Source organism: Mirounga leonina, unplaced genomic scaffold (genome assembly GCF_011800145.1).
Source record: "Mirounga leonina isolate KUSES-001 unplaced genomic scaffold, KU_Mleo_1.0 Mir_176, whole genome shotgun sequence".
Classification (NCBI taxonomy): Eukaryota; Metazoa; Chordata; class Mammalia; order Carnivora; family Phocidae; genus Mirounga; species Mirounga leonina.
In genome coordinates, this window is record NW_023270454.1 from 46533201 (window position 1) to 46605289 (window position 72089).

The 72089-nt window shown below is 35.0% G+C and overlaps 1 long non-coding RNA gene and 1 pseudogene across 1 annotated transcript; one reads left to right on the forward strand and one right to left on the reverse strand.

Moving 5' to 3' along the window:
- Positions 1–2919: 2919 nt before the first annotated feature.
- Positions 2920–41227, reverse strand: LOC118022323. The gene is made up of 5 exons (XR_004682471.1): positions 41148–41227; positions 28846–28996; positions 20201–20245; positions 5433–5586; positions 2920–3067 (listed from the first exon to the last, which is right to left on the reverse strand). It is a non-coding gene; the product is annotated as an uncharacterized LOC118022323 (long non-coding RNA).
- LOC118022322 lies at positions 40874–42069 on the forward strand (annotated as a pseudogene).
- Positions 42070–72089: the final 30020 nt, after the last annotated feature.

A 72089-nucleotide genomic window follows, 5' to 3' on the forward strand; every position in this document is an offset into this window, starting at 1 on the left:
CCATTGTGTACATCGTGACTTGTCCTTCTAAATGGTGATCACTAAAATGTTTTCTTTGAGGGCGCCTGGGTGGCTCAGTCGTTAAGCGTCTGCCTTCGGCTCAGGTCATGATCCCGCGGTCCTGGGATCGAGTCCCGCATCGGGCTCCCTGCTCAGCGGGAAGCCTGCTTCTCCCTCTCCCACTCCCCCTGCTTGTGTTCCCTCTCTCGCTGTGTCTCTCTCTGTCAAATAAATAAATAAAATCTTAAAAAAAAAATGTTTTCTTTGCTATGCAGTTGTTTCACATGTCTAAAAAGGTCTGAAGCTTAACTGTTTCAAAGTTCCCGTAGGCCTGTGTTTGCATGCGGGTGCCTGTGTAGTCGGCGAAATCAGGAAAGTCTGAACGTCCCTGCATCAGAACTTCAAGTCTCTACATCCAAAACTTTTAAGATTCAAAAACTTAAAGCCTGAGAACATGTTCTATTCTTCAAATGTGTAGCCATCTACCTAGTATTTTGTATCACTAGAGAGCAGAAGAGCTCGACTGGAGAAGGTGAGGGACAAGTCATTATGTTTTATGGACTCTTTTCTGTAGTGCATTTTGAGCTCTAAAAAATGTGATGGACATAATCTTTGTTGGGATCCTGGCATCCTGTGATACAAGTATCGGGAATGAAAAGAAAGAATGCTCAATTCGTGCCTTTATTGTCCTGCCACACACTTCCTCCAACCATATGTCATTAATATAGCTAATGGGATTTTGGCACCAAACCAACTGGAAAGGGATGTGGTGAAAGTGGGGGTAGACGGAAGTGGATGACATGAGCAAGGAAAGCACTCACCGGGTCTCTGTTTAAGCAGTGGCAGCTCCATCAGCCTTCTCTTCGGTCCTCCCTGACAGGGCGGGGGCCCTTCTATACATGACTGTGTCCCATGCATTCATGGGCCACTCTGACACGGCCGCCCCTTTTGTTCAGATCTGAAAATGCAGCCCATTGCTTTCCTTCTCTCAGCTGCCATATGGCTTTGTGGAAATTGGCCTAAAAGGAAGCGGGGCGGGTGGGGGAAGCCCTAGAAATAAAACAACCAACAGATGAAATTGATTTATTTTCAGCATTAAGGGATGGGGATGGAGGCCTTTCAGAAACATAAAACCTTGCACTGAGCAGGCAAACAGTCTGCTCATATGACAGCATTTGTATACATTTAAAAAAAAATAACATGTGGCAGAAAATAGAAGCCCCATTGTTTTATTTAACTACTGTATCCAATTTGAATGAAATGGAATTTTCAAGCTTAAGTAAACTGACTGCCCAGTTTCAGTTTCAGTCGGACAAAATACTTCAGAACTTTAAAATATGTATTGAACATCAGCCTTCTAGAAGTTTATCTTACTCTAAAACTTTCTGCAAATAATGCTAGGCTGTAAATCACTTTATATTAGTTCTCCTGCTTTAAGCTTCTCAATTTAGGCAGTTACAACACTCTTCTCAATTGCTTTAAAAGCCTAGTTAAATACGTCTAAAGGGTGGGTTTGAAAATGACAGTTTGTCTTGATGTACAGATGCGACAAGAGTGCTGAAAAAACAAACTAATGAAGGAAATATATTTAAAAAGACAATTATGCCTCTGAACAAATTTGTCATATTGAAATATTTGAATTTTAAGAACAAGAACATTTCTGAGTTCAACAGTATTATTCTATAAGACTGTACCTTTTTCATTTGGACATTTAGAACAGTAAATAAGGTGAGCGCAATTGACACAGGTATGTAGAAGTCAAAATTAGTTTATTGGTATCTATAACCTTATTTTCTCAGTTTGGTGCTCAAGTGTACATTGCCAAAATGCACATGTTGTTTTCTGTGAGTTTCCTATATTTATTTAATAGCTCTAAGCCCTGGGTTACCTCTTGTTGGCTTTTGAACTTTTATTTTAAACCTAGGTTGGAATGTATCAGAATCAACTGCATGCATGGGAGAAAGTAGGCTGTGCACTAGGAGGCCTCTTAGTTTATTCAAGACAAAACAAAATTAGTAAGATGCCTACATTCGAGTGGTGTACATGACATTGGGGAAGAGTTGTAAGTTTAGCTCCATCACTAATACATTGTTTGACTTTGGTGATTCATTTAATGTTGTCTAACTTTGGGTTTTGTGTGTGTGTGTGTGTGTGTGTGTGTCGGAATTTTCCAGAATTTTTTTTAAGAAACATGTGCCTGTATTTAAAAGAAATCTTGCTACAGGGTGCCTGGGTGGCTCAGTCGGTTAAGCGACTGCCTTCGGCTCAGGTCAGGATCCTGGAGTCCCAGGATCGAGTCCCGCATCGGGCTCCCTGCTCAGCGGGGAGTCTGCTTCTCCCTCTGGCCCTCCCCCTCTCATGTACTCGCTCTCTCTCATTCTCTCTGTCTCAAATAAATAAATAAAATCTTAAAAAAAAAAAAATCTTGCTACAAAGCTCAACATTTAAATAGATAAAATTAGTGCTGCTCTGGGAATCTTTAGATGTCTAAAGGAAGTTGCTTCAAGAGATTCTGCACTTCTCCTCTTTTGGGTCATCCACTGGCAACCTCTTTTTGAGAAACGAGTTGTTTGATTTGTAAAAATATTTACCTGTTTAAAATTGAATTATGAGAATATAAATTGAGGGTATAAATCCAACAGGGTATCTTAGTGTTAGCAGGTTTAAAAGAAGAGGTTCAAGTCCCTGCTTGGAACATGGGTCTGTGGGCAAGACATTTTTGAGGATTCCAGCCAGGCAGGCAAATTTTGAGCACCCATGCTTTTTACTAGATTTGAAATATTCAGAGGAGACAGTATTTAAAAATTTTAAATGGCCAAGAGTCCTATTTATATACTAGACACACACATACACAATATTAACATTATGTTAATAGTACTATGTGATGTATATTTTAAGTAACAGATACAACTATAAATATTTAGGGGAAAAATTTATTAAGAAAGGAATCTAAAAGAAAAAAAAGTCTTCTTTGGTTTTTCTGCTGAAAGTCAGATTAATTTTTATTAAGACCACATGGCATTCAGCACTGTGCTTTAGAATTGTGAAACCCAAGAAAGGATTATACCTGAAATAAAACACAGGGGGGCAGAAAGAGTGATTGGTCTCAAACAATATAAATATATTCCAAAGAGTTTTCAGTTTTGAAATGTGCAATTGCTATTAGCAATTCATTGTGACGTTAGTCCCTGTAGCTTCTTCTCTGTGGTTCACATTCTGCAGCTGTACTAAAGAATCTGTGTGTTCCCCTGAATCATAAAGAATTCGTTTCTTTAGCCGAAATCTGGGAAGCATATGGTCTTGTGCAGATGTGCGCATGTGTAATGCTTTCTTGTCTCAGAGTTCAGACAATGGCATGTGGCTCATGGCTCACTTTGTGTCTGTCCAGTTTCTGCTCCACATGTTTTCCAACTCAGAGGAAATAGAAATGGAGCTGCTTCTCACCTCATTACTTGTTCTATACAGAATGTACTCTAACAGTTTGATGGTTTCTATGGTCCCAACAGGAGTCAGAAAAATCTTAATTTGTATGATGTTTGAGCCGTTAAGATTTTTCTGCCTCATTTTCAACTGTGACAAGAAGATGTAAAGAAGGAAACAGGCATCTCAGCAGCTAAGGTTTGACACTTACACTAGTCGGAATTCTCTCCTTGTCATTAAGAGTTTTGTCCGGAGTTTTGAAAATCTACTTCCATTTCTTAGTGATATAAACTTTCTGGTTTATTTCTTTTACTGTGATTTCATCTGAATATTACTAAAACTCTGTCTGTATTGGAACCATTTTGATTGTAACGACTTCTAAGTGAAAACCTGCAATTACCATATGAGGAAAAGATAAAAAAAAGTTTTAGTAAAATATGTAATTGTGAATATCTCACTTTTGAATTTACACCTTATCTGGTAGCCATTCTGAAATGGTTAAATGTTGTTATAGTCATGACATTTTCAGAAAATCTCTTTATGTATCTAAATTCTTTGTTTCAAGTCTAGGATTTTTTCCTCCCTCACCACAAATTTAAATGTACATTAGAAGAGATGAGATGACCTTATGGGACATGACTACTTGAGATGATAAATCTGGTGTTTACCAGAACATTCTTGAAAGCATCCTTCATATCTCTTTAAAAAGAGTTTTATAGAAAGTTGTTTTGAAGCACGTGGTTTGATGGATTTCAAGGCTGCTTCGGCAGTTTGAGTCCAAGAGTTTTCTGGCTGCCTCCATATTAAAATTTAAAGTATTTCATAGTCGGGAAGCAGAGCCTCAACAGGGATTTGGAGTAATACGAGTTGCTTTAAAGGACACACTAGACATTGAGTGTCATTTTAAAACTAGAAATTTATCTTTGGTGATCTAAGTTATTTTCATTTCCACTGTTTTAGGCACTTGGTATTGCTTGCCTTGTTATGAATCTTTTCCAGAATCTATGAGAACAAGGAAAGAATTTTTAAACAAATGAACAAATGAAAAATACATGCACTAGGAGTCACTCTCAATTTCTTATAGCTCATCACTCTTTGGGAATATTTGTGTATTTTTGGGGGGGGGATATTTGTGTATTAACAGAGAGACACATTTGTAGAACAAGTGTTTAGCTTAGAGCAGTCACATTTGGCCATGCAAAATTTATGGTGTCATGTAAATAGGAATAATATTTGGAAGCAAGAGGCAGGTGTTCTTCCAGAATTATATGGAAGATATGAGATCCACAACTAAGTTCCAACTAGGTCTGAAAAGGTCACATACAACTGAGGTTTATTTTATGGTCAGAACTCTTGCTTCCACTCATATCTGTGGGATAAAAAATAATCAGACAGGTACACGTCCCATTGTCATGAACTACTTAATGACCATATAAATTTGAGCAACAAAACCCTTTCTAATCCTAAAGTTCCACATCTATATAATGGGGCTATTTACATCTACCTGTGGGGCTATAATAACGATTTGAAATAATTTCATAAATTACAAAATACTTCATCAGGAATATATTAGGCACTCACTAAATGATAAAATATAATAGATATAAAACATGTTCTATTTGTGTGTAAAACTATAATATGCCAGGCATTGTGCTAAATGTTAAACCCACAGGAACTTATTTAATATTTTCAACAATCTTCTGAGGCAGACTCAATCATTATCCTGATTTTAAATATCAAGAATTTAAGGCTTAGAGATATTAATTTGTCCATGATCTCTTAGTTAATACTAACTATGGGAGTGAGTGTAATACCAGAATATTCTGACACAACAGTTCTTAACCCCTTAGGACAAATGGTTTCCATTTTGACATCTATCCCTTGCCACTAACTATAGAATTTATTTCCATGTAAGCATTAGTCTGCTTTTGTAATGATGTTTAAGGATACACCCTACAAACTTGCACCTGTTCATTCTAGATCAGATGTGTAGTTATTATTACTCTACTTACCAGATTGCAGGTGCCCATTTTGCATTTCAATATCTAAGTCTGCCAACTGATGTGGAATGACCTACACTGCTTACTTCTGCAATATAGCGTTCTAGCCCACCGAAAATCTAAATTTACACGTTGATGATTTTCTCTTCTTTGGGAAAACATAAATCTGGAAGAAAGAAAATTCCAAAATAAAGGGATTGAATCACTGGAACATGTTGCTTTATGCCAGATGATGGCAGAATGATGTTGGACAAATTGTTAAAATATTTTAGTATAAAGACCTTTTTTTGAAGGTCTTTCTGAAGACCTAAGGTTTTTACTGGGATTGTCTGAATACTTCCTTAAACATTTAAGTCTAGACAAGCAGCATTAAGGACAGAGATTCCCTCAACCGTGAAGCGGGTGAACCCAACAAAGTCAGAGCAACCATGCAGCCTAAGATTTCTCTGGCCATTCGATCACACCAACTGCTCTATTAAAAATACTTTGAAAGTGTTCTTCTTCTAACCTCCTGGGATATTTCTGATTTCATCTCTGGATATTTCTTGGCATAGAAATCTTGGACTACAATTTGTCTTTGTACTGGCAGGAGGACACTAACTCATGATCCCCAGTTTGGATAATAGAGGATTATTGGCAAGAAGATTTCTATGGTTGGTCTTTAAAAGCTTTTTCTTTTCCTGTTTCATCAGTCCCTTGATTGTTCATCTATAAGTCATAAGATAATATTTTCTCCCTCTCCTTTTGACCTAATCAAGTATTGGATTTTATTTGAATAAATTATTTGTATTCATGTCTGAAAGAAGCATAACAATTTTTATCCCTAATACATAGGCCTTGTGTAGTATGCCACAAAATAACAGTATGGAAATAATTTAATTTTTCACCTTTTAACATGCCTGTTATGACTCAGAAGGCCACATGAGGTTTTATATTTTGTTCATCTTGTTATGAAGAAAATTCCATGAACAACTTTTTTTTTTCTTTTTAGATTCTGGACAGATTATCTTGAGCCTAATATTTCCTCCGGATACTAGCACTTTTGCCATTTCTTTCAAAACAACTCTTAACTTGGAAAGTCAAAGTTTTAATTTCTACCAAATGTAAAATTTTATTCTGACATTTATCTTGCTGACTTCTGAAATTACAAAGCATAAAAATGCAAGATGAAGCAAATTCTATGAAGATAATGTGTGGTATAAAAGTCAATAAATTTTTATTAATGGTTTCTTAAAAGATATAATTAATAATCTATATTTTGTTGTCTATTTATTTGCAACCAAGATTAAAAATATATTGCAAAAATTTATTATTTAGTTTCCATAATTGATAAAGATTTGAAGGGAAAAAGAAGAATCATATATAATGTCTTTCTTTTTTTCATAATATGGACACAACAATGCTACTCAGTTTGTTTATATTATCAGCATATTAAGTAAAGATATATTTCAAAATATAACCTAATTTATACATGAAACATCATTGTATAAATGAAAAAGATACTTTGGGTAATCAGCTGAATATTTAGACTCATTTTTTTTATGTGTTTTATCTTTTGTTTGTATGTTTGCTTTGGTTGGGTGGGTTTTTGTCTTTAATTTTTCCAGCTTTCCAGTTTTCTTCATATCAGAATATAGTTCTTCTATCATCCAACTGACCTGGTTAATATAGTATTTTACAATTTGTAATGAAATAGGTCAATTCCTGAGTAGAGGCACAGCAATTAATTGAGAATTGTATCACTTTTATATTCTTAGAGTATTAGTCTGCCTTACGGTTTTCTGTAGATAGGCTAAGAAATTTGTTGGTTTTCAGCAGAATATTAAGAATTTCTGGACATTGGATGAATACTACCTAAGTAGGTATTAAGTGATAAAGTCATAAAGGATAATAAATTCCTGAAAAAAGCAAATAAAATATTGACTTTTTTTAGAAATTTTCTCAAAATTGTAATTGGACAATAGATATCAACCATCATGTTGATACAAAACAACAGTTCTGAAATATTCACTATATGCAATTTTGAGTACATCTTTTCTTTTAATAATATGCTCACATGATTTGAATTGAAGATGGATTAATTTATAAGTAAATACTTTATATGATGATAATAGGTCATATTCCATAATTGTTTTGTGTCATTGTCATTTGGTAAATTCTGTTTCTTTCAGATTTTGTTAACATAATCTTGAAACCTCTATTTTCTTACACATAAGTCACATAGTCTCTAACAAATAGTTATCACTTTAAAGAAGAAAGTGAATCAACCCTCACTTTACATTTTTCCTTGACAATATTAATAAGCTTCTTGTAGCATGGAAATCTAGTTTATAGAAATGTAGAGGAAACCAAATATCATAAAAAGTATTTTCATGTTTCTTCCTTGAATTGTTGTCATAGATGTACTAGGAGATTCAACTAAAGAAAAACAAATAAACCACAATTATTTAATTTTACAAAAGTGAGTGTTACAAATATCAAAAACTAATGATGTAATGTATGGTGATTAACATAACATAATACAATAAAAAATAAAGAAAAATATCTAGAAGATAAATGAAACATATTTTGTAGTTCTATAATTAAAAATATATAAGCTACATTAATAACATTTATTTTGCTTTCATTAGTGAAAGCAAGAAAATTATACTCTTCACTGATTAAGGATGCATATCTAAGGATAATCTAATTTTGGAAAATTTTGGAGTAAATAGTAGACTCAGGCAAAGCTGGAACTGATAAATTCAAACTATATATACTGTACATTATAGAACGACCTAAGAGTATGATACACAAATCATTCACAGACATTTTGATAGAACTTTACTTGAAAATCACTTAGAGACTCATTTAGTTCATTCTTATGTCACCTTACTTATGCAGACTGGACAGCAAATAATGATATTTTGGGTTACATCTGGAGAAAAGAGTTACAAGCCATTGAACATCAAAAGGAAGGAATACTTGATTGCATAAAAGGAGAAGGTGTGGGAAAATATTAAGGAATAAAAATTTCAGATTTATAATCAGGAAAACTGAAACCTCTAGACCTGCCGGTTCACCGTCACCAGTGATAAAGTCATTGCACAGCTGCTGTGAGAATGGGGTCGTAGCTCCCTGCTGCTGCCTCATCCACCTTACTACCCCCAGTCCCTATACCCTGGCCAATGGCTAACTAAAATGCTTTAACTGAATTGATATATAACTTTATTCAGAAGTAATGGTTTCCTCATTACTCTGTAAATACTTTAGCTCATCGTGGCTTAGGTATCAGTAAGATACAAGCAGAGTCCCTAGATTTCTCAAACTCTGTTTTTTTTTTTTTTAATAAATGTGATTTAAATCATCTGAAAGATGTAAAGGATTAATGGATTAATTAGCCTAAGTATAATCTAAAGAATAGATTTCCCAACTCAGAATTATGAGAATCTAATGAGAAAGCAAGGAAGATGCTTATATAACAAAATTTCCTTCTGTCCTTCCTTTGTTAGAAGCATTTACATATGCAAGGGCCTCATTTCCACTTTTAACAAATTTCTTGCTATAGATATGTGTGTGTTGACTATTTATGTCGAATATATATATTACATATAGGCAATATTTACATGCAACAATATATATTACATATATATTACATATATATTGTTGCATATTATATATAATATATATTGTTGCATTCGTTTAGTGTGTGTGTGTGTGTGTGTGTGTGTGTGTGTGTGTGTGAGGGTATTCTTGCCAGCAGCTCTTACCTAATAATTAAGTCTTGTCTGACCTTCTGAATGTAGAGGTGGGGATGGTACAATCGGAAGAAAATAAAGAATGCTAACCAGGTTCCTACAGAGATTTCAAGTCTTTTGAGAGCAGCTTTATTATATTCATAAACTATTTTTATTCCTATAATTAAGATTTAGAACTAAGATATTTAAGTATAGAGAACACTTTTGTTGGTTAAGTTTAAGCACTATAAAAAATTATTCAAGTTGTGGGCGCCTGGGTGGCTCAGATGGTTAAGCGTCTGCCTTCGGCTCAGGTCATGATCCCAGGGTCCTGGGATCGAGTCCCGCATCGGGCTCTCTGCTCCTTGGGAGCCTGTTTCTCCCTCTGCTTCTCTCTCTCTCTGTCTCTCGTGAATAAATAAATAAAATCTTAAAAAAAAAAAAATTATTCAAGTTGTGAATGAACCACCACTGAAACAGAGTGTACTTGAACTGCATTCCATCGCTGTAGCAGCAATCTCTTGCCCCACTCATGTTACATCACAACCGCTGAACTTCAGTGACATACGACAATATATCAATAAATACCTGTGCTCATCGTTGTATTGGCTACCTGGGATTGGAGGGTCTCACTCCTGTCTTTAGTCAGCTGCTCATCAGCTACACCTTGGCTTTGTTCATCTTGGCTGAGTCTTCTGTCATGTCTAAGCCTTAACTGGTACAACAAACGGGGCCTACTGGGCTCTGCTCCTTGTTCCAATAATGAAGGCAAGGATCAAGAAAAAGGAAATGGAAGTGCCCATCTCTGATCACATTGAATGTGTACCCATTCTACTAGCTAAAGCAATCAGGTGCCCAAACCCAGAGTCTGTGTGGAAGGGCATCACCAAACAATGCAGTCAACCTCCTACAACAGGCAATAGCTCAGCTTGAATTCTTTTTTTTTTTTTTTTAAGATTTTATTTATTTATTTGACAGAGAGAGAGAGACAGAGAGAGAGCACAAGCAAGGGAGCAGCAGAAGGAGAGGGAGGAGCAGGCTCCTCGCTGAGCAGGGAGCCCAATGTGGGGCTCCATCCCAGGACCCCGGGATCATGACCCGAGCCGAAGGCAGATGCTTAATGACTGAGCCACCCAGGTGCCCCGGCTCAGCTTGAATTCTTACCTACATTTTCCCTCACCACTGCTTTCACTTTCATGGTTAATGGTGAGCTTAAAAGAAACAGAGAGAAATTTTCTGGGATTTGAAGGAAGAGATATGGCCAAATATTAAATCCATAGTCTGGGAATATGACATTATCACAGGATCTTTCACTTCTTAGGAGGCAAGTTCCCCAGTACAGTATTTCTAGGAAGGGTGCAAATTTTTACCAAGGCTCAGAAAAAAAAATCATGATGTGGATAAATTTCTTTCAGTTCAATTCAATTCAGTTCAATTCAATTCAATTCATTCAAAGTGTGTAAGTCATCTACTATTTACCAGGTATAAGTACATATTTGCTAGACACTTGCTATTGAACTACAAGGACTATGTCAAAAATCGGTGCTCCTCAGAAATTACAGTATATTTAAATCACCTGAAGGTTTTGTTAAAATTCATATTCTGATTCACTAGGCCTGTGGTAGGCACAACATTCTTCATTTCTAAATAACTCCTTGGTGGGGCACCTGGATGGCTGTTGGTTAAGCATGCAACTCTCAATTTCAGCTCATGTCATAATCTCAGGGTCATGAGATGAAACCCCACATGGGTTCCACTCAGGGCATGGAGTCTGCTTAGGATTCCCTCTCTGTCCCTCTCCCTCTGCCCCCCACTCCATGCATGTTCTTTCTCTCCCTCTAAAATAAATAAATAAATAAATAAATAAATAAATAAATAAATACTCACTCACTCACTCACTCACCCACTCTTTGGCAATCCTAATATTTCTGGTCTATGGAATACCATTTTGAGTAGCTAAGGTCATAGTTTACACCTTTAAGAAACAGAACCTAATGTGAATAATGAGAGTGATGTGTGCAAACAGATAAAATACTCTGTGAAAATGCAATATACAAGTATGTATAGAGAAGTAGAACTGAAGGGTAGTTATTGACTTTGTTTGCACTGGAACTATCAGTACATGGAGATAGATACCTAATACCATAACATACTGAGGAAAGTACAGGCGTTTCTATATCACCAAAGTATGATGATGACAAGTCAGGGAAGTTATTGCAATTAAAGCTGTGCCATATCATGAATGGAGTTGTTAGGAGCCATCTATTCAGCTACAATGTAAGGGGAGCCATTAACTTGATTAGATATGCTCTCTAGCACTGCCCCCCTTGTGACCATGTGTAAGATGGGCAAAATGTAGGCATTGAGACTGCTCCAGAGATAATTTCAATAGTAGAGGTACTCTATGTTGACAGCCTAAATTAATATCATGACAGGTAGGATGATGATAATGTATTCAAGACAAGTTTAAAAGACAGGAGTGAAAAGAAAAAAAGACAGTAGTGAAGCAAATTCATGTAGGTTATTTGAGTCAAGAAAAGTAGATGGGAAAGATATAGCAACCCCTTCAGTTAGTTATTGCTCTCAATACAAGAGAAAACACAGGTGAAGACTGTTATTTCTCAAAGGAGAGGAACATATGGGGAGGAAATAATATAAACTACTTTCTGGTCAAAAGGAATTGTTATACAAGGAAGTGGATGCTTCATCACAGAAAAGAAAATAAACTAGCACTTATTAGCAAAATTTAATTCTCAATGTCTTTAGTCTTCTTTCTAATAGCTTTTTGTCCTCTTTTAGAATATTTAAAGTATGTTAGCAGGTGGTCCATTTTGCAGGTTTTTCCTCAAATGTTTACCTATCAGTGCATATCTAGAGTTGCCGGTTGATACCTACCAATATTAGATACCTATCAATATTAGATACTTGTCATTCCACATGAATTTATTCTGGGAAATGTTCCACCCACTTGATAAACCTGTCAATCACATTGCCCACATTACCGACATGAGGCCCAGAACCTTTTGCTGAGCCAGACAGAATTGTCCCTGGGTTGCTGGTACTATCAGAAAACACCCACTATGTTCTTTAGGATCACAAATCATAAAGAGAATGTGAGCCTAAAGCCACAACTACAGTTTTTAAGGAAGCCTAACCATAGGAAAGAGAAGAATGGAAAGACCTGCAGTCCTAATGGCATCCTTCGTGTTTCTGGATCCAGCCCTGCTGAAAGCCATGTTTATCCTAGAGTGTAGCTGCATAATCCAGTAACTTTCTTCTGTAGTGTTTAGTCTATTTTGAGGTTGTTTTTTTCAATGAATTGAAAACACAATGAATTGTGTTTTTTAAGGGGATCACATTATCTAAAGTTCCTTTGTAGAACACTTTCATGGTAATTGTTATTCTCTGCTGGAAACAGAAATATTAAATTTACACATCCTGCCCACTTTTAAATCACGCTGAGTACTTTAAACATAAACTGTTAATGTGTTGACATATGCAGATCAAATTTTTTGTATTTAAACAGCATATGTATATTACTACCTCTAAAGGCCAAAGATATAGCATAGTCTTAGATAAGTGAAAACAAACTCCATAAGAGGCAAGTAATTCAAATGACTTGGCAGGAACATTGTTCTTCAGTAAATGACAACTTCTTTGAAGAGCCAGTTACTGGTGGTCTGCATAATGAACGCAGAGTTAAAAGCCTAGTTTTGCCTGAAACAGTAGAGAATGTATTAGGTAATTTCCTATCAGAAATTTATATAAATGTTTGCCAACTAATATTAAAAATAGTTATTTTCCAGATAAGAATTATTTAAAAACAGACAGAATATCTTGCCTAGGTATATGTAGTATTTTATGTTTGGAATCATTCATCTAAATATTATGATGAAACAAATTCATTTTAAATAATCACTAAATAGATATTTCTACATACTCTGTCATTATATGTTCAGGCAGAGATAATCACTTACTCATCTCATCAAAGTGAAATAATTCTTAGATAATAATAATATGTTTGTTGCTCTATTACTCTCAATTTCTCCCATTAGAATCTAGTAAGCAAATTTTAGTGATGCCTGGGTAGTCATTTTACTGCTATTTTATGATTCTCAGTATAGCCGTTTATGCATGCACCCACCAATTTATTCCATAAATTACTGAGCCTTCATTGTGGGCATGGCATTGTGCCAGGCATTCTGGAGCAAAGAAAGCTGAATAATTTACAGTTTGAACTCTCAGGGAGCTTACAAACAATGAAGGCAGAAGAGTTACATGCAAAATATCTATAACATAAAATAATAAGATTGTAAAGACAAATGGATCATTGCAACCCTGTGAGATCAAGTAAGCTTTGAAGAATGTGGCATTTGAACTTTACTTTGACACACACACACACACACACATATATATATATATATTTATATATATATAATATCTCAACAGAGAGGGAATGTGGAAGGACAAATCTAATGTAAAAGATACCATAAGCAGGGGCGCTTGGGTGGCTCAGTCATTAAGCGTCTGCCTTCGGCTCAGGTCATGATCCCAGAGTAAGTGTCTGCCTTCAGCTCAGGTCATGATCCCAGAGTCCTGGGATCAAGCCCCACATCAGGCTCCCTGCTCTGCAGGAAGCCTGCTTCTCCCTCTCCCACTCCCCTTGCTGTGTTCCCTCTCTTGCTGTGTCTCTCTTTGTCAAATAAATAAATAAAACCTTAAAAAAAATGATACCATAAGCAAATGCATGAAAGCTAAAAGTACAGAGCATTTTTAGAAAAATAAATAGACTAATAGGTAGTTGTATAAAGAGGGAAAAACAGGAGACAACACTAAAACAGTACATCATAAGCAGGTAATAGTAAATTTTGATTGCCAATCAGTCTATGGACACTCACTTTTCACTGAAAAAGAGAAAAGCTATTAAAAACATTTGAAAAAAGCACACTAAAGGTCAAGCTATGGTTTTTTGAGATTAGGGCATAAGATGGATTATGTGGCTTGATCTTAGAGTCAGGAAGAATAGGCTCTTTAAAAAGTCTTAGCAAGAGAAATGGGAGTTGAATTAGAGTAGTTACACTGGAAATGTAAAGAAGACAGATGAGAAAAATATTGTGGAAATCAAATCAATATGTTTTGGAGACTGGATAGAAATTGGAGAGGCAAAGGCAGGGGAGAAAAAAGTCAATGATAGGTTTGGTATTACAATCCTAGGTGCCTAGGAATTGTAAAATAATTAGTAAAAATACAGATTTAAGTAGAGCTATATCAGGATATAACAAGACATAAGTGAAAACCAGTGTTAAGTTTTTTGGCTAGAAGATTTGATTTGAGAAGTATAAGCCACCACTGTAGCAGACTGCAGTCCTGGCTGGTTATCACAGTTATCAAAGGAGGTCAAAACCAACTCAAACAAAACTACAACAAGAAGTTGCTAGGCTCTATCCTAAGGAATTCTGATTTAGTAGGTTTAGGTGGCACCATGGGATTCTGTATTTTTTAAAAACTATTCTGAAAAACAATCAGGTTTGGAAATTACAGATCTATATAATACGGTGTATGCATGAAATGCTGAAATAATAATTCCTTCTCTTCCTGGGAGAAGGTAATGCAGAAAATGTGACATATTTATTTCAGCTTAAATGCAATCAGAAAGTAACTGCTCTAAAAAGAGATCTAAAAAGTTTTTCCCTATGACAGCAAAACACTCAGAGTCTTGGTTATTGCAGATAGTGAACATAAACAAATGGCTCATGTTAGGCAGAGCTGCAGAGGACTATGCAGGTGTTTTACTGATAATTATCATAGAAAAACAACATCTTGCAGGGCATTTTAGAGGGAATAGAAGACTTCTTCCAAAACTGACTAATAATTACTTTGTACTTCAAAACTATGAAGAAAGACATAAAGGAGCCATAAGTAAACTTTAGAAAACACAGGAAAAGAAAAGGAAGTAAGGAAGTAAAAAGATTAAGCAAATGATAATTATTCATATAAAACAAATTAAAATGAAAAGAATTGTTACCCAAAGGGTCAAAGCTATAGATAACTGAAAGGGTAGGACTGAGCAGGTGTCCTGGGGTTTGGTGTTTTTAATGGGTTTTGAATTACCAATTAAAAAATATAAATTCAGTTATTTTTAAGACAGTCTCTTCAACAAATGGTGTTGGGAAAATTGGACAGCTACATGCAGAAGAATTAAACTGGACCATTTCCTTACACCACACACAAAAATAGACTCCAAATGGTTGAAAGACCTAAATGTGAGACAGGAGTCCATCAAAATCCTAAAGGACAACACAGGCAGCAACCTCTTCCACCTCAGCCGCAGCAACTTCTTCCTAGAAACATCGCCAAAGGCAAGGGAAGCAAGGGCAAAAATGAACTATTGGGACTTCATCAAGATAAAAAGTTTTTGCACAGCAAAAGAAACAGTCAACAAAACCAAAAGACAACCAACAGAATGGGAGAAGATATTTGCAAATGACATATCAGATAAAGGGCTAGTATCCAAAATCTATAAAGAACTCATCAAACTCAACACCCAAAGAACAAAGAATCCAGTCAAGAAATGGGCAGAAGACATGAACAGACATTTTTCCAAAGAAGACAGCCAAAAGGCCAACAGACACATGAAAAAGTGCTCAACATCGCTCGGCATCAGGGAAATCCAAATCAAAACCACAATGAGATATCACCTCACACCAGTCAGAATGGCTAAAATTAACAAGTCAGGAAATGACAGATGTTGGCAGGGATGCGGAGAAAGGGGAACCCTCCTACACTGTTGGTGAGAATGTAGGCTGGCACAGCCACTCTGGAAAACAGTATGGAGGTTCCTCAAAAAGTTGAAAATAGAGCTACCCTATGATCCAGCAATTGCACTACTGGGTATTTACCCCAAGGATACAAATGTAGGGATCTGAAGGGGTACATGCACCCTGATGTTTATAGCAGCAATGTCCACAATAGCCAAACTGTGGAAAGAGCCAAGATGTCCATCAACAGATGAATGGATAAAGAAGATGTGGTATATATATACAATGGAATATTATGCAGCCATCAAAAGGAATGAGATCTTGCCATTTGCAACGACATGGATGGAACTGGAGGGTATTATGCTGAGCGAAATAAGTCAAAAAGAGAAAGACATGTATCATATGACCTCACTGATATGAGGAATTCTTAATCTCAGGAAACAAACTGAGGGTTGCTGGAGTGGGGGGTGGGGTGGGAGGGATGGCATAACTGGATGATAGACACTGGGGAGGGTATGTGCTCTGGTAAGCGCTGTGAATTGTGCAAGACTGTTGAATCTCAGATCTGTACCTCTGAAACAAATAAAACAATATATGTTAAGAAAACAAAAAAAAAAGAAGATAGCAGGAGGGGAAGAATGAAGGGGGGGAAATCGGAGGGGGAGATGAACCATGAGAGATGATGGACTCTGAAAAACAAACTGAGGGTTCTAGAGGGGAAGGGGGGTGGGAGGATGGGTCAGCCTGGTGATGGGTATTGAGGAGGGCACGTTCTGCATGGAGCACTGGGTGTTATGCACAAACAATGAATCATGGAACACTCCATCAAAAACTAATGATGTAATGTATGGTGATTAACATAACAATAAAAAATTAAGAAAAAGTGAATGGGTCATAAGAAAGTGAGGATTATGAGTACATACTATTGTATTAAGTTTAGCATTGATTATTTAAATGGGTTAGTTTACTTGGGAGAAATTTTTAGTTTTTAAGATATTTAATATTCTGCTAGGAAGAATATAACATACCAATCAAGAGAAAGAAAAATTTTAATGATCCTACAAAGGTCCAAAATAGAGATTCTTCACTTTCAGTAATGGTGATTTGAAAATTCAGGTCAATCTTTCTCATTAGGCAAACAAAATACTTAAAAATATTTACTTTTTTTTGTTTCTTCAAAGCATCAGGGATCAATATACCAATGAAGAATTGTCTGATGAAAATCATAGAGAGGAAATAATCAAGAGATACTAGCTAGAGCCACTTATCTGGGGCTGCTTTTCACTTGAGGTGTTAGCTGATACCAGAAAAAAACAGACAAGAGGCTGAAAGCCTAAGTGGTAATTTGAAAGCATCTCCAGTCTAATGTGACCAAGGTTAAAGATCGGGGCATATGAAGGGGTGAAGAGAAAAGACTGGTGTTCATATTCTTTATGTTTTGGTTTGAGATAGTTAGAGGCCTCACCCTGAAATTGGAGAAAGATATATACTTAGGATTGGAATTTGGGAGCCCAAGGTTATGCATGCTCTCATTTTTTCTGGAAATGCCAAACAGATTCCCAAAATGATTGTATCAATATATACTTCCTTCAACATTGTGTAACAGTGTTGAAGGAAGATGATCCAGGATTACTACTTCCCTGGAGGAAGATGGGGTTATGATAGGCCTAAAATACTTTAACAAACTTTCATGTAGAAATCATGGCACAGTATATAAAACAACCAGGCATGTGAACAGGGAAGTCAATAGGAGGAGAAGCAAGAAAAACAATAGAAATTCAAAACAGACCTAAAGGGACCTGATATTAGAGTTTTCAATCAGACTTTTAAATAATCAAGCTTCTATTCTTCAAGGGCAAAAACTAAAATAAGATAAAGAATTTATCAAAGAACTGGAAATTACAAAAAGAAATTACAAGGAAGATTAATAAAATAAGAACTGTTAAAAATAAAATAATATATTAAAATGCAACGCTTCCATTTAACAGCACACAAGAAACAGCTGAAGTAAGAATTAGTGAACTGGAAGTTAGATCAGAAGAAGATATTCAGAATAAGCACAGAGAGAAAAAATAATGAATAATATAGAAGAGAGAACAAAAAGACTTAGAGGATACAGTGAAGTGGGATAATTGGTATATACCTTGAAGCAGAGGAGAGATAGAATGAGGCAGAATCAATATCTGAAAAGATAATGGCTCAGAATTTCCTATAGTGAAGAAAGACACAGAATCACAATAGGACAAATAAAAAAAAACTATACATATCCATTATAGTAACACTGGTGAAAGTCAAAGACAAAGAGATACATTTTAAAAGCAGGCAAATGAAAAAATGTATTATTCATCAAGCAGCAATAATTAGACTAATACTTGGTTTTTCAATATGAACAGTGCAAACCAGAAATCAATGGGATGATTGATTTATAACAAAAAATGGCAATGAAAAAGCAGTAAGGAAAGATGCTATTTTTATCAAATAGTAGTGGATCAGTTCACTATCCATTTGGAAAAAAATGAAACTTGACCTCCACCTCATACCATATACAAAAGTCAATTCCAGGCATTCTGTAGATCAACATAAAAAAGGCAAAGCAATATGTTCCTGGAAGATAACATAGGACTATATCATCATGAAGTTATGGCTGAGAAAGTTTCCTGAAATAAAATATATAAAACACTAAACAAAGAAAATGATTAATGAATTGAACCATATGAAATTTAAGGACTTTTCATCAGAAGGCATTATTAAGAGAGTAAAAAATGAAGAAAATTAAGGTAGTGGAAAAAGATATCTGTAGTTCATGTTTAAATAAAAATGCAAAAATTTCAATAAGTCAAATGAAAAATTTCATATCCAAAATGCATACAGATAACTCCTACAAACCAATAAAAAGGGTGAACCCATCAAAAAATGGACAAATAAACTTAACATTTATTTTAAGAAAAGAGGATGTCCAACTGATCACAAAGTTCATAACAATATGCTTAACCTCATCTGGTAAATGAAAATTAAAATCACAAATAGATACCACTACATACCAATAAAAATAGCTAAAATGAATAAGACTGCTTATACCAAGTGTTGATGAGGATGTGGAGCAGATGAAACTGTTACACAATGTTGAAGGAAGTATATATTGATACAATCATTTTGGGAATCTGTTTGGCATTTCCAGAAAAAGTGAGAGCATGCATAACCTTGGGCCCCCACATTCCAATCCTAAGTATATATCCAACAGGATGTCATGTGCGCACACGTACATGTGTGTGCGTGTGTGTGTGATGTACATGAATAATGAATGCTCATAGAAACATTTTTTATTATAGCCCAAAACTGGAAATAATTTAAATGGACAGCAAGAATAGAAAAAATAAATAAAACATGGCACATATTTCATACAATGAAACATCATATGACAACAAAAATAAACTATTGCTATATGTAATAACATGGATAAATCTGACAAATATAAAAGTGAGTAAGAAAAAGTCACACAAAAATAATACATAGAATGATTCTATGTAAACAAAATTCAAAAACTCACAAAACTAGACTGGTTTTAGCAGTCAAAGTGGGAATTATCTCTAAAGAGGAAGAAATATTAGTATTTAGGAGACAGCAAGAGAGAGGCTTATGGATTGCTGATAATACTTATTTCTTGATCTTACAATTGGTGTTAAATCAATGACCTCTGATGATCTGTGTGTCTATGTTTATTTCAAAAATATTTAGATAGAAACTCCTGCAGAATGCCTGGCACCTATGGCATATTAGGTTAATTGATGCTTAAAATGTATCATATTTCCCTCCTACTACTCTTATTCTAAACCATTCATCTTTATCAAAGTCAGTTAGTAAAACACTAAAATGACCATTAACAGTGAAGAGGAAGTTGCAGGTGGGGTAAAGATATTTGCAACACATATAACTAACAAAATGGCCAATCCAGAATATCTAAGAAACTCCTAACAAGAAATAAGAAAAAAAAGACAACTCCTTAGGAGACTCTCCAAATGCCCAATAAATAAAAAGTTTTCAACCTGAATGAAAACCAAGGATATGCAGTTTTAAACCACAATGTAATACCACTAGACAACCAGAATGCTAAATTTTAAAGAGATTAACAACGTCAATGGTAAGATGGGGGTCAACAGGAATACTAATACCCAGCTGGTAGGAGTGAGAACTGTTACAACCAGTTTGGAAAAGTATTTTTTATTATCTACTAAAGTTGAAGATAGGCCTGGCCATTTCATTCCTAGGTTTATACCCAACAGGAACACACATACCAGCAGATACTCACGAGCATGTAATTCTACCACTGGTCTTTGGCATCACCCATGGATCACTATAAAGAAATGAAGTGAAAGAAAATTAATTACAACTACTTGCAACCAAATGGATATGTCAATAGAGAAGGTGCTAAGAAAAAAATGTTTTATAGTTCATTTCTGTAAAGGATAACGATACTGGAGCACCTGGGTGATGCAGTTGGTTGGGCATCTGACTCTTGGTTTTCAGCTCAGGTCATGATCTTGGGGTCCTGGGATTGAGCCCCACATTGAGGCATGGAGTCTGCTTAAGATTCTCTCTCCCTGTCCCTCTGCCCCTCCCGCTAGTGCTGTCTCTCTCTCTCTCTCTAAAATAAATAAGTAAATAAATCTTAAAAACAAAACCAAAACAAAACTATTAACAAACATACAAACAAACAAGGGAATGATTCCTGTAAAATTCTGGATAGAAGTTTTCCAGTGTGGAGTAGTGGGAGAGTCTGATGATTAGGGAAAAGAATGACAGGTCTTGACAAACCTTTGTTCCAGCTCTCTCCTGCCCATGTGGTGCTTGTGGTTATGGATTGTATGTGAGAGAATGAATCAGCTCCCCCCCTGGTGTCATTAGGGAGCTTGTTCCAAGTCTTGTAGCTGCAGCTTTATGACACAGCAAGGCAGTGGCAGAATGCCTCACGTCAATGCCCGTTTTGGGGAAGGCCGGCCTCTGCCTGGCATGATCACAGCTTTGGGGGACCAGGAATGATTGCCTTAAGCACTAGGCCAAAGGAGATTTGCACAGAGATTTATAGGAGGCCAACATGTTTTATGACCAGTCTGACAGAATATAGGTTGTCAAGGTTATTCTCGCTGCAGGCTATTTCTGATTCAAACCTGTGAGTTTTCCAATATACTATATTGGAGAAATGAAGAAATCAGGTTTAGGGATTAGAAAGGCAAGTAGGGAAGTATGGTTAGTGTTTTGGTGTGGATATTAGCTGTAATTAGCTTTATTTGCCAAGCAGCATCTCTCTGCCCCACTTTTTTTTTTTTTTTTTTCAGACCTTCTTTTAACTTCAGAAGCCACTTTTCCTCATTCTCATCCTATGTGCTTCACCGGGACTGATACTTTTCCCCAACTTCAAGGATAGGGTAGTGGGCCAGTCAGAATCTTGATAAAGAACCCCTCACTATTCCCTAAATTGCAAGCTACAATTCTGATCACAGTTCCAATATTTGTGGGGAGTTGGGGAGGGAGGGAGTGTTTCCCCACCCCACCAAGCAATTCTCTGCAACACCAGCTGGATATCCTACAATTTAACTCAATTCTGATGCTATCTACCTAGTGATAGCCTCAGATCCCACAGGTCAAGAGTTCAGGCCTACAAAGACTGCCTGGTACCCCCTCCAGACACCAATCATGAGTCTGGATTATGACCTGTTTTTCTGATCCACTGGCTACAAATCAGAGATTCCAACAACCTCCTCCTTGGGTTCAACTAATTAACAGTGCCTCACCAAATTCCAAGAAACATTTAACTTACTAGATTACCAGTTTATTATAAAAAAAGATGTAACTCAGAAATAGCCAGATGGAAGAGATGCATAAGGGAAGGTATGAGGAAAAAGTATAGAACTTCCATGATCTCTCAGAGCCTACAATTCTCCCCAAGTCTCCACATGGTCACCAACCAGGAAATTATCCAAACCCCATCCTTTTGTGGTTTTATGGAGGCTTCATTGCATAAACATGATTGATTAAATTATTGACTCTGGATGATTGAACTCAATCTCCAGCCCCTCTTCCCTCCCCAGAGGTGACAGGGTAGGACTGAAATTTCCAACACTCAAATCCCATAGTTAGTTCTCCTAACATACAGCCCCCATCCTTAGGTGCTTTCCAAAAATCACCTCATTAACATAATAAAAGACATCTTTATTGCTCTTGCTCTCCTCACTTACAAAATTCCAAGGTTTTTAGGAGCTCTGTGCCCGGAATAGTGGACAAAGACCAAATGTATATTTCTTATTATAAATCACAATATCACACAAGCCACAAAAAATATGTAGGTTTGGAGCTTCTGGGAGTCATCCTCCTCACCAACATATTAAGAACATCTGTCTGAGAATTACTGCAACACAGAAGAAAAGTGGAGCCAAGAAATGGAGAGATGTGTTCCTGTTAGTATGGTTTGATCACCTGGATCCAGCTGTGCCTAAAGCTAGTGTACCCATAGGCTTTCCTGTTATATAAGCCAATAAACGACCTTTTATGCTGAATCTAGTTGGAGTTGGATTTGGGTCACTTGCAGCCCCAAGAGCCTGACTAATGTACAGAGGAAAGAATCCAATGGTGTTTAAGGGAGTATCATGTAATAGGTTGATCATATTGAGTTATATAGGGAGATTGAGATTTATAGAGAAAAGTCATTATAGAGGTGAAAAGCAGTGAGAGCAGGAGTGGTGGGCTGGATAAAATGTGTGAGAGAGGTTGTGGGGTACTACACTGTAGTGGGAGTGAGGAAATTTCACTTAAGTCTAAGTGTCCATTATGGCTGTGATTCTTTGGGACAGGCTGAATGTGAATGGAGGAGAAACTACTGTAGAGAGGAAGCCACAGAACTATGTGGCTCAGCCTTTTTGAAAAAGTATAGACTTACTTTTTCTACTCCTCTTTGCTCATTCAGTACTGCCATCACTACAATATCTTTGACTCGAACAAGGCGCCAAAACTATTTTTGCCTTTGTTGCTAATTACATTTTTGTTGCTAAGTTCTTTTAATATCCTCTGTTCTTATCTACTATTGCTGTATCATTTGAAACATTTAACTCTCCAGGCTTTTAAAAATCTCTCTCCTCTTAGTTTCCCTGGTCCTATCTGTTCTTATTTTCCACTGACCTACCCAATCTTTCTCAAACTTCTTCCCAACTTTCTCATCTGAAGTCCATTCTAAATATTAGTGAGCTCTATTATTTGATGTGTGGCCCTTCTTTTTTCTTTTTCTTTTTTTTAAAGATATTTATTTATTTATTTATTTATTTATTATTTTTAAAGATTATTTATTTATTGATTTATTTATTTGACACAGAGAGAGAGAGCACGCTAGAGAGGGAACACAAGCAGAGGTAGTGGGAGAGAGAGAAACAGGCTTCCCGCCGATCAGGGAGCCCAATGTGGGGCTTGATGTGGGGCTTGATCCCAGGACCCTGGGATCATGACCTGAGCTGAAGGCAGACGCTTAATGACTGAGCCACCCAGGCTCCCCTTTATTTATTTGTTTGACAGAGAGAGAGAGCACACAAGCAGGAGCAGGAGAGGGAGAAGCAGCTCCCCAATGAACAGGGAGCCAATATAGGGCTTGATCCCAGGACCCCGGGATCATGACCTGAGCTGAATGTAGACGCTTAACTGACTGAGTCACCCAGGCGCTCCTCTTTTTTCTTTTTATTGTATGCAATCTTTCTGAGATATCTCACCATTTATAATGATTTCAACTATCCTCCAGAAGCTGTAGACGCCAAGATACCTACCTTCCTTCTAGGCCTTTCTTTAAATGCTGTTTCTATATAGGGACTACCTCTCTACATCGCTACCTGAATGTCCCATAGTTACCTCAACATATAATCATCCTAACCTGTACTTCTCACCAATCTTTTTGGTGTTTGTCACATATGTCTCCTCCTTGTTCTCCTGCTCTGGTAAAGCTGTCTGGCATTTAGAATTTCATATGTAAATGACTAAGTATTTCCTCAGTAACTGGTGTATTTTACAGGATGATCTCATTACTTCATAGAGTTTAGATACTTTACTAATTTAAATTTTTCCTTGTCATGTGGTAATCTGGAGAATAAAATCTTACCTTCTCAACTGGTCTTTTAATGCTCTGATTCCTGTTTAATTTGCTGGTTTTATAGCATCCTATTTGCAGTTCCCAGAGCTGCTCATGTTCTCTCATCTTTGTGTCATTTGCCCTTTGCTATCCACCTCTGTGGTGTTTACTTATCACCACTTTTACATAAGCCGATTTCAGTGGTCACTTTCAGGAGATTTAGGAAGGTCCTGCATCCAGGGTGGGTAAGGTTTCCCATCCCATGTACATCTTCATATGATGTGAGCACTCATTTGTAGCCCACACTGGTCTATACGCCTATCTGTACATTGTATTAGTCTTTAGCATTTTGAATGCTTGATTTTTCATCCTCAGAGCCCTGGCAAGATGCCTGATACCTATTCAGCACTGAGAAAAAATAAAGGTAGAAGGAAAGAAAGTGGTGAGGGGAAAAAGGAAGGGAGAAAAGTAGATAGTATTAAGCACTGTGATGAGAATGTCTAATTATCTAAAATAGATAACTGGGTAAAATGTGGAGAAGTGTGACCCTAAATTTGCTTTCTTTTAGCAGTAGTGGACAAAGCCCCTTGAGTTTGAATCCCATCTTAGAATCTTGCTACAATCTTTCTCTGACACTTACTACCTTGGGCAATTTGCTCAATCCCTCTGTGCCTCAGTTTCCTCATATGTAAAATTGTGGCACTAATAGTGCATAACTTTAGGATAGTTATGAACATTAAGTATGTTTATACCTATAAGGTACTTAGAAGAGTGCTTGGTACATGGGAAATCCTATATGGGTTTAATAAATAAATATAAGAGTTGATGTTGGGGAATTTACCATATAATTGTAAAGTATTTCTCTAAAACTACTCATTTGTTCCATGTGCACGGATATGTACATGGGTGTATTGAAGAGTCCATAATTAATTCCAACACTATTGGCTACAGAGAAATATATTTTAATATAGGAGTATTATATTCTATGGCAGGCAAAATCAACACCTAAGATATTCCACATTAAAAAATGTATCAGTCTTTGGACATATATTTATATTTTGAAGATGGAAAAATACCTGATTCTAAAGATGATTTAACTTTGAGTAATAAATGTCCTTTTCACACAGATTTATGAAGAGAATGCTACTTAATACTGTTCTCTGTATGCCCTTCAAATTCTTTGCCTTGTAGTTTGGAGTGATGTTTTCCTAATCTTCTTTACTACCAACAGAATTGGCTATATATTGGATTATTCATTTTTTACGAATACCATATGATTTCACTCATATGTGGAATTCAAGAAACAAAACAAAGGATGGCAGGGAATAAAAGAGAGAGAGGCAAACCAAGAAACAGACTCTTAACTATAGAGAACAAACTGATGGTGACTAGAGGGGAAGTGGGTGGGGGGGGTGTGTGAAACAGGTGATGGGGATTAAGGAGGGCACTTGTGATGAGCACCAAGTGATGTATGGAAGTGCTGAATCACTATATTGTACACCTGAAACTGATAATACATGGTATGTTAACTAAGTAGAATTTAAATAAAACCTTTTAAAAAGAATTTAAAAAAAGAACTGGCTATACAACTTCTACATTAAAATATGATATATTTGTACCTTCATTTCGGTTAAACTTAAGTGCAAGTCCAAGAGTTTTAGCAAGCTTTTATAAGCCTGATCTCTCATTTCTATGAAGAATATGTCTCACAGGCTATGCTTTCCAGCTTTGTTTGATGTCATTTCCAGTTATAATTGTTTTATAACAGCTTAGACATGCTTTTAAATGTAGTCCTCAAACTAGGCTGTTAGTGGGTCTAGTACTGCCACAATTACTAAGGAAACTAGAAAGAAGCCTGTACAGTTTCCCTATAGGCCTCGGGAAATGACTGCCCTTGATGTTTGAAGCATGTATTTAAATCAAAACAGTGAAAATGGAATAAACTATTCTAAGCATGTTTTTGAACTGTCTACCAGTGCAGCCCTATAAATCAGTTGGGGCCCACAGGCAGATGATACGAAGGGATTTAACCTCAGATATAAAGGAAAACAATCTAAAGACAGGGAAGAATTTTAATTAAATCGAAAATGTGAATCAAAGTATTAACATTGTTCTGGTATGGATTCTCATTGCCATCAGATGCATCATGCTTTAAACAATAATAAAGTCCCAAAAATTTAGTAAAATTTTGTGGTACAAGAAATTCTCTCTGCTTACATGCAAGGCTGAATTTTTTTGCCTTTTTTGTTAACAGTATTGTTAACAATATTTGCAATTAGAAATTAAAACTTCAAGTAAAGTGCTTTCTTTTTTTCTTTGAAAAGTTCAATAGGTTTAATGGATGTGGATAAAAATAACAAAATGATAGGTAACAATCATATATGAAAAGAAGGAGACTCATTCCTATTGATTATTTTAATAATTTGTCCTGTGCAGGTGCTTTTGGTTTTGATTAGATTATATGGAAAACCTGAGTATGGGTTAAAAATTAATATTACATAGTTAGCTTGCTGTAATATTCAAGAATATTATTTATTTTTTTATTGTTTAATTTTAAAATCTTCACTTTATAAGTATTTTTTTCTTTAGAAAATTAAACTTTTTAAGATATGGAGAAAATATGGATTTATTTAAATAATTGCTAAAATACAGGTTTCCAGGGAAGTTAGTGGAGGAATGATGAGAGAGAGAATGAATGTTGTAAGAAAGTGGAGTGGTGGAGTAAGGAGACAGATAAAAGATACAGGAGAGAAAAGGGAATAAAAATTCCAGGAAAAAAGAAATAAGTTGAAACTGCAGATTATTGGGATGCCTGGTGTCTCAGTCAGTTAAGCGGCTGCCTTCGGCTCAGATCATGATCCTAGGGTCCTGGGATGGAGTCCTGCATCGGGCTCCCTGCTGGGCAGGTAGCCTGCTTCTCCCTCTGCCTGAAGCTCCCTCTGCTTGTGCGCTCTCTCTCTGACAAATAAATAAAATCTTAAAAAAAAACAAACAAACAACAACTGCAGATTATCATGTGAGTGAAAATAGTATTAAAAATGTTCTGTTTTGGTATTATGTTAGATTCCGGGCAATAGTAAATACCTCCTATTACTTTCAGAATTCAGTTTGTGTCCTAGAAATGTTTTAAATTTCAGGTGCCCATTAATTGATATCCAAAGTCCACCACGTTGTCAGGCTCCAACCCTTTCCCTTTTGTATCATGAAAATGGTGGAGATGTTTTTGTCACTAGGTTTGGGAGAAATTCTTTAGTATGCTTCTGTGTTTCATTAAAATTCATAGCATCTAACCTCAGTTGGGCCTTTTGTTCTGAACAGTGTTCTTTTTATTCAGACAGAAATAAGTCCCTATCCAGTTCTCGTTGTGGGTATTGCAAGATTTTCACTTCTCTGAAGGTCCTAAGGCCATGCTGACCCTCTCACCATTAGAGCGAGTTCAACTTGCTTCCTAATTTACAAATAAAGCCATCCGTTATGAACTTCTTTCGTGTCACTCCCCATCCCTGTCAAAATTTCTTTGCACATTTTCCATGATTGCTTATTATTTTTCTTTTCAAAGGATGAAATGTTATTCCCCTTTTCCAAATTAACATCTTCCTGTGCTCCCCAGCCATGACTCCTCCAGCCTATTCTGCTGATAATCCATCACACCTGCATTCCCTTGATCTTGTCCCATTGATCATTCCCTCTTCTATTCTTTCATCTGCTAATTACTCATCTTCTATTTACTGGCTCCCTTTGGCTTTTTGTCAAGACCTTCAATCATGGTCAGTTGTGAAATGTACTAAAACACTTTTCTCCAATTCTGTCACCTGATCAAGCTCCCACTCTTTCCTCAAGAGTGCCTAGAAAATTATTTCCATATTTCTATTTCTAACTTACCATTCAGATAATTGAAATCTCACTTCTACACCACCTTGATTTTATCATTATATCAAAAGTCAGGAATGATTCCCTAATTGTCACATTTAAACTACTGCTTCTAATTTTCCTACTTGATCTTTGCAGTATCAACATTACTGACCAGCATATTATTCTTTAAAATTCTCCCTCAAATACAAAGAAAGTCCTCTCTCTTTTATTTTTTTTCTTTCCTTCTCTCGTAATTCCTGAGTCTTTCACGGATTCAGCATCTTAACATAGGCATATCCTAGTTGTCTGTTTTCAAATTCATTGAATTCTACTCTTTATTATTTCTTTCCTTCTGCTGGGTTTAGGTTTGTTTTGGTCTCCTCCCCCTCCTCTTCCTTCTTCTTTGTTGCCTTAAGGTAAAAGTTTAGATTATTGATTTGAAACCTTTCTTCTTTTCTAATATAAGCATTTGTAAATTTCTCTCCTGGCATTCTTTTAGCTGTTTTGTTGCTTTAGCATTGCTCCAGTGCTTCCTCTCTAAGTACTGCCTCAAATTGTGGTATATTATTTTCATTTAGTTCATTTTTCTTGAGACTTCCTTTTTGACCCACGAATTATTTAGAAATGTTCTGTTTAATTTACAGGTGTTTGAAGATTTTTCTGTTATCTTTTTGTTATTAGTCTAGATTAATTCTCTTATAGTTAGAGGGCATACATGGTATTATTTCATTTCTTTTCAGTTTGTTGAGGTGTGTTTTATAACCCTAAAAATGGTCTATCTTGGTGAGTGTTCCATGTGTGCTTGAAAAGTGTATATCCTGCTATTGTTGAGTGTAGTGTTCTGTAGCTATCAATGAAATCCAGTTGGTTAATGGAGTTGTTTATTCTTCTATATCTGTGCGGTTTTCTGACTATTAGTTCTATCTACAAAAAAAGAAACGTCCTCTACTCTAAATTACTGACCAAATGCTTTACTAAAACTGTGCTTCTGGCCTTACTTTTAGAGTCCATTACTTCTGTGGCAACCTCCTGATCATTGTCCTCTGAGGTTTCTATTTCCTTCCGGCTGAAGCCTTGATATCCTTCCTGTAGTCCTTCCAGCTCTGGTAGCTCCATGGCCACAGAGAGCTGCCGGCACCAGGGTTCACACTGTGAATATATAAAGAACACATACAACTCAATAGCAAATAACGTAAACCCTGATTAAAAAATGGACAGAGAAACGGAAGGAACAGCTTTCCAAAGAAGACAAACAAATGACAGGTACAAAAGAGCATCTTTTCTTAAAAAATTAAAAATAGAACTTTCATGTAATCCAGCAGTCCACTTCTGGGTATATATGCAAAAGAATCAAAATCAGGATCTTATAGAGTATCTACACTCCCATATTCATTGCAGCATTACTCACAATAGTCAAGATATGGAAACCACCTAAGTGTCTGTCAACTGATGAATGGATAAAGGTGTGACATATATATATATAATATCACTGAGCTATGAGAAAGCAGAAAATCCCTCCAATGCGATGACTTGGATAGACCTTGAGAGTATTATGCTAAGTGAAATAAGTCAGAGAAGATAAATACTGTATGATATCACTTATATATGGCATCTAAAAAAGACAAACTCAGAGAAAGAGCAGAGTTGTGGTTTCTGGGGTTGGAGGGTGGAAGAAATGGGGAGATATTGGTCAAAGAGTACAAACTTCCAGTTATAAGATTAATAAGGTTGGGAATCTAATATATAGCATGGTGCTTGTAGCTAATAATACTGTATGATATGCTTGAATATTGCTAAGAGAATAGATCTTAAAGATTCTCACCACAAAAAAGAAATAACCACGTGATGGGCTGGAGGTTGTAGCTAATACTACAGTGGTGATCATTTTGCAATTTATAAATGTATCAAAATAACACGTTATACACCTTAAACTTACATGAGCTTATATGTCAATTATTATATTTCAATTAAAGCTGAAAAAATAAAAAAATAATAAAATTACATGTAGAAGAAACAAACTAATGAAGAAAAATCACATGATCATATCAATTGCAGAAAAACTTTGATTCATTAATTTCCTTGCTTACTTTTTTGGCCAACTTTTTTGTTTCAGTAGAAAAAGGTAATTCAGAAATTTTGAAAGGCATTTTGTTGAACATTGGTATAAATTGGAGAGAAAATACTTTAGATGATTCAGCAGTGAATGAGTCATCAACAGATGGTTTCAATTAAACTTTTTCAAAACACATATTCAGCAAGGGTAAACCAACTAGTTCAGGTACCTGGTTTTTGCATATTTTTTTCTTTTTTAGAAACATAGATCAGTTAATTTGTTTCAGTATTTGGGCAGAATATATTATTAAACATTGTTTTCCTTTCTGTGACTTGTTTTGACCATACAAGAGAGAAATAGGTGATTATATTCAAGGGATTGAATATATAAAGCAGGTCACAAAGTAGGAATATTTAAGCCATATTTGCTTATAAAGGATCTTAATATCTTTGCGAAAACCATGACCTAATAGAAACCCTGGCTAAGATTCTGAATGCTTTGTTCAGGAGAGAGGGAAATGAATAAATGAGATAATACATTTTTAGCCAACTAATCAGCAATATATTTGTTTTCTGTTTTTTGATCACGTATCCCTAAATAGTTTAAATTGTCTAATATTAAGAATGACAGTAAGATTCTAGCAAAACTGTTAACAGGAAGTGCTAAATATTCCCAAGCTTATTTTATAATTCTGGTGTAACACTCAGAGTTCTCCAGAGAAACAGAATGAATAAGATGTATGTATAATATATATAATTTAAGGACTAAGCTTACATGATCATGGGGACTGGCAATTCTGAAATCTGTAGGGCAGGCAGGCATGCTAGAAACTCAGGGTTTCCATGTTATAGTCTTGAGGCAGAATGCCTTCTCTAAGAAACCTCAGTTTTTGCTTTTAAAGTCTTCAGCTGATTGGATGAGGCCCACCTGTACTATACATGGTAAGCTTTACTTAAAGTCAGCTGATGTTTGGTGTGAGCCACATCTATAAAATACCTTCACAGCAACACCTAGAATAGTTTGATTAAATAATTTGGTACTATAGCCTTGCTAAACTGGTACATAGAACTAACCATCACATCTGGTTGTCTGATTTTGTAGTTTGCTTTCTTTTAAAGTGAGATATTTTAGATATTTTAGATATAATATATGTTTATAGTCATTAATTCAGCTATAAATTAATATTATTATTTGTTAATATTAAAATTAATCACTATTCATTACTACAACCAATATATAAGTATTACACATTTTATATTCATTCATTCAACTATTTTTTAATTTAACATTTACTATGTACTAGGTACTATATTTTGTTCTGAGACACCTACAATAAAGATATTATACCCAAACACTTAAGAAGTTGAAATTTCAGGGACACCTGCATGGCTCAGTTGGTTAAGCATCTGCCTTTGTCTCAGGACATGATCCCAGGATCCAGGGATGGAGGCCTACATCGGGCTCCCTGCTCCGTGGGGAGTCTGCTTCTCTCTCTCCCTGTACCCATGCTTGTGCTCTTCTGTGTGCATGCTCTCTCTCTCTCTTGCATGTGTGCAAGCACGCGTTCTCTCTCAAATAAGTACACAAAATCTTAGAAAAAAAGAAGTTTAAGTTTCAGTGAGATGAAATAGTTAAGTCTTGACTTTGTATAGATACACATATCATCCCCAATTTTCAAGTTAAAAAATGCTCTAAAATATATTTCATTCATTAAATATTGCTTAATGACTGCATACTTTAAAGGCTAAAAAAATAAAGTACCTCCCCTCAAAGAGTTTAAAATCTGCTGGGAATCCATTTGACTCTGAATTTTGCCACTATGTGTTATGGGAAAATTACTGTAATTTGAGGTTGAATTTCCTTATCTATGGAATGAGAATTATACTAGATAACATTTCAGTAACATTTCTTTATGGTCTTAAAATAATATTATTTTCAAGATTCTTTGTATAGAAAATTATTCTCCAGTGGGTAAGAATGGATACATTATTTATAATGATTTTATTCTAAGTAGGAAATTAGTTATTAATGGCTTACATACAAGTATTGAGTTCTAGACATATTTTTTCCTGTTTAGATTCACAGCTAAATTGCTTTCATAAAACAATAAAAGTTAACCTCAAAGACTGATAGAGAAAATTAGCATTAAGTAGAAAATGCAGTGGCCGATAGCAGAATGTGGGTTTTAACATGAGGTCAACATTAAATGAAAATTACTATTTTGATATAGTCAACTGGTTATGAACTAGATATAAAAAAATGTTTTAAGAATTTAAGGTTTGAGAATTTAAAAAACTATATTATGTGATAAAGTTTATTATTTGGAAGTCATATTATGTTTGGTCTCCAAATTAAAACTTATTTTCAAAATTTAGCTATTCAAGATTAAAGGAGCTCCTGCACTGTAAAGTACATATTACAAGGAAGTACAGTTCTTAATACTTGTAGGAAGTGATTCACTTTAATTGTTTGTACTCATTTCCATAAAAGACAATTGCCTAGGGCAATGATATTATCATGATGTTATTAGTAGTAGTATGCACATGTTTGATGCTTTACGAATTTGAAGGTAAAGGCACACTATTTTATGTATCCTTTCTTCATGAGGAAAAAGCAAACCTTCTATTCTGTAAGTGAACTGCCTGCAATTCTCAGGACCCACCAAAATTTCATTCTTCATATTTACTTTCTATTTTCATAGCAATGGGAATGGAATGTGATCCTCAGGACTCAGCCATTATCCTGACCTCTGTGTCCGTAGCCTTTGACTCAGGCCTGAGTTCACCATAACTTATTTTTACAACAATTCTGAGATGCAGCCAGACCACTTGGCAATATTTTCACTCCTACTCAGCTTGTTTCAAAATGGGAATTCTCACTGTTTCTCTTCTTAGAGCATTCCTAGTTTCAGCATGAAACCTTTTAAAATAAAACTGCTGTTATGCAAATGACTGAAGACAAAATGCATTTTGTTCAATTCCCAGATTCTGTCTTGATTATTAAGTGCCATAAAGCCCTCTACTTTCCAGGCTTATTCACAAAGTTATTACCCAATCTGGCAATATTTTCTCAAGAAATTTCTGGACAGTATATACTTTTTTATGATGGCAAATCCGTTCACTGTTTTTATAAGCTGCATCATAGAGTAAATCCCCAACATGTGCATCCTGAATACTTGCCTTGTTTGGTCATAAATCATTGGAATTGTTTGTGACTATCAATGAGTCAAAGGGAACATTTCAAGATTTGGGATTGGAATTCTTTCCTTTGACTTTTGCTATTCTCCTATGGTTTTGTTTTGCAGTTTACTATGTGCAGTTTTTCACTCCAGTCCCCCTGCAGCCCTTGTTGGGTTTTTATAATAGTGTGAGTTGATGGTCTTCAAACTTGTAAGCTATCATTTTCTAGTTTTTTCTTCCAAAAACAGTCCACTTCCCTTAAGCTTAGCTCTTGTGTTCTTAAATAAAACTTGAATTGAAGAAATGGCCATATTTCTGACAAGCTGTGAGACTTACCAAGGTCATTTTTGTTTGCTCTATCACTTAAAATACAATCCTACTTACAATTGCCTGGCGTGGATGAGTGCATTTTTTTAATGTACCTAATACCTTTTGACATTGGGAAATAAGAAGCTATGAAAATAAGGTTGATAAACCAGTAAAGAAGTCTCTCCTTAAATGGTCACAATCTGCCAGGAACTGATAAGGAAAAGGATCCTGTGGGGACAATGACAAGAAATTTACAGCCATCAACCCCATGTCAGCACTGGGTGAGAAAACAAATAGAATTCCAGACAATTCAGAACAAATACTACAAATCAGAGAAGATCCCAAAACCTCCTTTCAATCTTACACTTTTGAAAGACAACTAAAATGCACAAAGGATATTGGGCAACTCCACACTAATCGTTACATTGTGCCTTTTCTTTTGTCTTTCTTCTCTTGATCTCAAATTAAATTTATCTTCAGTGAAAAGCTTTTTCTATGGGGTATATCATTTTATCGCCAACGTAAAACACTCAAGAGGATACCGAGGCAGAGTAAGGGTAAGTTAATTATTGCAATTATGTGTTAATTATAATGAATTCTTTTAGAGTAATGAAGTAATGCTTAGCAAATTTCTGTTGAGTCTTTATATACTCTGTTCTAAAGGGTATTGAAGCTATAAAGTGTTATTGGAAAATGATATTGTCAGATGAACTTAAAATATAAATAATCATAGATTGACAGATCACAGATATTGCAATGTGGTTAGTTATTCCTCATGACAGTAAAATATTTTTCACAAACTCTTGTGTAAGAGGTATGTCTCAGATTTCCAATTCATTTTATTTTGACATTAGGATGGGTTACATGACAAATTGTGATGCTATTTCTCACACAGGGTAGATAAAATGAATGGCAACAGATAAGGGACTAATTGGAGCTTGTGAAATACCAGATACTATAGTTTAAAATATTTTCAAAGTAGTTGTGTAGCAAAGGTAGATGAAGAATAAAGGCTAATAACACGAATATTCCTTAATCATCGAGAGAGTGTTGTGTTCAAGACACTCTTCTAAATACCTTACATAGATTACATAATTTAACCTTCTTCTTCCTCCACAAAAAAAAAGACACAATAATGAGGTATTACCATTCACATTCAAGAGATAAAAGAAAACTTTCTTTGGCTGCCATATATTACTTCCTAGGCTGCAAACAACACAACAGACGGCATCCCATGAAGTTAGTGGGATCTTAGATTTAAGGAAGTCAAATAATTTGGGCAAGCACTAAATGAATTTGAACCCATGCTTAATCTCTTAATTTACATTAATGTAAATTTACACGAATGCTTTCAAGACCATTTATATGTCGAAACAAACCTCCCTGGTTGATAAGAATGACTCAGTTGGCATGAATGTGCCAAGATGGAATCTTACCAAAGTCAACCTAGAAGGTAAATGCTATTGAAACACTGGGGGTATGAGGTAGACATATGTTTTTATAATACAAGTATAAAAGTATGTTTGTACAATACAGAAGCATTCTGCTCAATTTACATGCAAAATGATCAAGAAAAAAAAATGCAGCATTTTGTGGAATTTTAAATGAGTAGAAGATCCAGAGTGAAATAGCTCAGTGACAATAATTTTTTTTTCTGAATATCTGTGAAGTAAGAGGAAATAAAGACTCCCTAAAATAGAGGCATGGATATTGATTTTTAATATTTTTTTCTTTTTTTCATATATTTCTTTTTCTTGTCCCAAATTGTGAAATAATATTTTCATTTATATGCTTCTAAACGATTGTGATCCTGAATTCACTGTTCAATGTGTCAATAGTAAAGTGAGTTTCTACAAAGACTTGGTCAAGGTAGTTGATTGTATGAGAATAAACCAGCTTCCAGAAAGAATTAGAGCAATGCTTCCTGAGGGAAATCTTCTCTCTTATTGCTCTGGTGACTGGGCACCTTCTGTAAAACTCAATGTTTTTCAGAAACTCAGAACCAAACGGTCAGCCTCCAGATATCCTCTGGCCAGGAGAGATTGAATTATAGAAAGAACACTTAAAAGCCTGTCTGCTTTTCTTTTAATTAATTTCAGTGGCCTAGGAGAAGAAGAAAATGAAGGTCCAAATAATTTATTCAGAAAAGTAGTAGAGAAATAGAATGGCTTGAAAGTCAGATTATTTGAATCAGTTTACAAACAGCATAAAATTAGCAGAAGGGGGAAACTGAACAAAATGACAATTATTCTAATACAATAAAGAATGTACTATGTTCCAATAATGGTTAAGAAGTGGAAAAATGACTTAAAATAAGTTGATGATAAAGGTAAACTTTTGCAATAAAAATGATAGAGCAAAACAAACTGATATCAATTTAAAATCATGTGAAAAAGACTGAAAGAACTATAATTTCATTATCTTGATTATCACATGGTGTAGGTCAGAAGTTGAGAAAATCTTCTAAATTATGACATTGTATAAAATATGTGGTTTTAATTGTAGCTGAATTAACAAAGATCTTATACTCTTTTCTAATTACAAAATTGGAATATTTTATTAATATAATAAATGTTACAATCATTGCATAATTTTTTTTAAAGATTTATTTATTTGACAGAGAGAGACACAGCAAGAGAAGGAACACAAGCAGGGGAAGTGGGAGAAGGAGAAGCAGACTTCCCACCCAACAGGGAGACCGATGCGGGGCTCGATACCAGAACCCTGGGACCATGACCTGAGCTGAAGCAGACACTTAACAACTGAGCCACCCAGGTGCCCTGCAATCATTGCATAATTTTTAAAAGATATTATCATACAGCCAAATGAAAATATGCAGGTGCAAATTATTTCTTTTCAAATGAACAGTATCTTTACTCACTATTTAATTTAATGCCCATAACTGATTACAGCATTTCTTCCTTCCTTAACTCTCAGTTTGAAAGCAGTGATTTCCCTTTTACAAAGTCATGTTAGAGTAAAAAACATTGACATTGGTCTAGAGAGAGCTTTTATACAATCAAGACTATTACTGAAAGTAATTAGGCTCCCTCTTGGTTAAGGATTACTGACGGAAGCAAGGAAAAATGAACAGACTGTTTTGTAACACAAAATTTACCTACTGCGTGCACAAGTCATTGAACAAATATGTGTGTTTCGTCCTAACATTATCTTAGAAATGTAAGGAAGATAACATTTTGATATACTGAATAAAAATATAAATGCCAAATATGTAAGTAAAATACAGATTTCATTCATTAATTCATTCAGTCAATATATCTGTGGAATAGCTAATATGGTCTTTTTTTCATGGAATTTGTATTAAGTGAATTTTCTTAAAGAGGGTATTCAGAGGTTTAGAATGTTTGCTCTGGAGAATAAGAGAGACAGTTGGTCGAAGACATTGAAAAGAATAACTGAGAGCACAGTTGAGACTGGAAAAGATGTAATTGGTGGGCTGCAAACTAAAATGATTTAATCTAGAGGCATTCAGCGGTTTGTTGGTAGCGGTAGAGATTGCACATAATTTATTGCATTAGTTTGAGATTTAGTAGAACTGCAGATGTTCCTAAAAGTTTTGTGTGAGCTGAAACTGTAAAAAGGATGTATATAAAACTGTAAGAGGTCTGTTAACTAAGTAATGTGAAATTTTCACATCAAAAACATAGATAGGGGGCGCCTAGGTGGCTCAGTCAGTTGGACGTCCGACTCTTGGTTTCAGCTCAGGTCATGATCTCAGGGTCATGAGATCAGCCCTACACAGGGCTCCATGCACCTGGAGTCTGCTTGAGATTCTTTCCTCTTCCCTCTCCTTCCCCTATGCCCCACCCCCCACGCTTGTGTGTTCTCTCTCTCTCTCTCTCCCCCTAAAATAAATAAATAAATAAATAAATAAATAAATAAATAAATAAATAAATAGATAAATACAAATAAGAAAAGTGAGATAGGAACGTTAGAATCAGCAAACTATACTAAGGAATGTGAAAATTGGGATGAGAATCAGACAAAGACATTAACAAATTACATATATATATAATGTATATATGCGTATACATGTCTATATACACATTTATAAGAGATTTTCAAGAGGAAGTTCTTTATCTCCACTTTTAATACTGAGAAAGCTTAAGGTTATTTGTCAAGCAGGGAAACTGTCATTAGAGCTATTCCTGGAATTGCACAGATGAAAACCAGGTTGTAGCAGACTGAAAAGTGAGTAGGAGTTAAGCTGGTAGAAAGAGCAAGCATAAAGAAGGCAATCTCTTCCGACTCAACAGAATGTACGTATTAATGGGAAACTGGGGGCAAAAATTAGGGGATGCCAGACAAAATCTCTCAGATGTCATATTTCCATGTATGAACTTAGGCAAGGACTGACTAAGGAGTGAATTCAGTATACAAGTAGAAAGTAATTGGTTCTGCTCTATCAATGTTGGCAGTGAGAAAAATCCCACTCTTTTTTTTATTGTGGTAAAATTCACATAACATAAAATTAACCTGTAAAGAGAACAATTCGTTGGCATTTAGTACATTCACAATGTTGTGCAACAAAAAGCCAAACTTTTAATCAGTGTAGTCTGTTTTGAAACATAAAAACAAATAGCTTGAAGAAATCAGATAGGAAAACTATTTGACTCTAGAGAATATACAAGCAAAAGGAAATAAAAATGAAAATCTGAGATAGGTATTGGAATGATTTTAGTCTGTTGACTAATGGCTTTAAATATGGTCTAAGATAAATAACAAAGTGCTGTTCCAGCTAATCAAGAATTGTGGCAAAGCCATGGTTTTCATGATAGTTTTATGTCTCCTTACAGTTGTGTGTGTTTGATTGTCCAAGTCCTTTCTTATCTTGGAGTTATAAATCTTTTAGAACATGTTAGGTTTTGTTTTGTTTTTTTTTTCTCTTCTACAACAGGCTATTGAAAATCAACATTTAAAAAATAATTTTTAAAAACAGAGTTGTAAATTGATTTTCCTAAACCTACAATTAGAGAAATTATTTCTAGGAATTACATTTGACCCAATTAAAGCTCAGGAAAGGATTTTGGTGTTTGGAGAAAATTGAATGATATGGAAGAAGTGCCGCATATGAGTGATGGGATTAGGTCCTGGTTGTTTGGGGAGAAACAACAGAGCCTACTAAGAAATGTGGAAAAGAGAAGAGGGGTCTTGAGGATGAAGCAGAGTAAAGGAGATGCCGATGAGCCCAGCTGCTTATTGTCTTTAATAGGAAAAGTTAGTTGAGTGTTTACACTCCTTTCTTTTATTAAAAACATGATGACCTGAGCTGACTCCCATAGTTTCCTTTCTGCTACAAACATGAGATCATAGGTAAAATAACACTCTAAATATAATAATCTAGTCAAACACAAAGAAATGAAAAACTTAAGGAGTAGAAAGAATAATAAAAATTAATATGCTGTGAGCTGATGACCCTATAATCTGTAGTGATTTTAGCCCTATATTTAGGCTTTCAAGGCTGAAGCCTAGCCTTTTAATCTACACAGGAAGACAAGAAAGATGGCCCCAGGCTGTTGAGGTGGTTAAACTCCACTTTCTAATTCTGTGTAAAATACTGCTTGAAAAATCCTTTCATAGATACGTTCCATCCATTAAAAGTGAACTGGGAAAACTCTACACACAAACAAAGAGTTGGCCTCAAAATTTCTGTTTTGCCTAGAGTCTTGAGTATAAAGATATAAAGGCAGTTGGGAAAAATCAAAGCCTTGGAGCAAACACATCTAAACCTAGTTTTCAAATTTATAATCTTCACCTACAAGTTTTCCTAGAATATTGATATCTATATAACCTTGTCAGAAACAAGGAAACTGAAAGAATATAATCATATATGTTCGATGAAAATTAATTCATAGAGTGCAATTATAAAACATGACAAGTGAGCCTCCATGAGGGTACTAGTAGATGCAAGAAATAGAAATTGACCTTAAAAGCTAAAATCATAGAATAATAAGGAAACCATTAAATATATACACTTAAAACTTTTGAGGAGCTAATAAAGGAAGAAAAGAACAAATCTGGAAAAATAAAATAGAACTTGTAAGTAGTATGCGTATAATAACTGAATGGAAACTCAATGGAAAGACTAAAGGGGTTAGTTGGAGCTAAACAGATAATTTGTAAACTAGGAGATGGATCTAAGGAAATAGCTCCACGTGCCACACAGAAAGTAAGCAGCCGGTGATAGTGACTGGCAGTGAGCACGAAGTATTTTCTGGAATGTTTGTAATCTTTGGTTTCTTAAACTGGAGGCTGGTTAAATGGACACTTTGTGAAAATCCCTAGAGTTGTACAATTAAGAGTAATCTATTTTTATAAAGAGGTAAAAAAATGTTAGGTACAAGTACACAAAATTTGGAATATATATAACAACTGAAATTATAATGGGGAAAAGAAAATATAAAAATTTCTATCAATTTTAAAGAAGTCAAAAATGGAGTAAAAAGAACAAATAAAACATGATGAGTAGATATACAAAACAAAGTGATTGAAATAAGTCCAAATATAAATTTACCTCTTTAAATACAGAGAATGTTAGATTTGATAGAGTAACACATTTTATTTAAAAGAATCATACCTAAAATATAATGACTAAGAAAGTTTAAAATTCAAGAAATGGTAGAGGATCTGCCAGGTCCTGGCATATCGCAATCTTAATATATAATAAATATGCTTTTATACAGATAAAGGGAGTCATTCATGACAAAAAAATAATTCATCAGGCAGACATTGTATAATTCTACTTGAATATCTGTAATTCAGGATTGACTAGAAAATAAAAATATTTGCATACAAAAAATGAGAGGCTTTAACACTGTTGAAAGAATTAATAGATGAATTTCAACAAAGAAGACATAAAGCTCAGAAGAAAGAAGGGGCATGTAAGAAACAAAACATACAATTGAAAATTTATGTAATATTCTCCATATTATGAGTTAAAATTAAATTTAAAGAGTCACTGAAAATTACAAAATATCAATAACTGAATGGAAAAGATACATTTTTATAAATATTTGTGAAATGTAGCAAAAATTTACACTCTTAAGTGAATTTCTTTAAAAATGGAGAAAATTCAGAATAAATGACATAAGCGTTTAACTCAAATAGTGAAATAATATCAATAATAGTGCTCCCACAAAATCTAGAAATGTACAAAATCTATACTATAAAAAAATCTGTTATTATTTCTAGAAAACAAAGAAAAAACAATATTTTTTATAAAGCCAGTTTTTCTTAGAGGCTAATAAAAGAGGAAAAAATTTGAGAAGGATAGATCAACAAAGAAAGACAGGAGACACAATTTGAAAATAATGCAGATTCTCAAAAGAAGAAATTTTGGTTGCCAACAGCAATTTCAGTCCATTTCAGAGAGTTCCAGCCTGCCCTTTCTGACAACCTACCCTACAGATTCCACACTTGCCTCACTGACCGCCACAATCACATGAGCCAGTTTCTAAGGGCTTGCAGATGGTTCAGGGGCTGTAGAGAGTGTCCAGAAACCAGCAGCGACAGCAGGAAGGCAACAGTAAGCGAAGCTATCTCAGCAGAGAACAGAGCAGGAGGATGGCTGCCAGCAACATTTCTAACAGCAGTCATAGTAAAAAAGTCCAAGGAGGCGTTGATATATATCACCTTTTGAAGGTACAGAAATCTAAAGAACAGGAAGGATTCATTAATTTGGAAATGTTGCCCCCTCAAGCTAAGCTTTACCATCTTGTTTTACCTGAATGCAACTGACCTTTGCTTAATTTCATGTGTTTGGCAGGACCTTGCAAAAGATGAACTTCCCTGGCAAGCGTTGTGTAAATCCACTTGAGGTCACTGTTCCATATATAAGAACCCACCTCTAGGATTTTCTTTCAGAAAATTGTATATGCAGCTGGATGAAGGCAACCTCACCTTCACTGCTAACCCAGAGGACGGAGTAAACTACTTTATGTCCAAGGGTATTTTAGATGATTCACCAAAGTTTATCTTCTGTACAAGAACACTGAGTTGGGGAAAACAAACAAACAAACAAAAAACAAAACTGAGATTCTATCTTGCTGAAAGAAGAGATGTCTTGGATGACCTTGTAACGTTGCATAACTTTAGAAATCAATTCTTGCCCAATCCACGGAGAGAATTTTTTCATCATGTCTATGCCCCTGGAGAGTGTGTGGGGAGTTCTTGAAACTCTCCTAACAAAGTTCTCACATAGGTTCTGTGCTTGTAACCCTGATTTAATTCAAGAACTTGGCCTTAGTCTTGATGCAGTCTATATACTGTGCTACTCATTTTTTTCTTAAGTTTATTTGTTTTAAAGAGAGAGAGTGGGGGGAGGAGCAGAAAGAGATGGAAAAAGAGAATCTCAAGCAGACTTCCCGCTGGGCGGGGAGCTTGATGTGGGACTCAATCTCATGACCCTGAGATCATGACCTGAGCTGAAATCAAGAGTGGACACTCAACTGGCCAAGCCACCCAGGAGCCCCCTCAGTGCTACTCTTTGATTCTACTTTCTATTGACCTCACTAGCCCTCACCTGAAGAACAAAATGTCAACAAGAGAATTTATTCTAGATACCTGTCATGCTGCTCGAAACATTAGTAAAGATTTTGTAGGGCACTTTTATAACAACATCTACCTTATTGGCCATGTAGCTGCATAAAAACATAATTGCTAGGACTTCAACTATTAACTTCAAACTAAAGATACCCAAGGACTTATTAGCAGATATGGGGGTTACAGTAGAGCTGGTCATTCTAGCCTCTGTATACAATCAAGCTCAAGCATACACCTTTTTTTTTTTTTCTTTTACTATTTCCTTTTTTAGTAATTTCCTTGGGGAACTAGAGAATTTTGTAGAGTTTTTCTTAATTTTGCTTATCATGTTTTACACAAAGCAGAGCCATTGTCTCACATAGCTGTTTAAGAATGTTAAACTGACATCCTCTAAAAAATGGTCCATTTGTGCATTAGATTTGCTTGAGAAACTATTCATTTCCATTATTTTTTAGAATACTAGGTCATGTGTACATATTTAATTGAAGAGATTTATAATCACAATTATTTTATTGTAAAGATTTTAACTAACGCTTTCCCTTTTTCTCTCAAAATAAATAAATAAATAAAAACAGTGGGGACAAAATTATAGATACAATAGGATAAAAACAAAAACAATGGAAGAAAGTTTTGCTTTTAATATTAAGAACTAGAAAAAACTTAAACATCTATTAACAGGAATTGATAAACAAATTTTGCATAGTGATAGAATGGAATATTACATAGCAAAAGTTGGTGGACATGTATTTATATGGATAAATGTCAAATATAAGGCTACATAAAAATTCGATTTGAAGAATACATATAGCATGCTACCAACTGAATGAAATTTTTAAACATACAAAATAACATCAGCTTTGAATCTTATGTCTTCAGAGTATTCTATCTATTCCCCTCTTTTTTACTGTCATCTAAAGCCCTGAAATCAGTTCCCAGTATTAGTGTATTATTTTGACTTCTACATTCTTATCATTCTCTCTAATATTACTACTGTCATAATTCTTGATGATTTTAAGATCCACAAAGATAATCCTTGCAATTCCCTGGCATTTCAGTTTCTTGAAGTTCTCTTATTCAATGATCTTCACACCCCCTCCACCACTCACTGCCACGGATAAACGCTCAATCCTGAGCACTCCGGCCATCACTTCCTGTCTCTGTGACTAAATATCTCTGGTATGGCCACATCTTTGATCTTGCTATGATTTACTGTGTTAGTTTTCTAGGGCTATTATATAACAAAGTTTCACAGACTGAGTGGTTTAAAACAACAGACATTTATTCTCTCACAATTCTGGGGACCATAATCAAGAGTCAAGAAATCCATAATCAAGGGAAGCTTTTAGGGAAGAATCCTTCCTTGTCTCTTTTAGCTTTTCGTGGTTTCTGACCTTCTCAGTGTTTTTTGGTTTGTGGCAGCATAACTCCATTCTCAACTTCTGTCTTCACATGGCTGTCTTACCTCTGTGTCTGTGTCAAATTTCCTTTCTCGTAAAAGGTCATCAGCCATTAAATTAGGTCCACCCAAATCTAGCATGACCTTATCTTAACTTGATTACATCTTCAAAGACTATTTCCAAATATGGTCACATTCACAGGTACTAGTTAGGTTAGGACTTGAACATACGTTTTGGGGGACACAGTTTGACCTAGAACACTTACAATGCATCGGTCCTAACATTTTCTCTGTTCCTCACATGTAGCATGCCTTGATTCTCTATTACTCAGTTTAGAAATCCAAACTTCTTGACCCTCTCTGATTTCATCATGCTATTATGTAAAAAAATTGCTAACTTTTTTGTTATTCCACATATACACTTGTATACCACAAGTGGCTGGAAAACACACGCATACACACAATCTGTTTTCACTTAAAATTTCTTTCTTTTTTTTTTTTTTTAAAGATTTCATTTATTTATTTGACAGAGAGAGAGACAGCGAGAGAGGGATCACAAGCAGGAGGAGTGGGAGAGGGAGAAGCAGGCTTCCCGCAGAGCAGGGAGCCCGATGCGGGGCTCAATCCCAGGATCCTGGGATCATGACCTGAGCCGAAGGCAGACGCTTAACGACTGAGCCACCCAGGCGCCCTTCACTTAAAATTTCTAATCATAAAACTTTATTATGTGCTTTGAATCATATTACATTCCATTATTCCGTTTATACTTGTCAGCTGCCCCACAAGTATTTCATCCCTTCTTTTCCCTCAAATTTCCAGCCCACTTCCTACTACCTCATTCTCAGCTAATTCACTGAGTTCACTGAGAAGATAGGGACAATCAGAAGAGAATTTCCACAAGCCCCCACAACTATTTGCAGTAATCCACCTGCATCTGAGCTTATACGGTGTCCTTTACCACACATCTTCACCCTCTCACCTTGTGAACTAGAGCTCATTGTCTATCATAGACAGTGTCTTTGCTTAGCAATTTCCCTTCTCTTTTCACTGACTTTCCCTCTTTACTGGAATTTTCTATAAGTGCATAGATATGGATTTGTTTCATACATAAAAAATAAAAACAAAAACAAATAAACAAACAAACAACCTTTCTTTACTTTACATTCCTTCCAGGACTGCTCCATTTATCTCTTTGCCTATACTCACTTTTTCCAACTTTCCTTTTCCCATTCACTACTGAACCTCCACCAACAAGCTTTCATTGCCACCACTCAACCAAAATGGCTCTTCTCAAGGTCACTGATGACTCTCAATAGGAGAATTCCATGGAGAATTCAAATGGAGAATTCCATTTGATCTACTATCATCATTTGATGTATATGTGGCTTTGAGGAAATTGTACTCTCTGGGTTTTCCTTCTTTCTAAAAGGATAATTCTTTCATTTACATTAACTGCTTTCTCCCTGTCTCACAATCACAATGTTTGGGCTTACTGAGGATCAGTATTTGGACTTCTTTTCTTTTCTATTTATGCTAATAATTCCCTTGGTGACCTTTAAATGCCATTTATATGTTAATGCCTCCCAATTATATACCTGCAATCTTCTTTCCCCTGCCATTCAGCTTCACATATACAGCTACCCCTTTGACATCTTCACTTGGAATGTCTAACACACACAGTTAATTTACCATGTTCAAAACTGAGCTCCTGATTGGTTTATCACACTGTCTCTACACATGCTCTATCTATAGATTTTTTAGAAAACTTATGTTAGTGGTAGCTCTTTCTAACTGCGGAGGACTAAATCCTCCACCTGAGCCACCATTATCTTTCATCTGGATTACTACAATAGTCTCCCAAGTGACCTTTTTGCTCTCCATCTTTGTCTCTACCCGCCCCCCACAGTTCATTGTTAATGTACCAGAATTTTCCTGTCAAAAGTGTGACTCCGATCATGCTTCTCTTTTGCATAAAAGACTACCAAGGGCGCCTGGGTGGCTCAGTTGGTTAAGCGACTGCCTTTGGCTCAGGTCATGATCCTGGAGTCCCAGGATCGAGTCCCGCATCGGGCTCCCTGCTCAGCAGGGAGTCTGCTTCTCCCTCTGACCCTCCTCCCTCTCATGCTCTCTCCATCTCATTCTCTCTCTCAAATAAATAAATAAAATCTTAAAAAAATAAATAAATAAAAGACTACCAAAATGTTTCCATCTCACCAAGAGTTGAGAGTCCCTACAATGGCCTATAGTTCCAGCCTACATCTTTTATATGGCTTCATACTTTCATTTTTCTGGCTTTATCTTCTCCTAATTTCTTCCTATATTCCTATTTTTATTTACTGTACTTTATACACATCTAGTATAGTTTTACCCCAAGACTTTGCTTTCTTCCCTGCCTGCATTGTTGTTCCTTGCTTACCTATATGGCTCACTCTTTCATTTCCTTTACCTCCTTACTTAAAAAGCACATTGTCCATGAAACTTTCCTTAACACAGACCACACTTCTTTTTTATCTCTTAACCTCATCTAACATATTATATATTTTAGATATTTATATTAACTGGCTACCTTACCATAATGTTAGCTTCAAGAGAAGAAGGGTTTTGATCTATGTTCTTTCTTTGTTCTATGTCCAATATCTAGAATAGGACATGACAGTGCTCAATTAATAATTGTTGGTTGAATGAATGAATGAATAATACATGCGTGTATGTGTGTGTGAGAATAAGTATGAAAATCTATCCAGGGGAAAAATAAACACCAAATTCAAGGGAAAAGTAGATCCAAATTCAAGAGACACTTCTCTTAGGCAGGATGAATCCAGGAAGAGCCAGCAATCTGAGGAGTACACAAGAAGCTTCAACAACATTTGTGCTTTTTTATTTCTTTAACTGAGCAATGAATATATGAGTGTTTGTTATATTATTATTTGCATATTTTTAGATTTAAAATTTATAAAATTGTTATATGAAGATAATAACTTGTTAATCATACTGTAATATAATTATTAAACTAGTTGGATAAAAACTCTTTCAGTATGACATCAAGTAGACATCTTGAAAACTAGTTTTATAATTTCCACACATATGTTGAAAGATAAATCGCTTGAGAATATCAAGATTTAAAAGAATACTATAAAAATTTATAACAATAAATGTGAACATTTATATTAAATGGATATTTTCTAGGGGCACTTGGGTGGCTCAGTTGGTTAAGCATCTGCCTTCGGCTCAGGTCATGATCTGATCCAGGAGTCCCTGGATTGAGCCCCGCATCGGGCTCCCTGCTCAGCAGGGAGCCTGCTTCTCCCTCTGCCCTTCACCCACTCATGCTCTCTTTTTCAGTCTTGCTTTCTTTCAAATAAATAAATAAATAAATAAATAAAATCTTTAAAAATAAATAAGTGGATATTTTCTAAAAATATAAATCCAGAAATTTGACTTGAAAAATAAATAGAAACATTGAATAGAATCATTAATGAAAAATCTACAACCAAAATAATACTAGTTTAAGATACTTTTAGAGGGGAGTTTTAACCAATCTTTAAGGAGCAGAAAACTTCTATATTATACAATCTGTTCCCAAAATGGACAGACGAGGAACACCTATCAACTTCTCTTATGGTGTATGTATAAACTTGATTTTTAAAAAATTCTTGACAATATAAAAGTATAAAAAAATTCAGTCCCATTTAATAAATGGACAAAAAGCCAATACCATAAGCGAAATATTAATACATTAAACTAATTGCTTTTTAAAAATTTACTTCATGATAAAATAGAGTTAAATCTTGATACTAAATGATGATTTAGTATTCACTATATTAATAGATTAAAGAAGAAAGAACATATGGAACCCTCAAGTGAGGAAAGAAAAAAATTCGGGGTGCCTGCGTTAGTTAAGTGACCAATTCTTGACTTCGTCTCAGGTCATGATCTCAGGGTCATGAGATGGAGCCCCGAGTCTGGCTCTGTGCTCAGAGGGTAGTCTGCTTGTCCTTCTGCATCTCCCTCTGCTTGTGCTCCACCCCCCAAATAAATAAATAAATAAATAAATAAATAAATCTTTTAAAAAAAGAAAAAAATTCATAATATTGAACAGTCACTTATGATAGAAATGTGAAATTTTTAATTGAAAGATTTCCTTAATTTGTTAAAAGGTATTTACCCATTACCTTCAGCAAACCTCATAACTAATAATAAAATAATAGCAGTATCTCCTTTGAAAACAGGAACAAAACACAATTTTTTTTTCTCTTTAACCTTCTGGGGGTTCTAACCAGTGTAGAGAGGATTATGAATTCAATTTTGAATAGAAGTAGTAAAAGCAAATATTCTGCCATTGTCTTAATCTTAGGGTAAAAGCAAATATTTTTGCTTTGGTTCCAATCTTAAGGTGAAATATCCAGTCTTTAATATGAAGGATAATGTCAACTATAGATTTTTTGTAGATAACTCTTATCTATTTGTGTTTCATTTTGCATACTTTCTATTGTTTTTCCTTGAAATTGATATATCTTTTCTACTCCAAGATATGATCTTTCATTAATCTCATTCTGTGTATAATTTCATCTCAGATATTGTTTTTACCTCTAGAATTTTTTCTTTTTAACATATTAAAACACGTTAACATGTTTTTAATGTTAATATGTTAACATAAAAAATATGTTAACTTTTTAACATACAGTTACATTAATGGCTTAATGTCCTTTTCCTCAAATCCTAACATCTGTGTCAGTTCTTTCAGTTTCCAGGAATTGTTTTTTCCTCTCTTTAAAGGTCATATTTTCCTCTTTCTTATCATAACTGGTTCTATGATTGGATGCCAAACATTTCAAATATTATATTCAAATGGTACATATAATTTTGATTTTCTGTAAATATTTGATCTTTGTTCCAGGAGAAGGGTTAGTTACCTAGAAAGAGTGAATCCATTTTGGTCTTGCTTTTGTGATTTTTTTAGGTGGTTCTAGAGTAGTGCTAAGTATTGGGCTCATTATTCCCCATTCCCGAGGCAAGACTCCTGAGTCTTCCACTCAATGCCCTATTAATCTTGAAATTTTCCAGTCTGGCTGGCGGGAACAGATATTATTCACTACCCTATGTGAGCACCAGGCACTGTTCCCTCTAATCTTTTTGAATGTTCTGCCTCCACATGCTCATGTATTTCTTTCACATGCATGAGCTGCTCAGGCCTTTGCTGAATACTTGCGGGGAGACTCACTGCAGATATTTGAAATTTCTCCCAGGGCATTTCTCTCCTCTCCAATGATCTCTCTCGGAAACTATAGCCATTTAGTTCTCCCTGGGGTCTCTATTCAGCTGTTTCAACTCAGGGAGTCTTCAGGGCTCTGCACCAGGCTTGGAAGTGTTCTCAAGTCAATACCTGGGATAGGTGTCTTCTGGTTTGCTTCTCTTTCAGGTGTCACTCTCTTCTGTTGTCTAACGTTCCATGTCTTAAAGACTATCTTTTTAAGGCAGTGAAAATACTCTGTCTGCTAGCATAAGGATGGATCGATGTCATTATACATTCATCCAAATCCGTAGAATGTACAATACCAGGAGTGATCCCTAATGTAAACTATGAATGATATAGGTGATTATGATGTGTCAGTGTAGGTTCATCGATTGTAACAAATGTACCATTTAGTGGGGGTATTGATAATGAGGGACACCATGCCTGTGTGGGAGCAAGGGAGAGATGAAAAATCTCTGTACTTCCCTTTCAATTTTGTTGTCAATCTAAAACTGTTCTAAAAAATAAAGTCTTAATTTAAAAAACAAAAGACACACTACCAGAAAAAATAGGTAAAAAAGACAAAAGGAGGAAAATAAATGATAAATATGTAAATGTTTTTCAACTTTGTAAATCAAGAAGCACAAATTAAAGCAGCAAGTTCTTCCCATCACTCCTTTAAAAATGGCCAGATGCTTTCTCACATACTACTGGTAAAATGTAATTTAATACAATGTTTCTGCAAAAAATTTTGGAAAATGCATTTCAAAATATGCAAAAACCCCTTTGTTGTTGTTTCTTTCTTTCTTTTTTTGTCTGTGCTTTTTGGTTGTTTCCAGTAGGATTATAAATCTGTTCCTTGTTATTATATCTTCACCACGGCTTGTGTTTTATCACCTGCAATTTTAAAATATATTTACTCTTTGTTTTCATTTCACTTTTAAAGTGCTTTTTCCTCTCTTTTGTTTTTCTCATTTCTCTAATATTTTTATATATCCCCTTTCACCTTCTCGTGTTTGTTCCTTACTCTTTTTTTTCCCCCCCTGTGGTCTCTCTTTGCTCTTCTGCTTTGTTTTCTTGCCAGTCCCCTCCCAGTATCTCTTTCCTGATACCTGACAGGTCTTGTATACCTTTGGTCACCTAGACATATTTTTTTTTTTTTTTTAAATATTGTAGGTTTGCACTCATATCATTTTGTTACATTGTTTTTGTTAATTTTGTTTTATTAATTTTATCTTCCTTAGGTTTAATTTGCCTAATGATCCTAGTCCTGACTATAATAAAATGTGCTAAAAATTCTTTGAAAGCAGTGCTGGAGTTAATGCTGTATTTCTAGTTTAGAAAGAGATACCCCTATTCGAGTAGCTTTTATAATAAATTTCCCAGTGGTCTTGACCAGTAGCTTACGTGTTTAGCTATTTGTTTATTTATTTATTTATCTTTTGATCCCTTTCACCCATTTCTCTCACCTCCTACCCCCTGTGTCTGGCATCCACCAATCAGTGTTCTGTACCTATGAGCTTGGGGTTTTGTTTGTTTGTCATTTGATTCCACATATAAAAGAAATCAGAAGGTATTTGTCTTTCCCTGTCTGACTTACTGCCTTGAGATACACGTATGCTGTCACAAATAACAAGATTTCATTCATTTTTTATGGCTGAATAATATCTCTGGGTGTGTATGTGTGTGTGTACCTACTTCAATATAGTTTTCTTCTCATTTGCCTGATTTGTAGTCATGACTCAGCCAGCATTTAGGATGCCTTAAGAAAAAAAAAAATTGTTCTATATGGAGCTGTAGACTCAGTATGTCTGTTGGAAGAGGTGAGTTCAGAATCTTCGTATGTCACCATTTTGAACAAGAACCTCTTCTAGATACATATTTCTGAGCCTTTACATATTGAATTTTAGCCAATCTTTCAATGGTTGCATAATTTAAAAAATTTTTCTTCACTAATATATATTAAATTACTGCATCTTTGTTGCTATGAATTCCTGGTGTTTTTCCATTATTCATTCGAACATATAGTTTATTTGTATCTTTTTTTTTCTTGTAATACACGTGCATGGAGTTAGATTTTATTCTATTTATATTATTATTATTATTATTATTATTATTATTTAGCATCTCATGTTTAAATAATGAGGGTTTACCAGAACAAAAAAAAATAGCTGGAGCACATTTTCAAACTTCATGGTTTTTTCAAGCATTTGCTATCAGTGATACCCTCCTACACTCTTTGAACTGAAGGTCCACTGTCTTTGTCCTATTCATTTTCAAAGCTGTAGTTAGTATTTGTTCTATACATGAGCCATTTTCCCTTGTAAGAGATTATGAGCTTGATATATCTGAAATTCTCAGGAGGATATGCTGAAATAGCAATATTCAATCTTCTATACCTGCTCAGAGGTTTTTGCATTGCAATTAGCCTCTGTGAGGAATTTTCCCAGTTTCACCAGTTAATTCTCATTGCATCTATCCAGATTTCCACTCAGGATAAAACATATTATATTAAGTGGTAATACTTTTTTGGCTTTTGGGGGAGGGAGAGGTATTTCCATAATCTATGGTTATTCTTATATTGTATTTTCATTCTCTCAGCTGCTATTCTATTGCTACTGTTTTGGTGGTTTGGTCAACGTAACCTTTACTCTGAGATTTGTGAGGATTCTTATTGCCTACTTTTTGAAAGAAGTAATGAATACTTTTTTTTCCTGTCATGTTGATTTGCTTGGATTTTAGAAGGAATTGGGGGATAATTTAAAAACAGTCAAGTTCACTCTATGTATAATTTTGACAAAATAAAGCAAAAATTAAAAGAGAAAAAGAAAATTTAATTTAAAAAAGATCAATAATCATAGCAAGAAATACTGTTACACAAGAATAAATTGAACAAAGGGAAGGTAGTATACTTGTGGGAAAATCTTGTAAAGCTACTTACTGAAATAAATCAAAGAATGCTAACTGAGTGAAAACACAGATTGCGTCTGTGGGTGGCTAACCTCAACATTGTAAAGATGCCAGTTCTGGCCAAGAAAATCTATTCATTCACTGAATTTCACAGAATTTGATTAAACTCTTCCTGAAATGTATGCAAAGGTGAAAAAAGCCAAGATTAGCTATAACATTGAAAAAGAAGACAGATAAAAGGAAGCTTATGAACACTTACTTTAAGGATGGTTTTTGTATGATTACAAAAATATATATTATGTATTTGTTAGTAATACACAAAAGAAAATTTATGTATACTTACATGGTAAATTTATTCAAGCAAGGGCTGGATTATCACAAAACTGAAATCATGTTTATTTTAGTGAAGTAAAGGTGAGAAATAAGATTATAAAGATATTTAAGAGACTTCAAATTCTTTTGTAATATTTCAGTTCTTTAACAAATACTGGAATTAAAAAATGACAAAATGTCTAAATCAGAGTGATTATCCCTAATGTATTAGTTATATTTTCTCCTCCTACTCCCCTTTCTTTTCCTTCTTCTCTCTCTTTCTCTGTCCATCCCCATCTTTCTCTTTTTCTTGTGCAGTAGGAAATGTGATTTTTTGTGGGGGAGAGGGACAAATATACCTTAATTATTTGAGTTTTCTTTTTCATTGGTCAGCAGGGAATGGTCCTGATTTCAAAAGAAAAAGAAAATGTTTATATTGCTCTATTTCCCCTCCTCTAATTTGCTGTTTTTTATTTTGGTTGGTAGTGTGCTGGAATCTGTGAGGACAATTTATGAGAAAATAGCTGTTAGCACCAAAATGATAGATTCCATTAAGTGTCGTTACAATATGCATTGTGCATAATGACAGAGTTCAGCTTTTAATTTAAGTTTTTTAAAAAGTATAATAGTAAATTCTAGACCACCAGACACTGAAATCCATGATGAATAACCATCTTGGCATTATACTTTAATCACTATAAAACTATTTATTCTTTTTTTAATGTGTTTTTTTTTTAAAGCTAATTTATTCTTTTTTTTTTTTTTTTTTTTTTTTTAAGATTTTCATTTGACAGAGGGAGACACAGCCAGAGAGGGAACACAAGCAGGGTGAGTCGGAGAGGGAGAAGCAGGCTTCCTGCGGAGCAGAGAGCCCAATGCGGGGCCCGATCCCAGGACCCTGGGATCATGACCTGAGCCGAAGGCAGACGCTTAATGACTGAGCCACCCAGGCACCCCTAAAGCTATTTATTCTTAAAAGGAAGCAGAAAATAAAATATTGTCTAATCAGACTAGGTAAACATTGTTTACACAGAGAAAAACTACTTGTTGGGGATTTCTGTGACCATTTTTAGGAGTTGTGTTTGAGGCAGAGTAATGACAACACAAATAATATTGTGGGCAAGGAATAACTTGCTCAATTGGAATAACTGAAAAGGTGATCACTGAAGTGAAGCTTAATATGCAGTTACACTAGGATAAAATGGATCTTTCTGTAGTGGGTAAGGTTAGTCTATTACCAGTGAAATCTAATATAGTAGACTGCTAGAAACAATGCCACTTTATACATTATGTTTTAGATGATCTGAAAGATGTTCAAAGTTGACATAACACAAACAGTAAGTGACAGTTGATCCAATTTCTCATATAGCATGTTAGAAATATCTGTGGAGACCAAAATGAAAAAGAAACACATTAAGTTTTTTCAGTAACTTGCAAGATTTTTGGCCATGTCCCTGTAGGAGAACTCCACCTGGCACCTTGGCAATCTTGCACATATCCGTATAGATCACACAAGCAGAAGTATGAACCATAGCTGATCTGAGTCTTGGCAGAATGCTTTGTGATACCTACCAGATACAAGAAGATACAAAGGCATCTAAAGAGCTTCTACAAGGCTATCCCACTCATGCCCTTCACCTAGATTCCCTAGGAGGTTAACACGAGACAGTTTCTTATCACCTCCTGGATTCTGATGAGATACGAGGCTTCCAGAACTTTACACTCAGAATGAAACTTCAAAACATAAAACTGTTCAGCTTCAGTCTAGAATGAGCCCCTCAGCAACAAGGTATCCCACTCCCATGTTTTAGCCATTTGGCTCCTTTGGTTTCGGGGTCTTCCTTTTTTGGTGTTGGGAAAAAGACAATGGGAAGCTGGCTCCTTTAGCTAATCTTTTTATCTCTATGTAAGTAATAAAGTCTGAATCTAAAAGTGACTCATTGTATCTTTACTAGTAAAACTGGTCAGGTCTTGTCTTACATGCCCTTGACAGAGCCAAATTAAGAAATTCACTTTGCATCACTGAAACAGGACAATGGGTCATCTTCCCAGCGTCGAATCAATCAAATTATTTAGTCTTGCTTTATGGATCCTCACATTCTAACCCTGTAACCAAGGCCCTGCCCACCACACACACACACACACACACACACACACACACACACACAGACTCATACATTATATCTATAACACAGTCCCTGAATGATCCCTGACATCTTGAGTTCTTATTCTCCCATTTAAGTGCATTATTTTGTCCAGAAATACAGTTCTGTTGAATGTCACTTCTCCTGGGAATTGAAATAGTGCCCTTAAAAAATACAATTCTTGCAGCTAAGTCTCAATATTTATGTCAAATAGCTCTGAATATGACTACTTAACTCTAAGAAACACCTCAAAACACCTGTTAGACTACATGACTTTTAACTTTAATTAATTTAATTTCTATTTTTATTGCTATATTCTCATGCACAGAATAGTATTGGGTATATTATAGTGCTCAATTATAATCTTTGATTGACTTAAAGAAATACAGAATAGTGTGACAAAACATAGCCCACAAGGAGAATTTAAGCCAGGGCATGGTGAAAACTTGCCAGTATTTTAGAAAGCTGCTGTTCTATTTTCAGTCTTATGAATTAAAGTGAGAAAGAATGACACTATCAAAAGCAGTTTACATGGCATCTTCAATGTCTTGGAGTATTGTACTGGATAAGGAGTAGAAGGAATATCTGGAAGGAGTTTAAATGCTCAAAGTGTATCTAATACCTCTATAAAGAGAAAGAACTAGGGATGCCTGGGTGGCTCAATTGGTTAAGCATGGACTCTTGATTTCAGCTCAGGTCATGATCTCAGGGTCATGAAATCAAGCCCTGCATAGGGCTGGTGCTGGGCGAGGAGCCTGCTTTAAGATTCTCTCTCTGCCTCTCCCTCTGCCCCTACTCCCCTGTTTGCACATGCTCTCTCTATATATACAAGAAAGAAAAAAGAAAAAAAAAAAAGAGAAAGAATTAGTATCAAAACTTGTCTATAGATAGGGAAACTGGGAAAATGGCAGATAGCTTCAGTAGGAAAGCCAACCTCTATGTTATTTGACATTTTCTATGAGTATATATTACCTATTCAATTTACAAAGTGTCAAGTATGTTTATAAATGATTTGGTTGTAACATGACAGGGCTGAATGAAATAAATCTCAGCTAGGAAATGAGCATGAAATTCTGTTGAAAAAATAGAAGATTCATGGCAGACAATAAGCTCAGTTTGTGCAAATTATTAAAAATGACTACTGAAACCAACAAATAGAATGGTCCAACTCTGTTGTTTTGCAACCCCAAGAATTCCCCAGGTGAAATTTGAAATTGGCCTCCATGCATGGAGGGCAAGGAGAGACTGAAGAAAGACACAGACCACTCCAGATTGGGAGGGGGCAGGTTTAATAAGCATATGAATTTACATACTAGGCTTTTCTTCAATGGATGCAAGACAAGTACATCTCTGCATCCACCAGCCAAAACCTTAAAAGTTTATATAGAGCTTTAACAGGGTTCAGTCACTTGTACAGTCCAAATGGTCCCAACACCACCTTATGCTCTCAAGGCTGCATTTTTGAAACAGCTGCTAGTAGGGAAACAGTGGTCTGAACATATATTCCAAGGACGGGGAAGAGGGTAAAGAGCCTCTAATTGCCTGGGTCCAGCTTGTGGGTCAACCAGCAGTCACATCCTCTTAATGACCTCCTCTAACACTCAGATCAAACATCAGTGCCAATTTTAACATATCTAGAGTGATTTTATCAAGCAAAATTGCTATTTTCCACTTCTGGAATTGTTCATGTATATCTGGGTGTCAGGTTTCAGAGCTCTATATTCAAAAGCTAATTGAAAGGGTATATAACCCGTGATAAAAACAAAAAAAGTAGATAAATCTTAAAGAAAATGATATATAAAAAGGGTATAAAACTTTGAAAACTCATATATAATTCCAATAAATTTAAAAATATTAATCCTCATTTGTTAAGTTTGATAGAAGTTTGTAATACAAGTGCAAAGGGAGCATATTGAGTAAATCAATTTGCCTACAAAAAGTAGCAGAGACATTTATAAAGGAAAGAAGGTAAACATCAAGAATTGAACATGTCTTTAAATTCTAACTTACTGTGTTGTGCATACATACAACTGATTACACATTTATTTTTAGTCTTTGTGTTTTTTTCATTATTTGATAAATCTGAATTTAGTACATTCAGAGCATACTAAATCTGTAGGTACACAAATGTTGCACAATGATGAACATATTGTTGTTACATATTTCCTTTGATAGAATTATACATTTCTTTACAGATGTGAATTAGAGTTTTTATTTTTTATTTTTATTTTTTTGCTTTAGTTGCCATTACTTTTACCCATTCAGCCTCACTATGTCTCATTTTCTTCTTGAACCAGGCAGAGTTATGTCGCTAAAGAAAAAAGAACTAATTTTTTTTCTTTCTTTTCCTTTGCTTTGGAAATTAGGTCATCCTGACATTTAGTAGCCTGCTTAAATAATATTGATAGTACTGCAAGGAACAAGTACCATTATATTAAAAAGTCCTGAACAAAGTTGCATTGCATGTTGAGTTCCAACTCAAGGAGGAGAAAGGGACACATTGTCTTGGTTGGATGAGTCTGAGAGAGACATCTGCTGGCTACATTTGAATAGCTACTCTGGGAAACTTTTTTATCTGAATTGGTAGTTCTTTTTAAAGGACAATCAGGAGAAAGAAACAGAAAGATATGGCAAAAATATCTGAGGATGTTTCTAGAATATAACTCATTCAAATAACTTTGATAATTATATTATTAACAAGTTCACAAAAAGACAAATAAGCATATGCATTACAGAAAAGTGCTTGCTCATCGACAGTGTCCATTTAAATAATAACAACTGGACAGTAAAGTCATACATAATATAATCATAAAGTAATAGTAAAAATTGATCATAAAACTAATATAGTATTTAACTGGACACAAATTATTTTTTACAAATCAAAAATAATGCCAAATAATAGAACATTTTGTAAAATGTTACTTTTGAATATTAAACTTTTAAATTTTAAAACTGTCACCTTTTTATATACATCGTGTCTTAAGATTTTTCCTTTTTTGCCATTCAACTTTGTTCATATATTTATTCAAATAAATGTACCCAAAATGCTAATAATTATCATTGTCTTTTTTTTTTTTTTTTTTTTTTTTTGCTACAGCTACCATTTCCAAAGATACCAAGAAGTGGGTATAATGTAATAATTATCTCTTTGTTCCACCTACTGCTTTATACAAACATTCCTATGAAAAATCCATATAGACAGAAAATTCAATCTCAAAGAATCAAATAAAGAATTAAAGTAATTGAAAAAAAAAAAAAAAAAAAAGCAATGTCCGATACATGGGATTGAAAGTCTGAAAAGGATTTAGCCACTTGAAAAGTCTTTCTCTTTTTATATGAGTTCTGTAAAAATAGCCAGTGATTATAGTTTTAGAAGTTGTTTATTCCTTCAACCAGCTGTGTAAAGGATAAAAGACAGACTCAATCTCTTCCAACAAATTTCTTTTGGTTCAAACTTGTGGCTTATCTGTCTATGTTGGTTAAGTCTTTTCTCCTGTTGGCACAGTTGCTGCCTTGCTTTTTCTGTCTCTTTCTTTTGGAGATGAGTTGCTACATCAGTGACCCTTATTTTGTTTTAAAGAATGGTGTCATTTTTATGTGGGAGAGTCCAAAGGACTAAAGACATCCTCCTGAAACCTTAGCTACCTTCTTGAATTAACAGCAGCTGAAGTCATACTGATATTCCAGGGCTGATGTAGGAAACATCAGTTATTTGCATCTCAAAGCCTCCCATCTCTTTTTTTCTCTTACTTGTTTAGTAACAAAAACAATTCTTTGCATTTGTACAGACTATGGCTTACATCATAATGCCCTATCACAAAAAATTTTATTCTAGTAATCCTGTTCATACCTAGGGTTATCTCTCCTGACTCCATTTAATTGCCTTTCTTCTTTTTTCTCTTCATTCAGATTATCCTTAAATTATTTTTTATAGATGCTATTTATTCATCTGAGAGAGAGTTAGGGGAAGGGCATAGGCAGAGAATATCAAGCAGACTCCATGCTGAGCATGGAGCTTGAGGCAGGGCTCGATCTCACCACCCTGAGATCATGACCTCAGCCAAAACCCAGAGTCGGCTGCTTAACTGACTGTGCCACCCAGGCACCCCCAGATTATCCTTAAATTAAAACAAATACTGTATTATATTCATTTCCTGTATTGTCTTAAAGAATCTTTGGAAAACAACACTGACTAGAAATACAACCAATTATTTTCATTTCCCAAAGAGAAAATTGAGATTCAGAGAGACTAAATGGTTTTCTCAGGGACATATGTGTTTTTTAAATTTTTTGTTTATTTTTGTTTGTTTATAATATTGCCCAGGGCTAGCCCTCTACATATATTTTTTAAACATTGCTTTTTAAAGTTGTTATTTATTAAAGAATAAATATATCAGATTAAATTTAAGATCAGCATTACATTTCAATAACTATTTTTTATCTCCAACTCGATTCTTCTCTAATATTTGTTTTCTTATAAATAATTACTATCTACTGATATCTGTTTTTTCATCCTCTTGGATGTTAATCTCAAATATATTCTTATAGTACAACGTGAAGATATCATGGTATATATTCCCAATATATTTATATTTACATGTTTATATGTGTGATAAAATAGTGCTATAAAAATACACTTACACATTGTGAAACATATTCTCAAAATTTCAATTGATTAAATAAACATAAAATACACACCTAAATGATCATTGTGCTCATCCCCATTGTTTCTATATTTATAATTTGACCTAGATACAAATTATTTAGTAATATGTGAGACAGGACAAAATAATTGACAATATATGAATATAATAAAGTGAACAAAATGCATCGAAGACCTTGCCTGAACCTTATCATTGCCCTGTTGAAAGATGAGGTATAGAACTATTTGAATACATAATTTTAAGCATTCTAACATTCTATCATCTCACTATCTTAGCCCTATATAACTCTGTCTTTACATTAATGCTATCTATCCATGTTTCCATCTTTTTATTTTAACATCTACAGACTATCCCACCTCAACTCCAACCTCTTCCCATGCAGAATACACTCTTTAACCACACCACATGTCTTATTTCTTCTACTCTCACTACTCTTGTTCTGCTTGCCCTTACTACTGGCTGAATTTGGCTACACCTTTCTCTGATTTTAATCTTAGCCCAAACTGGAGGGCATATTAGAAAAAAAAATATTTAGGGGCACCTGGGTGGCTCAGTTGTTAAATGTCTGCTTCGGCTCAGGTCATGATCTCCGGGTCCTGGGATCTAGCCCCGCATCAGGCTCCGTGCTCAGCGGGAAGCCTGCTTCTCCCTCTCCCCGCACCCACTCTGCTTGTGTTCCGTCTCTCACTGTGTCTCTCTGTCAAATAAATAAACAAAATCTTTAAAAAAAAATTAAAGAAAAAGTATTTAATTTGCGATATTGAATCTGTATGGTCTTCACATTCAGCTGGAACTTCAGCACTTTTTAGCATTAATTCTTTTTTGTGTACCTGATGTTTTATATTTCTGTGGTTGTTATTTTGAAGATTCACCACTTTCCTTATCTCTTTCTCTCACTCTTACTCATTCCTCTCTTTGTTCAAAATCTTGCCTACTACTTCACAGGGAAAACAGAGGCCATTATATATCAACTTTAATTTAACCCAACCATTTAGCAAATATTTATTGTGCTCCTCTCTGTTTTGGATATATAGCAATGGAAAAGTGTTGTTCTGGGCCCTTAGAATTAATGAGGAAGATTGACATGGAAGACTACTAGCTGTCCCTCATTATCTCCCTTTTCCATTGTAATTGAGTTTAACTGGTGCGTGGGCATTTAATGGTGTTTACAGATGTAGGGTGCCATAACTGGTTTTTAAATTTTATTTATTTCATCTTTATTTTCAGACATTTTATATAATTAATCTATATTAGTTGTATAATTCATAAAAGTGTCTGAGAAACAGAAATTAATGGCTAATTTGTAAAGCTTAATAGGTGCCAAACACTATGCTAAGTGCTGCATATGGATTTTTTGTTTAATCCTGGTCACATACTTATGAGGATTTGGTGATCACTAGGTAGGCAGGTCTATATAAATGCAAGTGCAAAGTTGAGGTTTACAGGGGTTAAGTACTAGCTCAAGGTCAAATATCCAGTGAAGATATGGACCTGCCATATAAATATGGGAAAATCTGGCCAAGAGACACACAGAATTTATCTTACAAGAGTAAGAATTTCTCAGTATCATAGAACTTCTAAAATATAAATTTATCCTTGTCTGTATCTACTAAAAAGTTAATTCTAAACAACCTCTCCCACTTTCATGTCAAACAAAGGCACTTAAAATTTAGAGCAAAACTTTGATGTGTCCTAAAAGACTCAACAAGATATGGTCACTATTTACTCCAACCAACCTCTTATTGAACCACTATCTCCTAGACTCCAGTCACATGGGATCTTTATGATGTTTGGTCAATGAATGCAACAGGATCTCTTCTATGGCAAGTCTTTTTGCATGTGATATCCTTTCTATCTAGAAAGATCTTTACAACCTCATGTCCCTATCTTACTTTACCTATTATATACCATTAAATCTATTGGCATGATTGTAAGATAAAATATTTCAATTAAACTTTTGATTTTAAGGTAATTGCATATTCCTGTACAGTTCTAAGAGATAATACAGAGATATCCTGTCAACTCCTGACCTATTTTCCTCCATTGATAACAATTTGCATAATTACAGTATACTATCACAACCAGGAAGTCAACATTGATACAATCCATCAACATTATTCAGTTTTCACCAGTTTTATATGTACTCATTTGTGTGTGTGTATATTTCTATATAATCTTATCATATGTGTGTAGAGTCATGTGACCATAATCATGGACCATAGCCAACATACAGAACAATTCCATCACAAGGATCTCTCATCATACCCTTCTATAGCCACAGCTACCTCTTTTCCTCCTCCCTTTATAATTCCTGGCAACCACTAACTGTTTTCCATCTTTACAATATTGTAATTTGAAGGATATTACATAAATGGAATGTGTGCAAGCTTTTAATTTTTTTCTGTATTGTTTTTTGATAACACACTTTTTAATTTTTAGGATATCTTTAGATTTATGGGAGAATTATCAAGATGGTTCAGGAGAATTCTGATATGCCTGCACCACTTCCCCTATTATTAACATCTTACATTAATATAGTACAATTGTTGTAATTAATGAAATAATATTGATACATTATCATTAAGGTAGAAGTTTTATTCATATTTCCTAGTACTTACCTACATGTCGTCCATCTTTTCTGTTCCAGGATTCCATCCAGAATACCACATTACATTAGTTGTCAATTCACCTTAGATTCCTGTCTGTGACAGTTTCTCAGAAATTTTTTTTATAACCTTGACTGTTTTGAAGAGTACTGCTCAGGTATTTTGAAGAATGTCCCTCAGTTGGATTTGTCTGTTGTTTTTTCTCATGATCAGACTGGAGTTAATGAGTTTTGATGGGAAGACCACAAAGGTAAAGTATCATGTTCATCACATTATATCAGGGATATATGCTATCAATATGACTTCTTACTGCTATACTAATCTTAATCATCTAAGGTAGTTATTTGTCAGGTATCTCCATTGAAAAGTTGATTTTTTTTTTCCTTTTCCAAACAGTACTCTTGGGAAGTCACTATGTGTAGCCAACCCTTAGGGAGTGGGAATTATGCTTCACCCTTTTAAGACTGAGGTATATATATAAATTACAGACTTTTTTTGAGTATTTGTCTCTTCTTCCTCATTTAATTTTTAGTCATTTTCTTAATTATTATAAACTCATGGATACTCGTTTCATACTTTGGTTTATATTCCAACACTATTTTTTTTGTTCCTTAAATTGTTCCAGCTTTGGCCGTTGGGAGTTCCTTTAGTTGGCTCCTGTGTCCTTTTCATATACTCCCATTATTGTATGTGTTTGTTTGCCTCCTTACTGTTGTTGTTAATTCCTTATTTACTGGCAATATAAGATATTCCAGGCTCATCTTTTATATTACTTCATCAGCCTTAGAATTAGTCATTTATTCAAGGAGCCATGGTTCCTCTTATTGGAGAATGGTATTAGAAACTAAAATCTAGGTGCTAGGTTTCCTCATTATGCATGTACATTTCAATAGTTTGTTCCATTTTATTGGTGAGTAGTATTTCATTAATGTGGGTATATCATAGTTTGTTTAATTATTTACCTGTTAAAGGACATCTGGGCTATTTCCAGTTTTTGGCTAATAAAGCTGTTAGGAACATTCATGTTCTCTAGATTAAATGCCCAAGAGTGCAATTTCTGGGTCATATGGTTAGTGAAATTTTAGTTTTATAAAAATCTGGCTAACTGTTCTCTGGAGTGACTTTACCATCTTACATTCCATTCCCACTAGCAATAAATTAGTGAACCAATTTCTCTGTATCATTGCCAGCATTTGATATTATTTATATTTAAGCCATTTTGATAGATGTGTGGTGATATTTTATTTTGGTTTTACAATAATATTTTATTTTATTTATGTACCGCTGAAAAATAAGAAAGGATAGAAGGAAGAGAGAAAGAATGAGCCCATGCACATGTGGGTGAGCAAGACTACCACTGTTACTTATATCCTGATTTTAGAAAGGTTACAAACTGAGAGAACAAAAGTGGACCACAAAATCAGTAATAAGTAGTGAACATCTCTTCCTTCTGCAAATCTCAGGTAAAAGGCCATTTTTTTCACAGAAGCTTTGCCTGATCCCAAGGCAATCTTGCTGAGGTCACCTACTTGTAGTAGTTATATGTTTATTTCCTCCATACTACTAATAACATTTTGTAATTAATTATATCACAACGTATTTAATTGATGTGTCCCTTTTCCTTATTGGACCCAAAGCTCTAGAGGGTAGAGACTGTATCTCTTCTGTTTACCACACTATCTCCAACATCTACTCCAGGTTCTGGTATACAGTTGTTTAAAACTAAGGAGGGCATGTGATCTGATGAGCATGGGGTGTTATATGCAACTAATGAATCATTGAACACTACATCAAAAACTAATGATGTACTATATGTTGGCTAATTGAACTTAATAAAAAAATAAATAAAACTTGTTACATTAATACGTAGACATATTCTTCACTAAGTAATGATGTTTTCAATCAAATAATTTAATGTTTTTAAAATTCTATTTACTTATTTGCAAAATAGAAATAGATTTAGATCAATTCTAAGACTCTGGACTTCCAGTTACACAGAGAGGGGTGATAAGCAACGGAGATATAAAGAGATGATTTTTATTTTCAAACTCAATACTTTAAAAAAAAGAAATACTATTTAAAGTTATCAATAAAATAAACTTTCTTCACATATTTCCAAAAACAAGGCTAAACAGTTTTTTTCCCTTTGCGAAAATTACCTCAATCCCCCTCCTCAACCTGGTTGAACCTGCCAGGACTTCTTCAATTAAGTTGGTTTGTCTTCCCAGGAGGCTTCAGTCTCTGAGTATCTTGGGAAAGGAGGCTATAGTTCCTGCTGTTTTAATATCCATCTTAAAATTAAGACAATACTAGAAACATAAAAAAAATATAACACCCTGGTACCCAGTAAATATTTTGTTTGAGGGAATCTGCCAATAAGGAAAACCTTGTCAAAACAGAGTGGTTTTGAGTTTTGTTAGTTATGGATCTATAGTTATAAGATATTTCACAATACCTCTTAAGTATGGCAATACAAATTAACTTCAGTGTATTTATTGAAAACAGTTTCATGGCACATATTTATTGCCAAACTTATGACTAGTGGAATAAGAATTAAATTATGGGCCATGATTCAGGATAGCCAATGCACTAAAATCAGATGTTCTTGACATGTCCCCAATAAAAGAGAATGTAATAAATCATACTCAATATAAAGTATTAATCAATAAATGCCACCTATGTGGATTTTTAATTGGAAAGTAAACTAAAATCATAGTAAAGGGCATGGGTCATGATGAAAGCATTTTCAAATTAAATATAGAATATTCTTCAAACAATTTGTAATGTGTTCAAGCAATTTTAAATCACTTTGTTATATAATTGCATATTTTTGAATAAAGATTGATAGAGTATAACTTAGCCTTTGTTTATAGAAATAACAAGGGATATGGAAATACTAGTTTATATGATCAATGTAAATAGTCTAACTGGATAACTCAGGTCAAATTACTTCATATTTAATAGGAATTTAATCAACGTAGGTGATTTTTTCTTTCTTCTCAACTTTGTCTTAAGGAGCTCTGATGGATTCTTCATCCCTCAGAGTCCATTTTCTACCCCTCACTTTTAGTTCTACAAACAGAATGCCACTCATCTACAGTCTGTATGCCTGGCTTACCCTTATATGGCTACATTGTGTCTAACTGGATACAGCTTCCATGTCACAGCCTTAATGAAAGCTGCCCTTGAATCTCTTTATTTCCACTGAGGAAAATAATGGTTTGTACCTCGTAAGGAAAATGTGAGAATTAAGTAAGATAATTTATGAAAAAGAGAATAAAATCAGTTATTGTAAGTTTTTACACTAATATTAGCCACATAATAGTTATTAATGTTTTTTTCTTATGAAGCATTATTAAATAAAAGTGTTAAGTTGGCAGCTTCAAGGAAAATATAAATTGAACGAGGGCAGAATTCCCCACACATTATAAAATGTGTTCCCAAATTTGACTTTGAATCACCTGATAGCCAAAACAAAATAAGAAAATGTGACTAGTTGCATAATTTTCTGCGTCAGTGAGAAAATGATGTGCTAAGGAGAGATTAGGATTTTAAATACTCACATTATAAAGTAATTTCTGTCATGGACTTTTCATAAATATATAGTAAGCTCTGCATCTGCTTTTATCCCTCTATGAATATAATTTGAGGTAAAACTTCGAAACTTAATGAGGTGAAATCAGTTCTGTCAGAATTAATGGTGACGTACAGGCAGTACAGTAGAGTGTGTAAGGAGAGTGATCTAGTTTTGGATCCAGGTTTGGCCTCACCTGTGGATCCCCAGGCAAGTTACTTACCTCAAGCAAATATAAAGACTTGGACTGCCTTGAAGACTGATAATTCATATTCATTTGGTGTCCAAAAGAGTTTATAAATTGGAATGAAATTATTTGTATTACTTATTTATACCAGTTTAGTAGGTCTGTTTTCCAGAAGAGTCACCAGAGCAGATTCCTCTTCATAATAGCAAGGCAAGTTTCTTATGACTGGAAGAATCTCCTGCAGAAATAATAGGTCCTCATAGGGAACTTAGAATGCCTGAAGATGCTGCATGGTTCCTGATTTGTATGGTTGTCTTGGAAGTTTTTCACTTATTTTTCCATTTAAGAAATTTGTATCATCTATCTTTGTCAGTTGATGTCTTTCCGTCAATCTTGCCATCAACCTCAAAGGTTGGTGTCAGAATACAGATTAGCACAAAGACTTAGAACCTGAAGATTAGGTTGATTAGGAGGAATTGGGAACTACAACAACACTTGGAAAAGAAAATGATACTAGATGGCTAGGATTACAGGCAGACCATTTTAAACAAAGAGCCTATAAATATTTAGCAGTGATGAAGGACTGCTTCAGAAGAATATGACCTTTATTTTCCATTATTTGAGACAGGTTTGCATACTGGATTAAAAATAAATTGTTGTCCAAATGGTAAAGTTCACATTTCTCCTTTAGATTCTAGACTCCATTGGCTTTAACCAAAGAAGTAAAGATGCCTGAATGTTTCGAATGGAGACTGAAACCAAGAAGCACTGGACCAGGAATCCAATAGGAAAGCAAAACAAGAACTAAAACTGTGGATTCTCATGTTTTTGTGCATAAGTACTTGGGGTGTTAATGTTAAAAATGTTGGTGGGTCAGAGCACACCTTCAACTCCATCCTCTCTGAAACAGAAGTTTGTCATAAATTAAAATTTACAAGAGGTGAGAGGTTGTTTGACTTTAAGCAAGTCAAAGCTCCCTGTAGAGGGGAAAGGAAAGAGGCAGACTGCAGAGTAAGGAAAAGAAAATTTCAAGTACAGGAATTAGTATTAACTGTGTTTTTAAAAAGTGTTTTATTTTTATTTTTTTATCATGATAAGTGTACTCTTTAACCTTCATCACCTATTTCATCCTCTCCAGCTCCCCTCTGGTAGCCATCAGTTTATCTCTATAGTTAAAGATCTGTTTCTTGGTTTGTTTCTCTCTCTCTCTCTTTTTTTCCTTTTACTTGTTTGTTTTATTTCTTAAATTCCACATATGAGTGAAATCATGTGGTGTTTGTCTTTTGCTGACTGACTTCTTTCACTTAGAATTATACTCTCTAGCTCTATCCATGTCATAGCAAATGGCAAGATTTCATTCTTTTTATGGCTGAGTAATATTCCTGTGTGTGTGTGTGTGTGTGCATGTATATATACACATATATGTGTATGGTATATATATACCACCTCTTCTTTATCCATTCATCTATTGATGCACATTTGGACTGTCTCTATGTTTTGGCTATTGTAACTAATGCTGCAATAAACATAAGGGTCATGTATCCTTTTGAGTAAGTGTTTTTGAATTTTTTGGGTAAATACCCAGTAGTGCAATTACTGGATCATAGGGTAATTCTATTTTTAATTTTTGAGGAACCTCGATACTATTTTCCACAGTGTTTGTACCAGTTTTCATTCTCGCCAACAGTGCAAATGGGTACCTGTTTATCCATATCCTCACCAACACTTGTTGTTTCTTGTGTTTTTGATTTTAACCATTCTGTCTGGTGTGAGGGGTATGTCATTGTCATTTTGATGTGCATTTCCCTGATGATGAGTGATGTTGAACATCTCTTCATGTGTCTGTTAGCCATCTGTATGTCTTCTTCTTTTTTTTTTTTAAAGATTTTATTTATTTATTTGAGAGAGAGAATGAGATAGAGAGAGCATGAGAGGGGGGAGGGTCAGAGGGAGAAGCAGACTCCCTGCTGAGCAGGGAGCCCGACGCGGGACTCGATCCCGGGACTCCAGGATCGTGACCTGAGCCGAAGGCAGTCGCTTAACCAACTAAGCCACCCAGGCGCCCCATCTGTATGTCTTCTTTGAAGAAATGTCTGTTGATGTCTTCTGCCCATTTTTTAATTGGATTATTTGTTTTTTGGGTGTTGAGTTGTATCAGTTCTTCATATATTTTGGATACTAACCCTTTATCAGATATGTCATTTGCAAATATCATCTCCCATTCAGTAGGTTTCTTTTTAGATTTGTTGATTGTTTCCTTTGTTGTGCAGAAGCTTTTTATTTTGATATTGTCCCAATAGTCTATTTTTGCTTTGGCCTCAGGAGACATATCTGGAAAAATGTTGCTACAGCTGATATCAGAAAAATTACTGCCTGTGCTCTCTTTAAGGATTTTTATGGTTTTAGGTCTCACATTTAGGTCATTAATCCATTTTGAGTTTATTTTTATGCATAGTGGAAAAAAGTGGTTCAGTTTTATTCTTTTGCATATATCTGTCCAGTTTTCCCAACATAATTTTCTAAAAGATTTTATTTATTTATTTATTTATTTATTTATTTATTTATTTATTTATTTCAGAGAGAGAGAGCACGAGCAGGGAGAGGGATCGAGGGAAAGGGAGAAGTAGACTACCCACTGAGCGGGGCCCCTGATGCAGGACTTGATCCCAGGACTCCAGGATCAGAACCTGAGCCAAAGGCAGACACTTAACCAATTGAGCCACCCAGGCACCCTCCAATACCATTCTTTTCCCATTGTGTATTCATTCCTCATTTGTTAAAGATTAATTGACCATATAATTGTGGATTTATTTCTGGGTTTTCTATTCTCTTCTACTGATCTATGTGTCTATTTTTATACCAGTACCATACTGTTTTCATTCTACTGCTTTGTAATATAACTTGAAATCTGTATGAACTGTGTTTTAATATGCATGAGTACCTAATGTCTGTTTTGACATTTTTAATGAAGTGTGAACATGCAGTTTGATGACTTATGAAACTAATTATTATGTGTGTATAAATATATATATATGTTATAATCATACATGTAGTTTTTTTTTTATTTTTTAAACAATTATATTCAGAGTACAGGATCTCAGAAATTATTTCATACTTGGACCATATTCCTTTGAGTGTAGAGTCAGAAGTACTTAGGTGACATAGAGTTTTTATTGCTAAAATGTACATAATAAACAATTTTATCCCCAAACTTCTCTTTGAATGATGAGTAAATTCATGATACATAGCCTGTTAGGAAGATTCTGAATATGAATTTTACCTAACATGTCAAAGCAATTTCACTATTATTAGAGTGGTACATGATTCCAATATATTCTAAATTGGTCTAAAGATGTGGTGATCAAAGTGTTAACTAACTTTCTCCTTCAGGCATGGTTGTGCTTAGGAGAAGATATTTTGCTACATTGGAGCCAAAAGAGATAAGTGGGGGAGGCTGGAACTAGGCCTAGCTTCTCTAATCCCAAAATGCTTGGGAAAATAACTTTTTTTTTTTCTTTCTCATCCCCTTGAGGTGTTTTGCTAACTATGGTTTTTACTAATCTTTCTTAGGAAGGGAAAGCATCTGGCAAGGAGTTGGATGTTTGTCCCCCCCTTCCTTCACTACTTTTATGTCTTTATTTATTTATTTATTTTAGTAAAAATTTGTAATAGGTGAAGTTACACTGAAAAAAAATTCAATAAAAAAGAAAATTATTATATTGGAAAGAAAAATTTTCAAGTTCGTTATCAAAATATTAAACTGTCAGGAGCCCTGACAGCAGTACTATTGACCAGGAGCAGCAAGAGAAGCTGGTAGTAAGAAACTGGAATAAAGATCAGGACAGTTTCTTGTTCTACATGTAAGGAGCATAGAAGTCACCACTCTGTCCTAATAAGTAAAAATCTGAACAGACTGAAGAAACAACTCTTCTTGGATCCATAAGAGAGGAGAGATCACAAGACAAATTTCTGTTCCTGATCTGGATAGAAAGACAGGTGAATATAGGGAGTCACAGCTTACCAGAGCAGAGTTGTGCAAGCAGAAACTATTGCAGCAACCAGTGCTGGGGAAGGAAAACCTGAGTTGTAATTGACAAATTTCTGGAGGCTCAGTATGGACAAGTCTGGGAGTGAATAACTACATGGGACCCCAGTTATTGAGGGCCTCCACAACATTGTGGGATTCACCTTCAAGAGAGTTACCAGATTCTCACAGAAAATATGACAGAAAAAAATCCCCTCAGTCTTCTGACAGGCAGAGGAGAAAAGGAACCATTTTAAAGTACTTGAGAGGAGAGTAATCTGTTCTTACTAACAATGCCTCCTCTTAGTTCCCCTTGTTAACCAGAGCCCGACTTGTCAGAGCTTAACTTTTCTGGGAGAAAGGAAATACTCAACTCTAAACAATAAAATTGATAAGATTCTAGCCAGGCTAAGTAAGAAAAAAACCCCACAAATTACTAATATGAAAAGTGAGAAAGGGGCAACATTGCTACAGATCTCATGGGCATTAAAAGGATGATACTGGAATTACTATGAACAAGTCTATGCTCACAGAGTTGATGACCTAGAAAAAATGAACCAATTCTTTGAAAAACATAATTTGCCAAAACATATAGGAAGAATAGACTATTTGAATAGGGCTATATGTATTAAAGAAGCTGAATCAATAATTAATAACCTTACAAAACAGAAAACATCAAGTAGAGATGGATTCACTGGCGAATTCTATCAAACATTTAAGGAAGAAGTTGTATAAATTCTCTTCATCTCTTTCAGATGATAGAAACAGGGATACTTCTTCTTTTTTTTTTTTTATTTAAAGATTTTATTTATTTGACAGAGAAAGACAGCCAGAGAGGGAACACAAGCAGGGGGAGTGGGAGAGGGAGAAGCAGGCTTCCTGCGGAGCAGGGAGCCCGATGCGGGGCTCGATCCCAGGACCCTGGGACCATGACCTGAGCCTAAGGCAGATGCTTAACGACTGAGCCACCCAGGTGCCCCAGAAACAGGGATACTTCTTGGGGCGCCTGGGTGGCTCAGTTGGTTAAGCGACTGCCTTCGGCTCAGGTCATGATCCTGGAGTCCCAGGATCGAGTCCCGCATCGGGCTCCTTGCTCAGCAGGGAGTCTGCTTCTCCCTCTGACCCTCCCCCCTCTCATGCTCTCTCTCTCTCGCTATCTCATTCTCTCTCAAATAAATAAATAAAATCTTTAAAAAAGAAATTAAAAAAAAAAAAAACAGGGATACTTCTTAACTCATGATGTCAGCATTTACCCTAACAACAAAACCAGACAAAGACATTAAAAGAGAACTACAGACCAATATCTCTTGTGAACATAAATGCAAAAATCACCAATAAAATATTAGCAAATAAAGTCCAAAAGTATATAAAAATAATTATACACCATGACCATCTGGGATTTATACCAGGTAGGCAAAGTAGGTTTAACTTTCATAAATCACCTATGTAATTTATCATATCAACAGGTTAAAAAAAGAAAAATCCCATGATCATATCAAAGGATACAGAAAAAGTATTAGCAAAATCCAGTACTCATTCATGATAAAAATGTTCAGTAAACTAAGAATAGAGGGGAATTTTCTCAATTTGAAAAAGGACATCTACAAAAAAAAAAAAAAAAAAGTACAGTTAACATCATACATAATGGTGAGAAACTTGAATCTTTCTCACTAAGATCAGGAACAAAGCAAAGATGTTTCCCCCTCACCACTCCCTTTCAAATTGTACTAGAAATAGTGGCTAATGCAGTAAGACAAGAAATGGAAAAAAAAAAGATATACAGATGGGAGAAAAGAAATAAAACTGCCTTTGGTTGCAGATGACCTGATCATCTATGTAGAAAATCTGAAAGAATCAAACAAAAATATCTGGAATTAATAAGTGATTAAAGCAAATCTATAGAATACATGGTTAATATGCCAATGTCAGTTGCTTTCCTACATGCCAGCAAGGAGCGAGTGGAATTTGAAATTAAAAATAATAGCATTTATATTAGCATTTTTAATAATGTATCAAAATATATGCCTTACCCTGCAACCACAAATCTCACTTCTGGAATTTAACATATATACATTTCTGCATAAATTGGATGACATAGATATAAAGTAATTCACTGAAATATTATGTGTAACCCCAAAAGTATAAATAACCCAAGCACTCATCAGTAAGGTACTGGTAAAATACCACTAGCACAAAGCAGAAAAAGAAAATAAGGGAACTTTCTACATACTGATATTAAATTGCTCAAGATACATCATCAGGTGAAAAAACAATTTGCAAAGTATTGCCTGTAGCAAGTTACTTTTTCAAAAAAGAGGAAAAATAAGTGTATATATTTATATTTACACAAAGCCACCCTGGAATGATGTACTGAAAAGTAGTAACAGTGGTTGCCTCTGATGGAATGGGGTGGGGTAAATTAGGTTGATTGTGAGTCTGAGACTTCTCATTGTTTATAATTTTGTTTTTTGGATTTTTAACTAGGTAGCATTTACACATGCTAAGTGAATGAAAAAATAAAATTTAAAAGTCAGTGAGTCAAAATTATATATTCATAGCATTTTTTTGCTGCAGTAGTTACAGACTCCTAGGTTACAGTTTCACTGGTGAAAAAAAAAAAATGTTTAGGTTCCAAAGACTTAATGACTTGGTTAAGCCCACAAAGCTAGATTGTAGTAAATCCCAAATTAGAACTGCAGTAATGTACATTGATCACATCTGATGTTCTGAGTAGTTTTTCTAAGACATCTCTACAAGTTCAGTCCTCACACAGAGGCTGCAATGTGAAGAAAATATGTTTATCCATGTGCAAGGTCAAAATGGAAATGCATTTGCATTTCTCAAAGTATAATATGTTATAATTGTGATAAGTCAAAATAAAACTCATAAAGTTAGTCTACAACAACTAAGTAACAAAATTAAAGGAGGTGGGGCGCCTGGGTGGCTCAGTCGTTAAGCGTCTGCCTTCGGCTCAGGTCATGATCCCGGGGTCCTGGGATCGAGCCAGGCATCGGGCTCCCTGCTCGGCGGGAGGCCTGTTTCTCCCTCTCCCACTCCCCCCTGCTGTGTTCCCTCTCTCACTGTGTCTC